Source organism: Phyllobates terribilis, unplaced genomic scaffold (genome assembly GCF_046119375.1).
Source record: "Phyllobates terribilis strain yellow unplaced genomic scaffold, ASM4611937v1 Scaffold_14__1_contigs__length_39327217, whole genome shotgun sequence".
In the NCBI taxonomy this organism is placed as follows: domain Eukaryota; kingdom Metazoa; phylum Chordata; class Amphibia; order Anura; family Dendrobatidae; genus Phyllobates; species Phyllobates terribilis.
The window spans coordinates 27,948,249-28,020,337 of record NW_027362774.1 but is presented as its reverse complement, the minus strand read 5'-3'; the positions used below and the strand labels follow the sequence as shown (position 1 = coordinate 28,020,337).

The 72,089-nt window shown below is 48.2% G+C and overlaps 1 protein-coding gene across 1 annotated transcript; it reads left to right on the top strand.

Moving 5' to 3' along the window:
* Positions 1-11,559: 11,559 nt before the first annotated feature.
* Positions 11,560-68,836, top strand: LOC141175955 (carbohydrate sulfotransferase 4-like). The gene is made up of 2 exons (XM_073659944.1): positions 11,560-11,670; positions 67,254-68,836. The coding sequence occupies exon 2, from the start codon at positions 67,268-67,270 to the stop codon at positions 68,453-68,455; it is 1,188 nt and encodes a 395-aa protein (XP_073516045.1). The 5' UTR covers positions 11,560-11,670; positions 67,254-67,267; the 3' UTR covers positions 68,456-68,836.
* The last annotated feature ends 3,253 nt before the right edge of the window (positions 68,837-72,089 follow it).

Sequence of the window (72,089 nt, the reverse complement as noted above, 5' to 3'; positions counted from 1 at the left end):
GCTTATATGACATATATCTATATCTCTGGAAGTAACAATATATGGAAGTTCTCTTGGTTATTATATACCACAGGCAGTCAAACTGTGCCGCTGATCTTTAGCATCAGGATCTCCCGGACCAGCGACGCCAACACAAAATAGCACTTTCGTGGGTGGATTGGAACTCTCAGCCTCAGCAGCCCGCTCACACTGCCGCCGCTTCTCAACTAAGTGATCAGCGGCAACAGCATTCAGAGGAGCCGAGGCTACTGGAGCTGCCCCCGACACGGGGCTGCTCCCCCCTCCCACTGAGGAGCCCACCATAGCATCGTGGCCTGACCGAACGCCCGCCGCCGGGCCGCCCTCACTGTCCAGCCTCTCGGCTGATGCACCTCCTGCTGCGTCCCCGCTGCTACAAGCAGAGACGGAGCTCTGCGCCTCACTACCACGCTGTGCAATCTCCCCCCGCCTTTGCACCGGATCCCCAGCAGAACCTGGGCTGGGCAACGGGGCTTATACAGCGAGCTGAGCCTGCCACCGACTCAGGGGGTACAGGGAGGGGGGCAAATACGTATCTTACCGCTTCCTGCAGCTTTGGTTTGGTCTTCTTAGCCTTTTTGTGGCCCCCAGGTGCCTCTTCTGGCAAATCGTCACCAAGATGGAAGTTTTGGAGGCACACTGGGGACTCCAGGAGCCTTATTTCCGCCATTAGCGCCCCTCCCTGGCTGCTGCTGTCACTGTCCTCCCCAGAGCCGGCAGAACTGCGACCAGATGTCACTGTCGCCTGTCCTGCAGGGAGCTCGCTGCACGTGGCCTGCGGGTGACTTTGCAGGCTGCCAGGTGGGGCTTCCTGCTGGTCATCATCACTCTCATCATCCACCTGGCTCTCAGGCTGCAGCCCCATCTGCCTTTGCTCTCTGGTATCAGCCATTTCTCTGAAGCGGTCTTCATTAATTAGTTTTTCCTTAAAAGGACCCCTCTCCTCTCTGATGACAGCTTTCCTAAGTTCCAGAACATTAATTTCAGATGTTAGCCTCTTTACCTCCTCCTGGAGTTTAGCCTTCCTCTGTTTGGAGGCCCCCGCAGCTTTTGCGCTTGTGCAGCGCAGCTCCTCCCGAAGTCTCCTGACGAGCTTACTTGCATCTTCATACTCACGGAGGTGGATCATGACCCGGGAGGCATAGGTGGACACAGACTCCTGGGGTCCCTGCAGCCCCCAACCCCCCTCAGTGAGGTCGGCCTCACCTCCATGAGCACTCAGCCTTACATCCATGCTGGAAGCCTTGCGGCTTCTGGGAGTCTCCACAGTCCCGGGGGGAGTAGGAGTCACATTGCTGCGACTCCTGGTGGAGCGTCTCACCCCCGAGTCCTCCGATGTGCAGGCCGATTGCTGGTTTCTTCTGCCCCCCGCCGACCTGGTTCGGGAAGCAGAAGCCTGGGACTTGGCTCCATCACTCATCCCAGGAAACCCACTCCCTCCCTGGGTAGGAGAGAGAGCAGATCCCCAGGTGGAGAGGTGTTGGTTCTCAGGAGAGCTGGAGCACACAGCAGGATCTGCAGCCACCACACCCGCAATCACCACAGTGAGCAACAGCTGATCAGAGCTGCGCTCACTATTCTGCTGGTGCAGTCACTGTATACATACATTACATTACTGATCCTGTACTGATCCTGAGTTACATCCTGTATCATACTCCAGAGCTGCGCTCACTATTCTGCTGGTGCAGTCTCTGTGTACATAATTACATTACTGATCCTGTACTGATCCTGAGTTACATCCTGTATTATACTCCAGAGCTGCACTCACTATTCTGCTGGTGCAGTCACTGTGTACATGCATTACTTATCTTGTACATTATGGCGCTTGTGTAGAAAAGAGGCAATTATGAGAGAAATACACTCCTGTCATCAAGGGTAATCATGGATTAAGTCTCATCAATAAATTAGCCAACATGTGACTAAGTGAACAGAGGGGAGGAAGTTACATGATGTGGGAGATCCCCATTTCTGCAGCAGGGATATAACCAACCCCTTATAGTAACCAATGAGAATATGAACAAAGAGATTTTACTTTTATTTCTTTTCACTCATCATCGCCAATAAGACGGCAGCAGATGTAGAGCGCGCTGCTTCTGCTGGAGGCAGTGACCATGAAGAAATGGATGAGGCATGAAATAAACGCCGGCTTGTGGGAAATGCGGAGTGGAAATTTTCTAGAACGGTAGACATGATATATACGAGTATACTGTCATGGCCAAAAGTATTGAGAATGAGACAAATATTAATTTTTCCAAAGTTTACTGCTTCATTTTTTGTAATGGCAATTTGCATATACTACTGAATGTCAAAGAGTGATCAGCTTAACAGCAATTACTGTACTTGCAAAGTCAATATTTGCCCAGAAAATGAACTTTAACCCCCAAAACACATTTCAACATCATTGCAGTCCTGCCTTAAAAGGAGCAGCTAACATCGTTTTAGTGATTGATCCATTAACACAGGTGTGGGTGTTGATGAGGACAGGGCTGGTGATCAATCAGTCATGATTAAGTAAGAATGACATCACTGGACACTTTAAAAGGAGGCTGGTTCTTGGTATCATTGTTTCTCTTCAGTTAACCATGGTTATCTCTAAAGAAACATGTGCAGCCATCATTGCACTGCACAAAAATGGCCTAACAGGGAAGAGTATCACAGCTACAAAGATTGCACCTCAGTCAACAATCTATCGCATCATCAAGAACTTCAAGGAGAGAGCTTCCATTGTTGTCAAAAAGGCTCCAGGGCGCCCAAGAAAGACCAGCAAGCGCCAGGACCGTATCTTAAAACTGTTTCAGCTGCGGGATCGGACTACCAGTAGTGCTGAGCTTGCTCAGGAATGGCAGCAGGCTGGTGTGAGTGCTTCTGCACGCACTGTGAGGCGGAGACTCTTTGAGCAAGGGCTGGTTTCAAGGAGGGCAGCAAAGAAGCCACTTCTCTCCAGAAAAAACATCAGGGACCGACTGATATTCTGCAAAAGGTACAGGGAGTGGACTGCTGAGGACTGGGGCAAAGTCATTTTCTCTGATGAATCCCCTTTTCGATTGTTTGGGACATCTGGAAAACAGCTTATTCGGAGAAGAAGAGGTGAGCGCTACCACCAGTCTTGTCTCATGCCAACTGTAAAGCATCCTGAAACCATTCATGTGTGGGGTTGCTTCTCAGCCAAGGGAATCGGCTCACTCACAGTCTTGCCTAAAAACACAGCCATGAATAAAGAATGGTACCAGAATGTCCTCCAAGAGCAACTTCTCCCACCGTCCAAGAGCAGTTTGGCGCTCAACAATGCCTTTTCCAGCATGATGGAGCACCTTGCCTTAAAGCAAAGGTGATAACTAAATGGCTCATGGAACAAAACATAGAGATTTTGGGTCTATGGCCTGGAAACTCCCCAGATCTTAATCCCATTGAGAACTTGTGGTCAATCCTCAAGAGACGGGTGGACAAACAAAAACCAACAAATTCTGGCAAAATGCAAGCATTGATTATGCAAGAATGGACTGCTATCAGTCAGGATTTGGTACAAAAGTTGATTGAGAGCATGCCAGGGAGAATTACAGAGGTCTTGAAGAAGAAGGGGCAACACTGCAAATATTGACTTGCTGCATTAACTCATTCTAACTGTCAATATAACCTATTGGTACTCATAATATGATTGCAATTATATTTCTGTATGTGATATAAACATCAGACAAACACTAATAAAAACCAGAGGCCAGCAGATCAGGTGAAAATATAATTTTGGTGTCATTCTCAAAACTTTTGGCCATGACTGTACAATCATCAGGGTGTATCAAATAATAAAAGCCCATTGACATCATCACATTGTATCAGCTCCTGAAACCTGATATTATCCAGGGGTAGAATTACAGCAGCTACAATGTGACATTGACTTTATGGATTAGCTATAAGGTTGAAAACATTACACAACCGTGTGTTACGAAAATGTCTCTGTTACCAAGTCAATAATCAGACATTCCTCCTTTTCTTAAAGGGGTTGTCTCAGGTCCATTTCTGCAGGAAAGCACCGCTTCAGGGCGGTGGCATGGCTGAGCCATTGGTCCTTGATGGAGCACTCTCCCATGCTTTGCCTCTGCAGTTTGAGAGAAGCTCAGGGGTAGCAAGGTTGACCGGATCCATAGGATGGGGGATAACTTACTGATCGCTGGGGATCCAACTGCTGGAACCCCCCAAAAATCAGGGCTTTGGAACCCCTAAGAACTGCAGCTCTGAACTTAACAAAGCAAAAGTGCACATGTGCAGCCTTCACTCCATTCATTGTCTATGGGACTGCCAGAGAGCGGCTGTACATGTGAACCTCCGCTCCACCCAGGACCACCGGTCAGATCCACTGCAAGTTATACCCTATATTATAGATGGTGGATAACATGATTTTTATAAACAATAACCCTTTAATAAGATGAGATAGTCCCTCTAAATTCATAGTATACCATCTCCCCCCAAAAGTTTAAGGCTAAGTGCCCAAGATACAGAAATGCTGCGGAGCGTTTCTGCATCCCCCTGGCAGAAAAAACGCATGCGGATTTTACATGCGTTTTTTCTGCCAGGTAGAAGCATAAGTGAAGCGTTTTGCACATGCGATGTCACATGCAGGTTGTCGAGCCCTTTTCCAAGCGATTTCAGCATCAATTGGAAAGTGCTTGACAACTTGGTCACACTATATAAATCCATGCAACCGGCATGTATAGTGTGACCAAGTTACGATGCTGCAAATGTAGCATCAATAGCAAAAAAAAGAATAAAAACGGTGAAAAATAAAAAAAAAACATTATACTCACCTTCTGATGGCCCCCGGTCTCCTTCTCGGTGTCTTCGATGGCTCGCGGTGGTGTAAAAGGACCCTCCATGACGTCATTTAGTCATGTGACAGGTCACGCGACCGCCGACGTCAGCGGTCGCGTGACCTGTCACATGACTAAATGACATCATGGAAGGTCCTTTTACCACCGCGAGCAGCCGAAGAGCCAGTAGCACCGCCGGGAGCAGACAGGGGGCCATCAGAAGGTGAGTAGATGTTTATTTTTTATTTTAATTCTTTTTTAACTACAGGTCTCCTCTTCTCCAGACCTGGGTACCATCCACGCATTGAAAAGCATAATATCCGCAAGTGCACGTGTAGTCATGCGGATGTTATGCGGTCCAATACTAAAACGCCGCGATTCCGCAAAATTAATGGTAGTGCTGCGGATTTTTCCGCAATGATAATCCGCAGCGGAAACTTCCGCAGCATGTGCACAGCACACGTGGATTATCATTGGGGAACATGGCAGACCTTCTACCAAGCGTTTTTTAAGCGTTTCCACGGCGGAATTGCCGCTGTGGAAACGCTTAAAACACGCATCGTGGGCACACAGCCTAACAGTTCTAGGGCTAATGTCTGAATTATACTCAAGAGCAGCTTTCACAATTCTCCTATCTGTGATCAGAAATGGTCAACAAGCTTGACATTCATTAGAGTCAATAGACAGCGATGTGTCCATAGACTAATATCGTCTTCAGGAGCAGATGGAATACTACCTCCCCCTAGAGGTCAGGGAGCGTTAGAGGAGTCTTTAAGGGGTTGTCCAGCTACAAAAATATATTCATTGCTTATGGAGCGTTTAAAAAAAAATGACCAAGACAGTTTCTTAGATCAGGTTGGGCCGGGCTATTTATGACCTCCAATCCTGGTTTCGATACTTCTGCTTCCACATTGGTTCAGATACATACAGGGTGGTCCAAAAGTAGGTGGACAGAAAATAATAACATTTATTTTGATTTATATATAAAATTATATTTACTAACACAAGCATAACATCGACAATTACATTTTATTCTGAACAATAATACAAAAGCCCTTAAATTTTATCAACGCAGGGGCTCAAACTGTTTTCCATTACAATTTGCACAGCTTTGAAGTCGCCTCTTTCGCTTCGACAAAGTTTTTTGCACAAGTCTCTTTGGGTATTAATTTCTTGAAATGCATCTCTTATGGAATTTTTCAGATCACTGACACTTTTTGGTTTTTCGACTATAAACTTTGTCTTTGAGTACTCCCCAAAAGAAAAAATCCATTGGGGTCAAGTCTGGTGAACGTGTCGGCCAATCAAGTGGGCCTCTTTGGCCAATCCATTTATTAGGAAATGTTTCATCAAGATACTCGCGGACCACTCTTGAATAAGGTGGAGGGGCCCCAACTTGTTGGAAATAAAGGTCATTTGAATTAGGCTGTTGCTGTAACTGGGGAACAACTTGATTCATTAGACTTTCGAGATACTTATCTCCTGTGACTGTTCCATCAAAAATTATTGGTCCTAAAACACCTAAACTTGAAATACCCCCCCAAACATTGACACCAGGCTCATTTAGTTGTTGCTCTAATGTTAAATGCATGTTCTCATTATACCAGTAAATACAATTATGTCTGTTAATATGGCCGGATAATTTGAAAGAAGCTTCATCGCTCCACATAATGTTATCTAAAATTACTGGATTTTCTTCAATTTCGTTAAGCACAATCTCACTAAATTGCAGCCGCCTGTCTGGATCATCCTCCAATAAACCATGAATTAGACGTGGACGATAAGCTTTCCACCCAATAGATTTCAGGATTCGCATGATAGAAGCTCGTGAAATTCCCAATTCCATAGAGGCTCTTCTGGTGGACTTTTTTTGGTCTCTGAACAAATGTTTCAGCAACAAGTTGTTTATTATCTTCAGTACAGACGGTTTTGGGTCGACCAGTTTTTGGAGCATTAAGGATTGAGCCAGTGGCATTGAATTTGTCACGAATGCGGTAAATGGTTTGTCTCTTTGGGGCTTGAGTACCAAATGTTTCAACCCAATTTGCTCTAAAGGTTTCAGCATTTTGAGATTTCCAATACACTGTTAAAATCCATTTTCTTTGATCTGTATTTGTTACGCTCACGCCCGGACTAACTGGCGTGAGGATGGTTAGTGATCCCACTGGACCATGAACCGAGGAGTGCCTGGAGGGGCGTGACTAAGTATCAACTCGGTCCGACCAAGGTCGCACGGCGGCTCAGTCGACTCCGTGAACCAGGGAGGAACCGAGCAGAGGGACCAGGTGCTACTCCAGGTCAGACCCCGGTCACAGCTGTTGACCCACACCGGGGAATGCAGGAACGGGCAGGCACAGCTGGTATGCAGACAGGTGGGTACATGGCAGGCACGGCTGGTATGCAGACAGGCAAGTGCTGGCAGGCACGGCTGGTATACAGACAGGCGGGTACTGGCAGGCACGGCTGGTATGCAGACAGGCGGGTGCTGGCAGGCACGGCTGGTATGCAGACTGGCAGATACTGGCAGGTATGAACGCAGGCTGGATATGGACCAGTACAGACTGGGATACAGGAACAGACCCGCGGGTGCGGTGGACTAGCAGAGCAGAACCGCAGGTGTGGAGGACAAGCGGAGCAGAGCAGAGCGAAACCACAGATGCAGTGAACAAGCAGAGCAGAGCGAAACCGCAGATGCGGTGAACAAGCAGAGCAGAGAAAAACCGCAGGTGCGGTGAACAAGCAGAGCAGAGCGAAACCGCAGGTGCGGTGAACAAGCAGAGCAGAGCGAAACAGCAGATGCGGTGGACAAGCAGAGCAGAGCAAAACAGCAGATGCGGTGGACAAGCAGAGCAGAGCAAAACCGTAGATGCGGTGGACAAGCAGAGCAGAGCGAAACCGCAGATGCGGTGGACAAGCAGAGCAGAACAGAGCAGAAGGTGCAGGCAGACAGGACAGGACTCTGTTCACATGGAACAGACTGGAAAATACAGGAAGATAGTTAGAACACAGGAGGTAGATACGGAGGCAGGGAAACGGGACAAGCAGAACCAGATACACACTAGGTACTTACAATGAAGTAGCGAGTGGACACAAAACTCACAAACAGAAGTACAGAGACAACGAGTTGGAGTTAGGTGCAGGTTCAGACACTGCAGGAAAAGGGAAGGTACGGACATAGAGACAAACAGGTAACGGGCTAGGGCACAGTTCAAACAGGAACTGAACCCGGAACAAGATACAGGAACGAACCTGGGAAGTCAGCCCCCAGGGTGGCAGAAACAGACTAGAAGTCACAGATACAGATAACAGGACTGGGTATACAGCCCCCAGGGTGGCGGAAACAGACTAGAAGTCACAGATACAGGTAACAGGCCTGGGAACAGCCCCCAGGGTGGTGGAAAAAGACAAGATACAGGACAGGACCTGGCAACTCAGCTGCACAGAACACACTGAAAGAAAGTGTTGCTCAGGCACCTCCTACTGGGTGGAGGGGGTTTAAGTATCCAGTGACTCGCAGCAATAGGCTGGGGAGGCATTAGGAGTCCGCACACAGTAACTATAAGAATCATGCAGTAACCGCGCCGACGCCCTAAGCAATCAGACAAGAGACACAGCAGGTACTGGAGCAAAGTGTGCAGCCTGGGCTGATAGGTAAGATGGCAGTCTTGCATGGTGGGAGGTGGTAAGCCATGCCAGCACGCGGCCAGGGATGTTACAGTATTTAAATTATTTGCCATTATGTGTTATCTGGATTATCTGAAAAGAAAACAGATTTGGGGGAGATCTATCTGTGAAAACTAGATCTGTGAAACTGGCTAATTTGCCCTTAGCAACCAATCAGATTCCACCTTTCATTTTCCAAAGAGTCTGTGAGGAATGAAAAGTGGAATCTGATTGGTTGCTAAGGGCAACTGAGCCAGTTTCACTTTACACCATGTTTGATAAATCTCCCCCTTCATAACCTTATTACACTTTCTGTCCACCTACTTTTGGACAACCCTGTATATATAATTTGCTTTATCCAGACGTGTCCTTATTGAGTAACCACCTTCTGTACTCTTGTCCACTAGATGGCCATGGTATACTAGTGCATATAATTCTGTGATCCAATTAGTACCTATATTTATTCTGTATACTATACTCTTTATACTTGGGCGGTCCTTTATGGCTGATTTTACTACAACTGGTTTAGGTGTCACTATGTTCTGCATTTCTTTCCCCATATATTTTATTTTTAATGGTATATTATTATTTTTTTAAAGGATTTATTATAAAAATTGTCTTTTCTTACCTCACTGGGTCTACATACTTCCTGTCTCTTTGGATAATTGGTTCAGATACATGTAGCATCAGTGACATGATGGAGAGAACTGGCCGTCGGCCTCAGCTGGTAGATAAGCCAGTTCCCTTCTTTGTCTTTAAATCAACCGTGAAGAAGAATGCTGGCTTAGTGAAGGCACACAGCCAGAGCCAGCTCCCTTCATTGTGTTGTCATTGGCATAGGAGTGAAAGGCCCCCAGGAGAGGGCGTCAAAAATAGCACAAGACAATTTGATAAAGAATAATCGTAAGTTCAGTTTTTTTTACAAGTATTTTTTGCTCCCAAAGAACCCCTTTAAGAGTATTGTGATTTTATCTGCAAGCTATCATTAAATGGTCCATGTTGTTGTAAGGAGATGGACATACTGCCCACGTTCCCCCTTGGTCAGTTGCGGTTCCAGGGTCGTCACCAAGGAGGACCGAGTCAGTGTTGTTGGAGAAGAGGATTCTGTGGAGTTGGACTTTATATGTGTGTCAAAACACATTGGTGTTTTCTAGGTTCCGGATGGTCGAGGACGGCCATCATTAAAGAAAGAAGAAATGTAAGGAGATGGACATACTGCCCCCATTTCCCCTTGAAGAACAAGTATATTGTTATGTTGTGTAATGTGAATTGTGCAATGCGTTAATGTGTAGTTTGACAGTAGATAAAGCAAAAGTTAATGGTTGGGACTAGTCCATAGTGGGAAGGACTAAAGCGAAGGGAAAGGGACAGTTTCCTGTTAGAACGTCAGAAAGGGCCCAGTGTGCATAAAGAAAAGACCTAAGGTCTAGTGTGAGAAGTGCGGCATGACATGGGTGTGCCTATCGAGAGAAGACACAGTGGCAGAGGATAGAGAGATCTTGAGCAGAGAAGTAATAGATAAGTGACTGAAGAAACAGAGTGATCGATCGGAGACGGGTCCTGGGCCAGGACACCTAGCAGTACGGCCTAGAGTTTATAACAAGGATAGGTAACGAGCCTAAACGGGACAGAGTACGTAAGACGAACAGAGTGCCCCCGGCTGGAGTTCCAAAGCGTCAGAAACAGAAGAGATAAGTAACGGCCATAGAGGCAAAGTAGCTCCCCTAAGAGGAAAAGGACATGGAAATGAGGATTGAGCATAGGACTCTTACAAACTGGACTGTAGTACTGAGCTGGACTGTGGTGAAGTAAAGAGGAAAGGCAAAGATAGAGGACAAGAGAGAAAAGAGGAAGGAATATGTGTGGGAAAAATGCTCCATATTGTGAAAGAAACGTTCATCAAGTAATGTGCTCCCTATCTCCTGTATATAACCCCTTCCCAGTTATCGTTGAGTAAAAAGTTTATTTTTTAATGGTGTTCTCCCTCCTTGGACTATGAAACATCTGGTCCTGGCAAACCAGCATAATCGGTTATATGCAGCCTGCACGGGCATAGTGCCCTCACAGCACGAGTCCACACACTCAGCCAGGACCCCACCCTCATGTAACGTGTCGGGGCGCAAGAGACAAGTACCTCCCCCACAGTTAAGGTCCAGAGCCACATTACATTGTTTCAACATCCTTTGCATAAATCAATAGCACAAGGGATCTCGTTGGATAAATATGCTCCTTTCTCCACCTATGAGGCATTTCCCCCGCCTCCTGAACTCAACATTCACTCTGAAAAACTTAAAAAATCTATCTTGGTCAAAGCAAGATGGACTGTCAGCTCATGAGGGATCAGATTACAGCTCCATATAGACAGTAACTGAACTAGCAAAGAGAGACACAGACAGATTATGTTGCTGCTTTTCTAGAAAGTGTTTTCTCTTCCCAGTGCTGGAGTCACAGCTACACTGCACAGTACTGATGTATAATGTTCTCCATGTTGCTACTGATCCTTCTTAACATTTGCTAGAAAGAAACATGTGAGCCGGAATCTCTGACATCTCTGTGAATGGGAGACATCGTGGAAGGTAGTCTCCACTCTTGAGCTCAGAGTCAACTGACTATTAGAGCCTGCAAAAGGGAAAATTGGTGAAAAATGCAGGGTACATGTCATATAATGGCCAGAAATAGTGATATCCCTCATGTAAACGAACAACAAGTTATTAAAAGAGACCTCAAGCGACAGGTATGCTTTAAATCTCCACTCTCGATTGATAAAGCATTGAATGATAATGAGATGACTCTACTGACTCTGCCCCAGTCTACACAGCAAATCCAACAAGTGAGCTGCAGCTTAATTATTATACATTTTATGTCATATTTTCACAATTGTCACTTTATTAACTTTATAGAAGTCAATCTACTTTCTGGACCTCCTACCCAGACCTTCTAATACATATGGGTGGACTTCTTTGTTGTGCGGGTTCTTAATTTGCAGCAGGGGGTTAAATAAAGGAATTTCATAACAAAACTCATAGCTATAAAATTGCAGAGGTGGAACAAGCGAGACACATCCCGGTGCCAACCTGTCAGAAAACAGAGTTATAGATGAAGGAACAGTGAAGAGGAGGTGACAGGAGGAGCTGGGGTCAGATTCTCGGCTGCACCTTATCAGATCCAGGTCTCACTCTACCTACGGGTAAGACTGCATTCAATATTATTTTACTTATGTATCCGTAACCCCCCAGCGATATTAACACCATACAGAGCATCCCCCATTCTGTAACAATACTTTCACACACATTATAACACAGGCATGCCATTTATTTCCAATGGTTTTTATTGAATTTTTAATAATATAGCAAATAACAATAGTCATTTAAATATTAGGGACCTTAGTGCAAAATTTGGACCAGCTGATCCCCAATTGTGGTCATAACACTATGCTCCTATTGGATGGAAGGGGGACTTTGTTCACCCTTGGGCACCTAGTAAAACTTCCATGTCTGCACAGTGTATATAGCCACAAATATATACTAATAGCTAAGTCGTTCGTAGGAAGGCAAGAAACCCTTCTGGATTAAGCTGCGTGATGATGTATGTAAGGTTAATGTGGATACTGCCAACCTGGTCACGGTTACACTGAGGACCATAGAGATAGATACTGTAGACAGATAATGAGAGAGATAGATAGATAATATACATATAAGATATAGATATGAGATAGAGAGATAATAGATACAGTGGGTACGGAAAGTATTCAGACCCCTTTAAATTTTTCAGTCTTTGTTTCATTGCAGCCATTTGGTAAATTCTAAAAAGTTCATTTTTTTTCTCATTAAAGTACACTCTGCACCCCATCTAAGCTGAAAAAAACAGAAATGTAGAAATTTTTGAAAATTTATTAAAAAAGAAAAACTGAAATATCACATGGTCATAAGTATTCAGACCCTTTGCTCAGTATTGAGTAGAAGCCCCCTTTTGAGCTAGTACAGCCATGAGTCTTCTTGGGAATGATGCAACAAGTTTTTCACACCTGGATTTGGGGGTCCTCTGCCATTCTTCCTTGCAGATCCTCTCCAGTTCCGTCAGGTTGGATGGTGAACGTTGATGGACAGCCATTTTCAGGTCTCTCCAGAGATGCTCAATTGGGTTTAGGTCAGGGCTCTGGCTGGGCCAGTCAAGAATGGTCACAGAGTTGTTCTGAAGCTACTCCTTTGTTATTTTAGCTGTGTGCTTAGGGTCATTGTCTTGTTGGAAGGTGAACCTTCGGCCAAGTCTGAGGTCCAGAGCATTCTGGAAGAGGTTTTCATCCAGGATATCTCTGTACTTGGCCGCATTCATGTTTGCTTCAATTGAAACCAGTCGCCCTGTCCCTGCAGCTGAAAAACATCCCCATAGCATGATGCTGCCACCACCATGTTTCACTGTTGGGATTGTATTGGGCAGGTGATGAGCAGTGCCTGGTTTTCTCCACACATACTACTTAGAATTATCACCAAAAAGTTCTATCTTCGTCTCATCAGACCAGAGAATCTTATTTCTCATAGTCTGGGAGTCCTTCATGTGTTTTTGAGCAAACTCTATGCGGGCTTTCATATGTCTTGCACTGAGGAGAGGCTTCCGTCGGGCCACTCTGCCATAAAGGCCTGACTTGTGGAGGGTTGCAGTGATAGTTGACTTTGTGGAACTTTCTCCCATCTCCCTACTGCATCTCTGGAGCTCAGACACAGTGATCTTGGGGTTCTTCTTTACCTCTCTCACCAAGGCTCTTCTCGCACGATTGCTCAGTTTAGCTGGACAGCCAGGTCTAGGAAGACTTCTGGTAGTCCCAAACTACTTACATTTAAGGATTATGGAGGCCACTGTGCTCTTAGGAACCTTGAGTACTGCAGAAATTCTTTTGTAACCTTGGCCAGATCTGTGCCATGCCACAATTCTGTCTCTGAGCTCCTTGGGCAGTTCCTTTGAGCTCATGATTCTCATTTGGTCTGACATGCACTGTGAGCTGTGAGGTCTTATATAGACAGGTGTGTGCCTTTCCAAATCAAGTCCTATCAGTTTAATTAAACACAGCTGGACTCCAATGAAGGAGTAGAACCATCTCAAGGAGGATCACAAGGAAATGGACAGCATGTGACTTAAATATGAGTGTCTGAGCAAAGGGTGTGAATACTTATGACCATGTGATATTTCAGTTTTTATTTTTTAATAAATTTGCAAAAATTTCTACATTTCTGTTTTTTTTCAGTCAGGATGGGGTGCAGAGTGTACTTTAATGAGAAGAAAATGAACTTTTTAAAATTTACCAAATGGCTGCAATGAAACAAAGAGTGAAAAATTTAAAGGGGTCTGAATACTTTCTGTACCCACTGCAACTAGATATGAGATAGATAATTAATAGATAGGTAGGTTGATAGATATATAGATACTAGATATGGTAGATAATTCAACCTATAGGTAGATGATAGAAAGTAATTAAAGATAGACGATAGAGAATTACTTAGATGGATAGATAGATAGATATGAGACAGATAGAAAGATATCAGATAGCTAGAGGGATAGATAGATAGATAGATAGATAGATAGATAGATAGATAGATAGATAGATATAGATAGGTGGATAGATAGATAGATGGATAGATAGATAGATAGATAGATAGATAGATAGATAGATAGATATAGATAGGTGGATAGATAGATAGAGGGATAGATAGATAGATAGATAGATAGATAGATAGATGATAGATGGATAGATAATAGATAGATGATGGATTGATAATAGATAGATGATAGATAATAGATAGATGATAGATAGATAGATAGATAGATAGATATAGATAGATAGATAGATAGATAGATAGATAGATAGATAGACAGATGATAGATGGATAGATAATAGATAGATGATGGATTGATAATAGATAGATGATAGATATGAGACAGAAACAAACTGTAAAAAAGAATAAAGCAAACCAGAGGCGCACAGATGACTGGTATAGCAGGTGGGTACAGTCCTCGGGGTCACAGCCGTGAATTCTCCAGACATAAACATCCCAAAAAGTTTAATGGCGAATGAAAGGATGTTATTTTAGCAAGATGATCCGACTGACAGATTACTAGAGAGATGATAGATGACGGACAGGCAGGCTGGTGTATAGATAGATATTACGGCAGATAATAAATGGCGTGTACTGCACACCTATAAAACAAGGTGTGCCTGGTAAACAGGAGTCTCCCTCTGAAAAAAAGTCCAGATAGAAAGCACCAGATATCCAGCACAGATGGCGCCTGTAATATCGAATATTTGTACAGGAAAAAATAACTAAAAACTTAAATAATTCCTTGCCGTCTAGATGATCGTTGTCTATTAAAAAATATCACTCTCTATGCAGCTGCATCCCCTCCATTATTTGTCTTTCTCCTTGTTATTCTTCACTGCATTTCAATAATGAACCAGGAGGCTCAGGATTAGCAGTTCTCATCCAGATAGGGAAGTGTTGCAATTACGAGAACAGTTTTTAGCCCGCACTTCAATGTACATTACAGAACGGATTCTCCTCGCTGTATGAGTTAGCCTAGGTGGTCAGGGGGAATAGTGCAGAAATTCACATTTGCATTGAGGGCAGAGATACATAGTTATCCTGAGCCTCCTTGTTCATGTGCTATATGTAAATGCTGGAATGGCAGTGCCGACTGATCTCCTGCAGGGTGGATGGCTGCTGGAATAGGAAGGGAATGTGTCATCAGAAAATGACTCCTTGTTCAAATAAGTTTTCTGTTATATATACACTACCGTTCAAAAGTTTGGGGTCACCCAGACAATTTTGTGTTTTCCATGAAAACTCGTACTTTTATTTATCAAATGAGTTGCAAAATGATTAGAAAATATCGTCCAGACATTGACAAGGTTAGAAATAATGATTTTTATTAGAAAGAATAATTTTCTCCTTCACACTTTGCTCCTTTGCAGCAATTCCAGCATTGCAGACCTTTGGCTTCTAGCTGTTAATTTGCTGAGATAATCTTGAGACATTTCCCCCCATGCTTCCTGAAGCCCCTCGCACAAGTTGGATTGGCTTGATGGGCACTTTTTGGGTACCATACGGTCAAGCTGCTCCCACAACAGTTCAATGGGGTTGAGATCTGGTGACTGCGCTGGCCACTCCATTACAGATAGAATACCAGCTGCCTGTGATCCGCCCCCGGGGCCTTACTGTCTGGGGTAGTATATCACGGTGGCTGGCCCAGGGCGGTCAGTGCACAAAGGGGTAGCAGTTAGTAATAAAAGTTCGGAGAATTCGTGACGCCACCTGTGGTGTCTGGTGAAGGTCACCAGCGCTGCAACAGTCCTCTGAGGCAGGTGACAAGGCAGCTAGAGATGGTACAGCACCCCACAGGTGGAGCGGGCCTCAGGGCAGTGTAGATAGATGGATGGATGGTGGGTGCGCTGGGCGTTGTGGTGCAGTGAGGAATAATGGCGCCGGTGAAGAAACAGACAGAGGCAATTCATGCAGTCGTCCAAGGTTTTACTTACAGTCCTTAGGCAATTCACAAGTGCACTTTACAGGTGAAGGCCTCCCTGGTCGCGCTGCGTTCACCGGGCAGGGGTTCAATCCTTTCTCAAGCAATTTAGGAATGCCTGGCGGAACTCCACTTTCATATGTACCTATTTTGACCGTCTTCACACTTGGTCCTTCTCACCGCTGCCCTACGCTGCCCACTCTCTTTCCCGTTCGGGTATGCTGCAGTTCTTCCTGTACGTCGGATCCGGGACCAACCTGACCCCCTGGGGATTTGAGTGCAGCCACCGATCCTTCCTGACACCTGGCAGGAGCGGGGCGTACGGGTGCCATCCTGCACGCGCCATACCCCCTGGGATCCTTCTGTAGAATGGAGCCTGCTCCCTGCTGCCCTCCGGGGCCTCTATCCTGGGCCCTAACTTGTGGAGCAGAGCTCTGACTGAGCCTCTGCTCCCGGACTGTTCTTCTGAACAGCCCTCACTTAAAAAATTCCCCTAGACCCAATATGACTTCCTATTATATACCTACTGTATATGTACTCCGTGTATCAACTTCCTCCACCCACACCCACTATTGGTTCCCCCTACCTTTGGGTTCCCCCTTACTTCAGCCAGGGCCAGGGCTCAGCAGAAAACTACATTGTGTCTTGCCCCTCCTGCTGGCCGGGAGCAGTGTTGTGTTGGATGTAGGTGGTTGGAGTTCCATGCAGCACTCCCAGCTTACATGAGAGAAGGGAGACACCACACCTCGGGGTGAGGTGCAGTATCTCTGTGGCGACTGAACCCTCAGGGGCGCCACACCTGCTTCTTCCCTAAATAGTTCATGCATAATTTGGAGGGGTGCTTTGGGTCATTGTCCTATTGTAGGATGAAATTGTCTCCAATCAAGCGCTGTCCACAGGGTATGGCATGGCGTTGCAAAATGGAGTGATAGCCTTCCTTATTCAAAATCCCATTTACCTTGTACAAATCTCCCACTTTACCAGCACCAAAGCAACCCCAGACCATCACATTATCTCCACCATGCTTGACAGATGGCATCAGGCACTCTTCCAGCATCTTTTCAGTTGTTCTGCGTCTCACAAATGTTCTTCTGTATGGTCCAAACACCTCAAACTTTGATTCGTCTGTCCATAAAACTTTTTTCTAATCTTCCTCTGTCCAATGTCTGTGTTCTTTTGCCCATATTAATCTTTTCCTTTTATTAGCCAGTCTCAGATATGGCTTTTTCTTTGCCACTTTGCCCTGAAGGCCAGCATCCCGGAGTCGCCTCTTCACTGTAGACGTTGACACTGGCGGTTTGCGTGTACTATTTAATGAAGCTGCCAGTTGAGAAGCTGTGAGGCGTCGATTTCTCAGACTAGAGACTCTAATGTACTTGTCTTGTTGCTCAGTTGTGCAGCGGGGGCTCCCACTTCTCTTTCTTCTCTGGTTAGAGCCTGTTTGTGCTCTCCTCTGAAGGGACTAGTACACACCGTTGTAGGAAATCTTCAGTTTCTTGGCAATCTCTCGCATGGAATAGCCTTCATTTCTAAAAACAAGAATAGACTGTTGAGTTTCACATGAAAGTTCTCTTTTTATGGCCATTTTGAGAGTTTCATAGAACAAACAAATGTAATGCTCCAGATTCTCAACTAGCTCAAAGGAAGGTCAATGTTATAGCTTCTCAAATCAGCCAAACCGTTTTCAGCTGGGCTAACATACTTGTGCAAGGGTTTTCTAGGGTTTTCTAAACATCCATTAGCCTTCTTACACAGTTAGCAAACACATGTACGCATGTACCATTAAAACACTGGAGTGGTGGTTGTAGGAAATGGGCCTCTATACACCTATGTAGATATTGCAATAAAAACAAGACGTTTGCAGCTAGAATAGTCATTTACCACATTAACAATGTATAGAGTGTATGTCTGATTCATTTAATGTTAGCTTCATTGAAAAAAAATGTGATTTTCTTCCAAAAATAATGACATTTCTAAATGACCCTAAACTTTTGAACGGTAGTGTATATTTCCGGCGCCTCTGCAAACACAGGGCTGCTGAAGAGGTGCAGGAGGTCTCCGGTGACATAAGTGCCCGGGTCCAGTGTGGTGGGGGATATAATGGCCCGCAGCAAAAAGATGGGGATAGAAGATGGAGGGACACAGGCAGGAGACTGAGATGGCACCCGCCCATCCTGCGAGAGGAGACCAAAGGATGTTAATGGGGACATTTCTGATAAATTACAGCAATATGCTCACAGACCACATAGTGGTGAATTTACAGGGGTCCCAGAATACGCCCCCTACAGGGTATCGCTATTTGGTCCTCAGGAGGAAGATGTAGCTCCTGAAATGTACTCTGACCTAAAAGAGCCCCCTAGAGAAAGGAGTGCGCCCCTAGAGAAATACCATTGGGGGAATCTCCATCTTCACTTGATGTCATTACAGGGGTTTGCCCACAAACAAAGTTATTTTTAAAGTTGACTTTAAGCAATACATCTTGGAATAATAGTAAGTTTCACAATTGGATGTTGTGACAAATCCGCAACTCACCTCTGGGCTGACCCCAGGTACCCCCAATGTGCCCCTGACAGACAATAATTCCAAAACTTCAGATGGATCATAACTCCTTAATGGACGCTCCTAGGGAGGCGGTTCTGGTGCTACGCGTGGAGACTAACACAGCTGTACTATCTGTTTCACACTAGCTATTATATGTATCTCCTCACCCTGTGAGGCCATAACGGATCAAGACACTGGACGATGTGTAGTTTGGTCTGGGGATCTCGGAAATATACACGATGTATGGCTAGGACATATAGTATCTCCATAATTCCCTTATGGAATTATGTTTCTGAAATGTTCTGCAGCTACACCAGGACTCTGTATTGCAAGCAAGGCTTTGTCCTGCTTTGAGCTCTGCAAGGTGTGAGATCGGTCACTCACAGCCTTTGAGGCTGGGCCCCCCTTCTGAGCTTGGTTTCTTGTTACTGTTGGTGAGAGGGAGAAGGGTTTTTTTATATCCCAAATAATGGACATGGAATTATATCTCCAATATTCTTCACATATCCACCTTTCAGAGGGCGCTAGGCGGCAGCACTTTCACCTGCATGCCCGTCTGCAACCTCCCCTCGTCGGGATAAACCGTTGGCATTACCGTGGTCACGGCCCTTCTTGTGGCGAAGGACGAAGTGGTACTGCTGGAGCGCAAGGCTACATTGTAGCAGCCTCCCATTCGTTCCGGATACAATGTGTAACCAGCTGAGAGGGTTGTGGTCTGTTTTCACTGTGAACTGGCATCTGTACAAATATGGTTGCAGATGCTGCAGGACCCACACAATTGCCAGACATTCCTTCTCCATCGTGGAGTAGGCCACCTCCCTCGGCAGGAGCTTCTGGCTCAGGTACAAAATGGGTTGTTCTTGGTCAGTAGTGTCGACCTGGCTGAGCACGGCACCGAGGCCAAAGTCACTGGCATTGGTCTTTACTACAAACGGCCATGTAAAGTTGGCTGCCTGTAATACCGGGAAGCTAGAAAGGGCAGTCTTCAACACCCGGAAGGCCGTCTCACAGTCGTTTGTCCAATTGACTGCAGAGGGCAGCTTCTTCTTGATAAGGTCTGTCAGGGGTTTTGCCAGGCTACTATAGTTAGGGACAAACCTCCTATAGTATCCGGCGGTGCCCAGGAAGGACATCACCTGTTTCTTGGTCCTGGGGGTGGGCCAGGATGCGATGGCATCCACCTTCCCGGGCTCTGGCTTCAAAGCCCCCCCCGCCTACGCGTTGTCCCAAGTAGTGGACCTTACTCATTACCAGCTGGCACTTTTCCGGCTTACTGGTCAAGCCTGACCAGCAGATCAAGCACCTGCGCCAGAGGCTCCAGGTGATCTTCCCAGGTGGGATTGAAGATGGCAATGTCATCCAAGTACGCGGCTGCGTATCCTTCAAGTCTTTTGAGCAGAGTGTTCACCATCCACTGAAAAGTGGCAGGGGCATTCTTCATGCCGAATGGCATCACTGTGGACTCGTACAGTCCGAATGGGGTGATAAAGGCAGAGTGTTCCCGTGCCTCGCTGGTCAGGGGAATCTGCTAATATCCCCACTCAGATCGAGGGTCAGGTACTTAGCGCCGGCCAGCTGATCGAGCAGGTCATAGATGAACGGCATTGGGTACACATCGGTGACCGTGACAGTGTTGAGCCCCCTGTACCACGCAGAACCTGGTTGTTCGGTCCTTCTTTGGGATAAGGACTACAGGCAAGGCCCAAGCGCTGCTGAATGGTTGGATGACCCCTAGCTTCAACATCTCATCAATCTCCTGGCTGATGTACCTCCATGGAGGCCCTATATGCTGAACGCCGGATTGGAGGGTGATCCTCAGTGTCCACGTGATGGACGGCCGACTCTGTGCACCCGGGATTGTTGGTGAAAAAATCCTGGAAGGGGTGTACGCTTGCCCACAGCTAGGACCGTTGGTCTGACCACATCTGGTTGCAAACCTCCATATCCTCGATGGTCCCACCCGCCCTAGCCTGGGCAAGCATATCCAGGAGTGTTTCCGCCTCTCACTCCTCTGGCAGGTTGCATATGGGGAGGGCACAGGCCTCCCGCTCATGATGTGCCTTCATCATGTTCATGTGGAAGGCCTTCCGCCTTCCCCAGGCGTTGTCCAGGGTGACCAGGTACGTTACGGCGTTGAGCTGCTGGTGCATGAGGTACGGGCCTTCCCAGACCGCCTGAAGTTTGTCCTGGGGTACGGGAATCAGTACCCACACCTTTTGACCCACCTGGTAGGTCCTCTAACAAGCATTCTGGTCGTAGCATCACTTCTGGTCGGCCTGTTTTTTTTTTTATATTATCGTGTACCAGCTGCACCAATACCTGCATCTTGTCACGGAAGCGCATGACATAGTCAACGACCGACACTCCAGGGGTGGCTAAGTCCCCTTCCCAGACCTCTTTCACCAGAGCCAGGGCCCCTGTGCACGTCGGCCTTACAGGAGTTCAAAAGGGGCGAACCCCGTTGAGGCCTGTGGAATCTCCCGGTAGGCAAATAGCAAGTGTGGGAGGTACTGCTACCAGTTGCACCCGTAGGAGTCGACCAACATCTCAAGCATTTGCTCCAGGGTGCCATTGAACCGTTCACACAGGCCGTTGGTCTGGAGGTGGTACGGGCTGGTACCCAGATGTTGCACTTGTATTTACTTACAGAGGGACTCCCATCAGCTGCGACATGAACTTGGTCGGTGAACATTTCCTAGGGAAAACCCACACGGGAGAAAATCTCCATTAAGGCAGTGGCCACCTTGTCGGCCTGAATGGATGACAAGGCTACCGCTTCCGGGTACAGGGTGGCATAGTCTACTATCGTCAGTGCAAAGCTTTTTCCTCCGGAGCTACAGGAAGTGGCCATCGGGTCAACCAAATCCACAGCCACCCTCCTGAAAGACTCTTCAATGATGGGCAGAGTTATCAGTGGGGCTTTGGGACACTGCCTCACCTTCCCAACCCTCTGATAGGTGTCGCTCGAACGTCAGTAGGCAGTCACATCGGCCCCCCCATCCTTGGCTAGTAGAAATGCTGGGCTAGCCTGGCCTTGGTCTTAGCGATTCCTAGATGTCTGGCCATTGGAATCTTGTGTGCAATCTGCAACAACTCCGTCCTGAACGGATAGGGTACCACTAACTGTCGGTCCCTGGGCCACACCTCCGGTGAACCTCGCTGGTCCGTTGCCTGGTACAGCTGTCTTTGGTTCCAGACCACCCACTCAAGGTCTGAGTCCGAGGGAGGCTGTGCCGTCTGCTCCTTAAGAGCTTTAAGGCTGTCGTCCATTTCCAACGCCGCCTGAAATCCTTGACTAGACGTGGCCAAAATAGATGAGACAGCCACATCTTCTGTCAGTTCTCCGGGGCCTGTCTCCTGGCCTTCGTCTGACTCGGCATCCACTTGGTCGGAAGGGGAAGCCGTCGGACCCCCGATGCGGCCACTGGGCGTGACAGCGGACATGGCATGGGTAGAGCCTGCTTCTCCTCTGCTTCCAACCAAGTCGCAGGTCCAGACTGACTAACCCGGCCTTCTGACATCCCGATTGTAGAGGAACCCTGCAATGAGGCCTTACCTGGGAGCCCTACCACTCCTGGGACCGCCCTGCCCTCAACTGCATGCTCCCCCTCCACAGCTGTCTGCCCCCCTGTCTGTTTCCTCTGCGACAATCTCACAGGACAAACTGTTCCAGCATGCTTGCAGGCCACACTCTAAGGCCTTATCACAGCTGGCTTGATTGATCTCCTTCCCGCTGAGGGGAGAGGGACACAGTACATCACCCACCCCCACATCCCCATCAGTAGGCATGTTAATCACATTGACATCAACAGGGGTGGACAATACGTTGTCTGGAGGATCAGGTCTTGGGTGTTCAGTGGCCACATACTGGGACACTAGCCACCTCAAATCTGTCCCAAGAAAAACATTTGCGGGAATATTCGATGTTACCCCCACCTCCCACACTTCCCTCCTGGAACCCCAGTCCAAATACACATTGGCGACGGGCAGCGCTGGTTTGACGCCTCCAATCCCACTGACGGCGAGGGTTTTCCTGGGTACTAATTCCTGTGGGGATACCAGCTCAGGCCGCACAAGAGTCATCTCAGTGCCGGTGTCTTCCAGTCCCATGGCCATGGCCTGGCCTATGGTGACAGTCTGAAGATTGTCAAGGGACCTCCCACCACTCCCACAAAAAACAGTGGATGGTTTCTGGAACTGGGATGGGCCCTTCTGAGGCTGGGGACACATGGCTTTGAAGTGTCGTGGCTGTCTGCAGAGATTACACAGTCAGGGTTGCCCTACTGATGTGGAGAGGGAAGCATGAGCAGGTGCCCCCTTGGGCTTGGGGGCAGGGACAGCAGGCACAGTGTTCGTCTTACTGCAGCCCCATAGGCAGTCTATACAGTATAATGCACCCCATAGGCCGAGTATATAGTATAATGCACCCCCATAGGCAGTCTATATAGTATAATGCAGCCCCATATACAGAGTCTATAGTATAATGCAGCCCCATAGGCAGTCTATATAGTATAATGCAGCTCCATATGCAGAGTCTATAGTATAATGCACCCCCATAGGCATTCTATATAGTTGTGGCGCCCCTGAGGGTTCGACCACCACAGGGGTACTGCATCTCTTTGATGAGGTGTGGTATCTCCCCTTCGAGGTAAGGATGGTGCGCCTGAGAGGACCCCACCTCTGCATCCAACACTACACCTCTCCCACCTGAAGGGGGCTTATATGCACCAGGGTGCTGCCCCAGTCAGCATAAGTGGAGATGGGGGAACCAAAGTTAGGAGGAACCATGTAGTGGGTGAGGGTGGAGGACGCACATTTAGGTTACACTTAATAATTCATATTTAATAAACAGCCATCTTGGGCTTATGGTCTTTTGATTGTGATCTTCATCACTGAACGTGGCTTTCTGTGTGAACCTGCAGTAGATGGGGACACGGTCCTCGTACTCTGGCCTTGAGTCGAGGAGCGGGCAAGAGTTAACGGCTGTCTCTACCCGGTCAAGGTCCCTACCCAAGAAGGCCTGGAGGGGAGTTTAGGAGTAGAGCTCCGCACGCAAAAGGATCCCAGGGGGATGCAGATGGAGCGGCATACGCCACCTGTCCTCACTATTCTGGCCTAGCCAGAGGGACTCCTGCTGCAAAAGGGGTACCGGCCCCCGATATCTGACTTTGTTACTCTATGTCTCAGTCGGAGAAGCCCGGAGGCTCAGTGGATCCCACCGGGTAACGGACGGAGCGGAGTCGCCCCCCGTACCCTTGTTCTGTGCATAGTCCAGAGGGAGATCCGGCCTTAGTACACATACCACATATGGACAGGACAGGACCTAGTGGGAAAAGTCTAGGAACATTCTGGTGCGGGGTCCTGATCAAAGCATGTGAATTACTCGGAGGTGGTCGATCCCCGGTCCTGGTGGCCGCAGCGTGCCCTGAGGAGCAGGGAGAAGCCTTACAGCTGTGCATACTACCATGAGTAAAGCTTGGAAGACTACCCCTATGGCCTCCGGTTTCTTATTGCAGCGCGGCACCGCACCACATCGCACCACATCTCCCACTACAGTTCCCATCCTCCTGTTCTCTCTGCCCTGAGGCCCTGCTCCGCCTGTGGGGAGTAGTATCATCTCCGGCTGCCACTACATCCCGCCTCAGAGGACTGAACGCAGCGCTGGTGGGGAATCACCAGACACCACAGGTGGCGTAGTCAACACAACCACTCGATTAACACCAACTCTGAAAGCCCATTACACCCTTTTGAATGTGACGGCCCTGGGCACGGAACGGGTCCAGGCCACGGCTACAACCCACCAAACATCTGACCCGGCTCCGAGTACCCCCATCTCTCAGGGCAGGGCTGCGAGCGTCACACATAGTATGATGCACCCCATAAAAATAAATAAATAAGTACAATACTCACCTCTCCTCCTCGTTCCCAGCTCCGAGCTCCCGCACAGATACGGTGGAGAAATATACAGTACAGACCAAAAGTTTGGACACACCTTCTCATTTAAAGATTTTTACGTATTTTCATGACTATGAAAATTGTACATTCACACTGAAGGCATCAAAACTATGAATTAACACATGTGGAATTATATACTTAACAAAAAAAGTGTGAAACAACTGAAAATATGTCTTATACTCTAGGTTCTTCAAAGTAGCCACCTTTTGCTTTGATGACTGCTTTGCACACTCTTGGCATTCTCTTGATGAGCTTCAAGAGGTAGTCACCGGAAATGGTTTTCACTTCACAGGTGTGCCCTGTCAGGTGTAGCGTCGGCGTCCCTGCCTCCTGCTAGGCAGGGACGCTGTTCCCCTCACCTCTCCACTCCGTGCCCGGCGTCCTCCTCCCGCTCTGCTGGCAGCGCGCGCTGCTTCCCGGCCACTGTGCTTAGGGCGCGCGCGCTCCCCCTCTCTTAAAGGGACCGCGCGCGCCGTCCTAAGGAGTCCCCGGCCAATGGCCGGAGGACCTCACCATATATAAGGCACCTCCTCCAAAATGGAGGTGCCCGAGCAATGTTGTTGCAAAGCCTTCACTCTGCTTCAGCCCTCAGGTCCCGTTACCAGTTACCTGCCAGTCACCTGCCAGATTCCTGCCAGTTACCTGCCAGTCACCTGCCAGATTCCTGCTTGATACCTGCCTGATATCCGTTTACCTGCTTGCAAGCCTGCGGTCCGACGGTCTGCCTTCCGACACCTGTCAGTCTGTTTATGGACCAGCCTGCCCGCTCACCTGGGAGCGCTCACCTGCTACCTGTCTGCTAGCCTACCTGGAGGCTCCGCCATCACTTGCCGTGACCACCTGCCTGTCCAGAGACTCTTGCCTGCTCACCTGGGAGCGCTCACCTGCTACCTGTCTGCTAGCCTACCTGGAGGCTCCGCCGTCACTTGCCGTGACCATCTGCCTGTCCAGAGACTCTTGCCTGCTCACCTGGGAGCGCTCACCTGCTACCTGTCTGCTAGCCTACCTGGAGGCTCTGCCGTCACTTGCCGTGACCACCTGCCTGTCCAGAGACTCTTGCCTGCTCACCTGGGAGCGCTCACCTGCTACCTGTCTGCTAGCCTACCTGGAGGCTCTGCCGTCCCTTACCGTGACCACCTGCCCGTCCAGAGACTCTTGCCCGCTCACCTGGGAGCGCTCACCTGCTACCTGCCTGCTAGCCTACCTGGAGGCTCTGCCGTCACTTGCCATGACCACCTGCCTGTCCAAAGACTCTCGCCCGCTCACCTGGGAGCGCTCACCAGCCACCTGCCTGCTGTCCTTCTACCCAGAGACTGTCCCTGTCACTTGCCGTGAGTACCCGTCCTTCTACTCAGAGACTGTCCCTGTCCCTTGCCGTGACTACCTGCCCTTCTACCCAGAGACTGTCCCTGTCACTTGCCGTGACTACTTGCCCTTCTACCCAGAGACTGTCCCTGTCACTTGCCGTGACTACCTGCCCGTCTTCCCTGGGAGCCACCCGCTTCCTTACAAGGACCGCCCCCTTGTATAGTTGCTCAGAGGTTCCGCCTCCCAGACCCGTTACATCAGGTTTAATAAGTGGGATTTCTTGCCTTATAAATGGGGTTGGGACCATCAGTTGTGTTGTGCAGAAGTCTGGTGGATACACAGCTGATAGGCCTACTGAATAGACTGTTAGAATTTGTATTATGGCAAGAAAAAAGCAGCTAAGTAAAGAAAAACGAGTGACCATCATTTCGGAAGGTCAGTCAGTCCGAAAAATTGGGAAAACTTTGAAAGTGTCCCCAAGTGCAGTTGCAAAAGCCATCAAGCGCTACAAAGAAACTGGCTCACATGAGGACCGCCCCAGGAAAGGAAGACCAAGAGTCACCTCTGCTTCTGAGGATAAGTTTATCCAAGTCACCAGCCTCAGAAATCACAGATTAACAGCAGCTCAGATTAGAGACCAGGTCAAATACCACACAGAGTTCTAGCAGCAGACACATCTCTACAACAACTGTTAAGAGGAGACTTTGTGCAGCAGGCCTTTATGGTAAAATAGCTGCTAGGAAACCACTGCTAAGGACAGGCAACGAGCAGAAGAGACTCGTTTGGGCTGAAGAACACAAGGAATGGACATTAGACCAGTGGAAATCTGTGCTTTGGTCTGATGAGTCCAAATTTGAGATCTTTGGTTCCAACCACCGTGTCTTTGTGCGACGCAGAAAAGGTGAACAGATGGACTCTACATGCCTGGTTCCCACCGTGAAGCATGGAGGAGGAGGTGTGATGGTGTGGGGGGTGCTTTGCTGGTGACACTGTTGGGGATTTATTCAAAATTGAAGGCATACTGAACCAGCATGGCTACCACAGCATCTTGCAGCGGCATGCTATTCCATCCGATTTGCGTTTAGTTGGACCATCATTTATTTTTCAACAGGACAATGACCCCAAACACACCTCCAGGCTGTGCAAGGGCTATTTGACCAAGAAGGAGAGTGATGGGGTGCTACGCCAGATGACATGGCCTCCACAGTCACCAGGCCTGAACCCAATCGAGATGGTTTGGGGTGAGCTGGACCGAAGAGTGAAGGCAAAAGGGCCAACAAGTGCTAAGCATCTCTGGGAACTCCTTCAAGATTGTTGGAAGACCATTTCCGGTGACTACCTCTTGAAGTTCATCAAGAGAATGCCATGAGTGTGCAAAGCAGTCATCAAAGCAAAAGGTGGCTACTTTGAAGAACCTAGAATATAAGACATATTTTCAGTTGTTTCACACTTTTTTGTTAAGTATATAATTCCACATGTGTTAATTCATAGTTTTGATGCCTTCAGTGTGAATGTACAATTTTCATAGTCATGAAAATACAGAAAAATCTTTAAATGAGAAGGTGTGTCCAAACTTTTGGTCTGTACTGTAGATATACAACACAGGGCCCAGCCTGCGCCCTCATCCTTCACATATGCAGACATGTACACACACACAGTACGCAGACATGCACGCGCACACAGTACGCAGACACGCACACAGTACGTAGATACGCACGCATACACAGTACACAGACACGCACACACAGTACACAGACATGCACACAGTACGTACATACGCACGCATATACAGTATGCATACACACACGCAGGGTACGCAGACACGCAAGCACACACGGTACGCAGACACGCACACACGGTACGCAGACACGCACACACAGTACGCAGACATGCACACACAGTACGCAGACACGCACGCACACACGGTACACAGACACGCAGGCACACACGGTACACAGACACGCACACACGGTACACAGACATGCACACATGGTACACAGACACGCACACACGGTACACAGACACGCACACACAGTACGCAGACATGCACACACAGTACGCAGACATGCACACACGGTACGCAGACACGCACGCACACACGGTACACAGACACGCACACACGGTACACAGACACGCACACACAGTACGCAGACACGCACGCACACACGGTACACAGACACGCACACACGGTACACAGACACGCACACACGGTACACAGACATGCATGGTACACAGACACGCACAGTACGCAGACACGCACGGTACACAGACACGCACAGTACGCAGACACGCACGGTACGCAGACACGCACGCACACATGGTACGCAGACACGCACACACAGTACACAGAAACGCACACAGTACGTAGATACGCACGCATATACAGTATTTAGACACGCACAGGGTACGCAGACACGCAAGCACACACGGTACGCAGACACGCACACACAGTACGCAGACACGCACGCACACACGGTACACAGACACGCACACACGGTACACAGACACGCACACACGGTACACAGACATGCACAGTACGCAGACACGCACGGTACACAGACACGCACAGTACGCAGACACGCACGGTACGCAGACACGCACGCACACATGGTACGCAGACACGCACACACAGTACACAGAAACGCACACAGTACGTAGATACGCACGCATATACAGTATTTAGACACGCACAGGGTACGCAGACACGCAAGCACACACGGTACGCAGACACGCACACACAGTACACAGAAACGCACACAGTACGTAGATACGCACGCATATACAGTATTTAGACACACACAGGGTACGCAGACACGCAAGCACACACGGTACGCAGACACGCACACACAGTACGCAGACACGCACGCACACACGGTACACAGACACGCACACACGGTACACAGACACGCACACACGGTACACAGAAACGCACACAGTACGTAGATACGCACGCATATACAGTATTTAGACACGCACAGGGTACGCAGACACGCAAGCACACACGGTATGCAGACACGCACACACAGTACACAGAAACGCACACAGTACGTAGATACGCACGCATATACAGTATTTAGACACACACAGGGTACGCAGACACGCAAGCACACACGGTACGCAGACACGCACACACAGTACGCAGACATGCGCACACGGTACGCAGACACGCACGCACACATGGTACACAGACACGCACACACGGTACACAGACACACATGGTACGCAGACACGCACGCACACAGGGTATGCAGACACTAGTTTTGGTCTTTAATGTACCAGCTCTTATTTAGTTAGCGTTGAGTCGTTTTGTGCGCAGCAAAAAGGGAGGGGGAGGGTGTTCAGTGGGGAAGTGGGTTTAGAGGTGGGAGATTGAGGTTTCAGAGAGATTCAGCTGCTCCCTGTCATTAGTTTCTCTACCTGTTGACAGGGCGGGACTACTGGTGTCATGTTGATTGACAGCAGTCTCTCTGCTGCCTAATTGGGGGAAGCCAGCTGTCAATCAGCTTCCCCCAATCAACTGATGTTCTGATGACAGGGAGTAGCTGACTCTCTGGCTGGAGCGGTCAATGACCGGCACCGGATACAATAGGCAGATAGTTGTCTCTTTACCAGCTACATGCCTTTTTTTTTTAAGGTCCCGGATATCCCCTTTAAATTTGTATGAGATCAGTGGATTTTTTGTGTGCAATTCATTTGTATGTCCTGCATAACAACCTGCTATTACCAACTGTTATGCTGTTAAATTTTGACAATTGTTTGAATAAAAGCTAGTTGATAATATATATATATATTTTTTTTTTTCAAAATGTTTTAATTTTCTTAAATGGTCATACGGACAGGGATCTGAATGGAGCACGTTGGCAGAGGTTGAACTTGTCTTAAAACCCCTTTAAAAGTGATGGATACATCGGTAAGCCATAAAATTACAACCACCTACCTTATTTTGTGTCGGTCCCCTTCTAAAGTTGAGAGACAGACTTCACAAGATCTCTGATCATGCCCTGAAGTATCTGGCAGCAAATCCAATAAAGTCTTTTAAGTTGCTCGGTCCTACCTCAGTGGATCGGACTTGTTTTTCCAACACATTATCATTAAAATTGAGATTTGAAGAATTTGGAGACATGCCTTTGACGCGCCCCTGGGCCTGTGTCGCGCTGCGGTGCGCACGCGGGAGCTTACCCGGAGCCGGATCCGTGGAGGGTTGTAATCTCGTGGCGGTGACCCGGTCCGTGCCCAGGGAGTCAAACTAGACGGCAGTCTATTAGTAGTAAATAGTTGATGACTACGCCACCCGTTGAGTGCAGCCAGGAAGCTGCTGCTGCAGGGCAGACCGCTGAGGCCGGTGGTAGGATTGTGCAGCGTGATAATATAACCCCCAAAAGGAGGGGTATGGCCTCAGGGCAGCCGACGTGGATGATGGGGGTAGCAGGAACCACTCAGAGACGGTACGGTGTAGTTCAGGGTCTTTACTGGTAACAACGACAGACCCTCCCGGAGTACTTGCTAGCAAACGGGGCCTGGTCAGTCTTTGAGCAGATGGGATCTCCCCTGGCCAGGCGTAGTTGTAGGCCTCCCAAACTGACTGTACTCTTCTGGCTACCTTGCTAGAAGCTGATGTAAGTAGCCCACGTCCCTGAGTGTACCGTGTGGTGCTCACCCGTATGGCCGGTGACTCGGGGCCTTCTAATGGCTTCCGCTCCACGATGGCGGTGCTGGTCCCACGCGTGTGACCGTGCCTTCAGGCTTCTGGGCCAGAGGACCTGAAATCCCCTGCCCGACGGATTCTGCTGCTGGGTAGGATTTAGTCCCCACAGCCTCGGACTCCGGGTCCGGTAAAGAATCTTCTTAGTCAGGGCGAGCTCTGTAGCTGCCAGCCCCTGACTCCTTGTAACTCTGCTGTTTCCTATGCTGCTTCTCTTCTCCACTCTCCTTGTCTGACTCACCCTGCCTCAGCCCCGGGTTTATACAGGGGAAGTTCTTCCCCTCCCAAGACTGGGCAGGAGGTGTGGCATGCACAGGATCCCTGACCAAAGGACCTCCCACCTGCTCTCAGACATAATATCTCTATCACTGTGGCAACCAGACCCCTGGGGTGTCACACTCCCCCCTAGTGAAATTTAGTACTCCGGGACTAAACACATTTAGAAAAACATAACAAAGTATAACAATAACAATACTATAAGAAAAACACATAAGATGGTTACGGCGTGTCCGCAACCGGATGCAGTCTTTGAAGAAAAGCAAAGGTGTCCATTTCACCAACACAGGGAGACGTAACCAGGTAGGGGTCTGTCCTACCCCGAGTCCTTAACAGTCTCTAGTCCATCCTGGGTTACGCTCCAACTATATACAAGGATTCCCGGTAAATCCACCAAGGTTTCCTAAAAATAACTAGAAACACAAAATTATACACAAGCAACAAGACACAGAAAAACATAAATAAAACAATTTATACACTTTAAATTCTCCAGCGTGCGGGTAACTGGCCTCTAGTGGCCCGAGTGGACCTACGGAGCTGACCGTCTGGCCCTGAACTACAGGGTGTAGGAGCTGTCAAGGGTAAACTGGGCAGCTGTCTACCGGCTCTTTGTCTCACTAGGGGTACGGCAGGCTCACTATAAGCAGAGGGTTGATTCTCCTGTTCTGCTTGTGTGGAGTCTTCTGCCTCCTGGACCGGCTGTTCTTCCAGCTCTACCCGTTGCTCCGTAGGTTCTTGGGATGATGGTTGGAGGAAGGTGAGTACGGGTACCACAACTGCACCATTGACTTGAGTCCAAGACTGAGGAAAGTCCCCGAGCACGGTACTAACCATATCTTCCCTTTCTTCCACGGGTCGATGGTCTTCTTGTTCCTCTTCAGGGTTCCTCAGTTGTTCGGGACACTTCTTCAGGTGGTCCCGGGATACAATGGCTGTGGTTTCCCCTCCGTCTTTACTGATGGTACAGACCTTCGGGTTCTCGTGGCTTGAGGGCAGTACGGTGTACGGGTCCTTCTCCCACTGGTCGTCCAACTTGTGGAGCCGTCTCTTCCTCTTCAAGACCTGCTCTCCGGGTACCAGGGGAACAGCGGGAGCATACTGGTTGTAAATTTTCTCTTGTCTTTCCCTAGCCTGACAGAGACTTCGCTCCACGCTCTCCTGTACTCTCCGGTACTGCTGCTGCCTCTCTGTGTCCCAGTCTGTTTCTGGTGAAGTGTCCTCGGGGGTCAGGACTCCCATTTCCAGGTCAACAGGTAACTTACCAGGTCTTGCCCTCATTAGGTAAGCCGGGGTACAGTTGGTGGAACCTACCGGGATGTGGTTGTATAGGTCCACCAAATCGGGCAACTTTTCAGGCCACAGACTGCGTTCTTCCAGGGGCAACGTTTTTAGAAGATCCATTACCACCTGGTTCATTTTTTCACAAAGTCCATTAGTCTGCGGATGGTAGGGTGTCGTCCTTATCTTCCGGCAGCCATACAGATTGCAGAATTCCTGAAAGACCTCCGCTTCAAAGGCAGGTCCCTGGTCCGTCAGCACTTGGTCCGGGTACCCGTGTGGACGGCAGAAGTGCTGCTGGAAGGCTCTAGCTGCTGTTTGAGCCGTTAAGTCCTTGACGGGGACGACAACCAAGAACCGGGAGTAATGATCCACGATGGTTAACGCGTAGACGTAGCCACTTCTGCTTGGGGTCAGTTTTACATGATCCAAGGCTACCAGTTCCAACGGTTGCCGGGTGACGATGGACTGCAGGGGAGTCTTCTGGCTGGCTCGGTCCTTCCTTCTCAGGTTGCACGGGCCACAATCTCTGCACCACTTCTCGATGGTTCCCCTCATGCCTACCCAGTGGAACCGCTCGCGCAGCAGGAACTCCAGCTTTTTCCACCCAAAGTGTCCAGCTCCGTCGTGGTATGCCTCCATCACCATGGCTGCGTCTCTTCGTGGCACCACTACTTGCCAGAGTAATTCATGCGTCCGGGAGTTAACCATTCTGCGGCACAACTTCCCTTTGTAAAGGAACAGTCGACTCTTCTCTGCCCATAGTTGTTTGGCTTCCTCCGGAGCGTCTGGTTCAAGGCGAGCCTCCGGCCGAGTCAGCATCTCCTTCACCAGTCGGACGGCAGGGTCGCTGTCTTGCGTTTCCGCCCAGTTGTAGTGGGGTAAGGGGTTCAACGTAGCAGCCTGCTTACTCCTTACCCGGTGGGAATACTGAATAGTCCCATGACGGTGGAACGCAGGGAGTTCAACTTCTTCCAGTCCCTCCGGATCTTCTCCTCCGTCCGGCAGGTTGGGCATCCTGGACAGGGCGTCCGCGTTGGTATTGGAGCGTCCTGCCCGGTATTTAATTGTGAACTCGTAGTTGGACAGACGGGCCATCCACCTCTGCTCCAGGGCACCGAGTCTTGCCGTGTCCAGGTGTGTCAGCGGGTTGTTATCCGTGTACACGGTGAACCGGGAAGAAGCGAGGTAATGCTTAAAGCGCTCAGTGATTGCCCATACTACGGCCAGGAACTCTAACTTAAATGAGCTGTAATTCTCGGGGTTCCTTTCGGTGGGTCGCAGTTTTCGGCTGGCGTAGGCGATTACTCGTTCCTTCCCCTGCTGGATCTGGGACAGTACGGCTCCTAGCCCGATGTTACTGGCGTCGGTGTAGAGGATAAAGGGCTGGCTATAATCCGGGTACGCCAGGATTTCGTCCCCCGTGAGGGCCATCTTCAGCTGGCGGAAGGACTCTTCTTCCAGCTCTTCCCATTTGAAGGGCGGCTTCTGGTTCTTGGCCTTCCGGGACTGGCCTATCAGGAGGTCCTGCATAGGTGCTGCCTTTTTGGTGAAACCGGGAATAAACCTTCGGTAGTAGCCTACCAACCCGAGGAACTGCCGCACTTCTTTTACGCTGGAGGGGCTTGGCCATCCCTTAATTGCGGTGATCTTATCGGGGTCGGGAGCCACTCCGTCAGCGCTCACCACGTGTCCCAGGTACTGCACCTTTGGTTTCAGGAGGTGACACTTGGAGGGTTTCACCTTTAGGCCGTAACTCGCCAGAGCCTCGAACACTTCCGCCAGGTGTTTCAGGTGGTCCTCATACGTCTTGGAATATACGATGACGTCGTCCAGGTACAACAGGACCGTCTCGAAGTTTCTGTGGCCCAGACAACACTCCATTAGGCGTTGGAAGGTTCCTGGTGCGTTGCAGAGTCCGAACGGCATGCAGGTGAACTCGCTAAGTCCCATCGGGGTGGTGAATGCGGTCTTCTCCCGGTCCGCCTCTGCTACAGGAACCTGCCAGTACCCGCTAGTGAGATCCAAGGTAGAGAAGAAGTTAGCAGATCTTAAAGCAGCCAATGACTCCTCTATCCTTGGTAAGGGGTACGCATCCTTGTGTGTGATACGGTTGATTTTCCGGTAATCTACACACATCCTCATGGTGTTGTCTTTCTTTTTGACTAAAACTAATGGGGCTGCCCAGGGGCTACAACTATCCCGGATTACCCCAGCCTCCTTCATGTCTCTAAGCATCCCCTTGGCGTGTTGGTAATGTGCAGGGGGTACGGGTCGATACCTCTCTTTTATGGGAGGATGATCTCCCGTGGGGATGCGATGTTCTACCCCCTTGACTCGCCCGAAGTCTAACGGGTGTTTACTAAACACTCTCTCATACTCTTGAACCACCCGATAGACTCCTTGTTTCTGATGTGAGGGAGTGGAGTCAGTACCAAGATGTAGTTGCTGACACCAGTCCTCCATGTCTTTCTTAGAGCCGTTACCTTCCTCCGGGTGAGATGGAGGCAAGGGTTCCACAGATTGTATAGAATTTTGATTAGTGATATATAATTTGGCTAGCGTGGCATACTGGGGCAGGTACACTTCCCTCTCCCCGATATTTATTATGCGAACGGGCACCCTCCCATGGCGTACATTGACGACCCCCCGTGCTGTCAAAATGGTGGGCCTACTGTCTGAGTAAACTGGTTCTACCATTGCCTGGTAATCTCTACCTCTCAGACCAATAGCTGCCCGGCACCAAATCATCATTTCACTTTTTGGGGGCATGGCAATAGGAAAAGGGTCACACATTCTTACGCTACCAATCTCACCGCCGGAGAGTTCCACTTGTTGCCGTTGCATCAGTGCCCGGATCTCTTTCTGGAGCACCCGCTGCTCGCCGGAGCTGGCATTCTTGGCAACCTGCTGTAAAAGGAAAATCACCTCTGCAAGACAATTTTCAATTACATTAGTTCCTAGAGTTATTTTTGGGTGACTCTCATGTTTATCAATATCTACAATGATCAGTCCCTGTGCGGCCAGTTCGACTCTACCAATTTTGATGGTCACCTCTTTAAATCCGATCTGTGGCACGGGCTGACCATTGCTGGCGATGATACTCAAGTCGTCGTCGGGGTAGCGGGTAATATCCGAGTCATTCCAGTACTGCTTGAAGAGCACGTACGGGATGGTGGTGACCTGTGACCCGGTGTCCAGTAGGGCACTCATGGGAATGCCATCCAGTACCACAGGCAAGACTGGACGTCCTCCCACATATCTGTCGCGCCAGTTCGATGGGCCTGGTGATCTTTTTCCTGGGGGTTGGCCCCCTACCCCAGGTTGTGCCCGTTTAAAGAACAGTACCTTGCCATATGTCCGGGTTGATTGCAGCGGCGGCAGATGGGTCGTCCGTCCTCACTGTATCGGTCACTGGGTCTTCCTCTGGCCGGTGGGGTCCTCCTTGGTCGACGCCACGGGATGTCCTCCGGTCCGGATGCCAGCTGGATCTTCCCTGGGGTGGAAACCTGTAAAGACTGCACAGTTCGGGTTAGCGCAGCAACGCTCTTAGCTAGCTCTTGGACCTGATGGTGTAGGTCTGGAGCCGGGTCATTGTCCAAAGCCTGCGCATCAGCTCCCACAGGCCCTGCTGACAAGGGCGCCGCCTCCTGGTAGTAAGTGGTAGTGGGGCGTCTGTGGGTCACAACGCCACCTGGTGCCGGTTCTCGGAGCACCCGGATGGCTCTGTCCTTGAACTGTGCAAAGTCCAGATGGGGATCCTGTAAGGCCATTGCCCGCAACTGGGTTCGGTGGGCATTGCAATATAAACCCTCTATAAATTGTTCAGTCAACAGCCTGTCCTCGTTTCCCACCCCATCAGGGTCGGTCTGCTTTATGGCCCTCAGGGCCTCTTGTAGGTTTAGTGCATAGTCCCTTATACTCTCATGCGCTCGCTGCTTGCACCCGTAGAATCTAAGCTTAATCTCGGCTGAGGTGCGGGTATCAAAGGTGTCCTTCAGCCGGGTTAGTATCCCTGCGACAGTCTTCCTCCCAGGTGGCCAGGATTTTACTTCCCTTTTGGCTGCCCCTGTTAGTTGGGCCACCAGGATGCTCACTTTTTGCTCTTCTGTGAGGGGGTACACCTGGAAGAGGCTATCCAGCTTTTCTCTAAAGTCATGCAGGGTATGTGACTCCCCTGAGTACTGGGGTAGCCAAGCTGCTCCCGGGATATAGGGCATGGTGAAGGGCATAACTGCAGCAGCGGTAGCGCTGGCGGGGGTTGAGGCAGTGAAGCTCTCCTCCGTATCCGACATCTTCCTCCCCCCTAGTGGACCGTGGCCTACCTTGCGATGATCCTCTTCCGTAGGCCGCGGCTCCGCAGTGGATCGTCAGGGTTGAGGACCTTCCGTCGCGCTCCTGTGACGTCGGCGTCTGCTGGGCTCCTTCCAGGACCTTACGCAACGTCCGGACGTGAGGCGGGGCTTCAGTTCTCGCGCGCTTTCGGAGTCCACGCCCCTCTTCTTCCCGCGCGACGTCCTCAAGATGGCGTCCAATGGCGGGAAAACTCCACGGATGGCGGGAAGAAGGTCGAAGATGGCGCCGGATGGCGGGAAAACTTCGCGGATGGCGGGAAGAAGGTAGAAGATGGCGCCGGATGGCGGGAAACCTCCACGGATAGCGGGAATCTTCACCACTGGTAAGTTTGAACAGTCTTTGCTTTTCAGGCACGCAGTACCCGGTGGTTGCGGGCACGAAATCCTGCCGACTACGCCAAAGTTGACGCGCCCCTGGGCCTGTGTCGCGCTGCGGTGCGCACGCGGGAGCTTACCCGGAGCCGGATCCGTGGAGGGTTGTAATCTCGTGGCGGTGACCCGGTCCGTGCCCAGGGAGTCAAACTAGACGGCAGTCTATTAGTAGTAAATAGTTGATGACTACGCCACCCGTTGAGTGCAGCCAGGAAGCTGCTGCTGCAGGGCAGACCGCTGAGGCCGGTGGTAGGATTGTGCAGCGTGATAATATAACCCCCAAAAGGAGGGGTATGGCCTCAGGGCAGCCGACGTGGATGATGGGGGTAGCAGGAACCACTCAGAGACGGTACGGTGTAGTTCAGGGTCTTTACTGGTAACAACGACAGACCCTCCCGGAGTACTTGCTAGCAAACGGGGCCTGGTCAGTCTTTGAGCAGATGGGATCTCCCCTGGCCAGGCGTAGTTGTAGGCCTCCCAAACTGACTGTACTCTTCTGGCTACCTTGCTAGAAGCTGATGTAAGTAGCCCACGTCCCTGAGTGTACCGTGTGGTGCTCACCCGTATGGCCGGTGACTCGGGGCCTTCTAATGGCTTCCGCTCCACGATGGCGGTGCTGGTCCCACGCGTGTGACCGTGCCTTCAGGCTTCTGGGCCAGAGGACCTGAAATCCCCTGCCCGACGGATTCTGCTGCTGGGTAGGATTTAGTCCCCACAGCCTCGGACTCCGGGTCCGGTAAAGAATCTTCTTAGTCAGGGCGAGCTCTGTAGCTGCCAGCCCCTGACTCCTTGTAACTCTGCTGTTTCCTATGCTGCTTCTCTTCTCCACTCTCCTTGTCTGACTCACCCTGCCTCAGCCCCGGGTTTATACAGGGGAAGTTCTTCCCCTCCCAAGACTGGGCAGGAGGTGTGGCATGCACAGGATCCCTGACCAAAGGACCTCCCACCTGCTCTCAGACATAATATCTCTATCACTGTGGCAACCAGACCCCTGGGGTGTCACACCTTCACCTTGATCTTTTTGTTATGTTCCTCCAACCATTCCTGAATAGTTTTTGCAGTGTGGCAGGAACATCGTTCTGCTGAAAGGGGGCACTGTCATTAGGGAAATCCCACTGCCATGAATGGGGTACTTGATCTGTACGATGTTAGGTAGGTGGCACGTGTAACATCCACATGATGCCAGGACACAAGGTTTCCAGCAGAACATTGCCCTCATCAATCTGCCCTCTTCGGCTTGTCTTCTTCCCACAGTGTGTCCAGGAGTCTGGTGAGTGACTCCGCCTGGACGTCCACCCAATGTAAGAAAATATATATAATTCACCAGATCAAACGAGCTTCTTCCATTGCTTCCAGGTCCAGTTCTGGTGCTCATTTCTATAGATACAATTGATGGGGTCAACATGGTGGTCAATGGCTACACAGTCTCATGCACAACGAGCTGTGTGATCTGACACCTTTCTATCAATAGCCAGCATTACATTTTCCAGAAATTTTTGCAACAGTGGCTCTTCTTCTGTGGGATCGGAGCAGCTCGGTTGGCCTTTGCTCCCAACTTAAGTCAAGGAGCTTTCGCCCCTGTTACCGGTTCTCCTTCCTTGGATTTATTTTCCTGAAATTTACACAAAACAATTGTACAAATGCAATAGGTTGTACCATCAAATAAATACATAGAGTTGCTCAATGTTGTATCTTTTAAATTATAAAAGGCTGCGCGGACTAGAAGCGGATTGATATGTGCCTCCTATTAACAAAAGGGAAGAGGGATCAATAACTTATAAGTTAGAGATCAGTTGTGAATCACTTTTGGTAGGTACTAATCAGTGAATACTAGGAACACGCCTCAAGACCTGGCAGTCACAAAACCATCACAATATAGCCCTTGCCAAGATCCTCAGGGTACATTTCCAATGCAGGATAATCAGGAATGAGTATTTCTAGATGTGCAAGTATCCTGATAATCAGTATGTCTATACAGGCTGACGATCACCCAACTAATGAGCGAAATACTCGTTCACTGGGTAAAATTATCTTTTGGCTTGCTTAAAAAAATCATCATTCTCGGCAGCACATCGTACGTGTAACCACGACCTGCCGAAAACAATATACGCACTGAATGATCTATTACTGCCGAGCACTTTTGTGCTCCCTATGAGAGAGCTAATATCAAACTTCTCTAGTGGCGTCTTATCTCCCAGAAAATAACAGGAGCGGTAGTCCAAAATCGGACATGAAGAATCATTTCTTTCCCCTGACATAATCTGTCGAGGGAGAGTTAGAAAGTGCCACATACATTAATTCCCGTCTCGAAATTGGCAGGTTCAGCCACCTTTTACAATCATTTTGCAGTAGAATATTTGTAGAATTTGTTCTTCTGGCGGAAACTTCTCTCCTATTGTTCTCTGCCCTTATCTAATATCACGGGTCACTAAACCCCATTGTGTTGTGTGGTCCGGAGGTGGTTTATAGGGGCAATGAATACATAAATTTGTCATAATAACAATTAAGGAGGCTATACGTTACATAACTGTGCAAAAATTGTCAATGAGATGAAAAAGGTTTTCATTTGGAAACAAAAGTTGAAATCCAACACTCTTCTTTATCCTCAACATCTGCTATTGCTTTGCAACACATTAGATGGTTGACTGGTTCGGAGTGAAATTTGGAGGTTTGGCTAGATTTTACCTCTTTGGCTCTAGTGATTGGGGAGGTCTTGATTTTAAAGGATATGGGACACCTTCTGGACTATTTTATTTTTACTTAAATGCATGTTTCTTTAGCAAAATAATTTTTGCAAATGAGTCTCATTAAAAATGTAGCACCGTTTGGCATTTACAAACTCTTTGTTACCCTGCACGTTGTTAGCTGCAGAAAGAGAATAACTGAGTTTGTTCTGACGGGAAGTTTGAAACTCTTTTATCTGTCTTTTTCTGAGCTCCTCTCACTGGATTTATCACCGTAAAAAAAATTCAGCTCAACTCTGATTTGGCCTTTGGTCACAAATACATAAGTACATGAGAGTTCAGAAAGGGACAGATGGGGACTAAGGGAAAAAGTTTCTACTTGTGGAGAGGCCAAAGTGGATTGAGGAGGTTTATAAGCAATTCTCCCCTGAAAAACTAAATATGCAAATAGTTTCTTCACAATGGAAAAGAGCAGGGTCTCTAGTGTGCACTATTAGAAGTCGTAATCCTATAAGTTAATATCATTTAAGGAGCCTTGTTACATGATTTACGATATAAAGCCAAAGCAGAATCTCCATTTGCCGACAGCTGTTTCAGGGTTTTTGCCCCTCATCAGTGCAGAGTAGGAGACTTGTTGATTTGTTAAGAGTAGGAGGACTGGTTGGTTAAGAGGTCTTTAACAGATGGTCGAATGGGTAAAGTTTCTCTGTGCAGAGAGTGCAAAGTTTTCTACATCATTATGATTGCCTCTTGGTTGGCAGATTATTCTGTGCCAGTAAACAAGAATATGTGGCAGCAGTAAATCAGGAAATGATGTGATTAGCCTGTTAGTTTTCTTTTTAAGCTTTTTAGTTGCTTGGTTCTAGTTGTCTTACTTTCCCATGCCCGATGATTTTTGGTCGCAAGCCACTTTGTTATACAGGCTTCAGTGTATATGACTGCGACTCGTATGCGACCTCTCTGTGATTTGATTGTTCTATTTAGAGCCAAATTGAGGATCTTTAAATCTTGTGAGACAAGTCACACAATTTTTTGGGGTCTTGGGACGTGACTGAGACTTTCTGCTGTGTGCCACAACTCGGCGGGTGGTCTTTATCTTATATTAAAAGAAAATAAGGGTGGAAGGGGAGGGGGTCGATCATAAAAAAATATTTTGTTAGATATGTAGATGATTTAGAAATAGAAGGAAACCACTATGGCTAAATAGAGCAGTTAGGGGCACAATAAATGAAATTAAAAAAAGCGTTTAGAGAATTAAACGGGCAGCACGGTGGCTCAGTGAGTAAAATAAATAAATAAAAATAAATTAAAGCAAGAGGGTAGTGACGAGGAATTATATAATTGCAGGGGAAAAAATTGTGTAAAAAGCAAATCAAGGCAGTCAAGATTGACATAAAGAGACTCTTTGCCAAGGAAAAAATATTCTTCAACTACATAAACAGTAAGAAATTGAAAAATGATAGTGTTGGCCCCTCAAAAATAGTGTGGGTGGGGGAAAGGCCAATCTGCTAAACACATTTTTCTCTTCAGTATATATCCAGGAAAATCCCATAGCAGACGACATGATGAAAGATACTACAAATTCTCCATTAAATGTCACCTGCTTAGCCCAGCAGGAAGTACGACGCCATCTCAAAATCACTAAAGTAGAGAAATCACCCGGATGGCAGACACCCCCGAGTATTGCAGAAATTAAGTACAATGATAGACCGTAATATTCCCAGATTCTATAATAACAGGACATAGTAATTGTGGTTCCAATATTCAAAATGGGACAAAATCTGAGCCTGGAAATTATAGGACGGTAAGCTTAACCTCTACTGTGGGTAAAATCCTGGAGGGTTTCCTAAGAGATGCTATACTAGAGTATCTGAATAAGAATAACCTCATGACCCAGCATCCACATGGCTGCATGAGGGATCAGTTGTGTCAAACTAATCTGATCAGCTTCTATGAGGAGGTTTCAAACTGGACCAGGGAAATGCAGCAGATGTTGTCTATATAGAATTTTCAAAGGTGTTTAATATGGTGCTACACAAATGGTTGGTGTAGAAATTGAGAATAATGGGACTAGGGGAAATATGTGTAACTGGGATAACAATAAGCTCAGTGATAGGAAATAAAGGGTGGTTATTAATGGAACAGTAAAAAGTGGGGTACCGCAGGTGTCAGTATTGGGCCATCTTCATTTTAACATATTTATTAATGACCTTGTAGGTCAGTAAATGAGCACTGAGCATAAAGGTGATTGGCACTCGTTAACGGATGGATAAACATGGGGTAAATAAAAAGAAAGACATAGATTTAAAACATAGATATTCAGAAAACAGATATTTCCGTTTTTAAATGGATCGATCTCAGCTGGATTGTAGTCAGAGGACGTGTTATGACACTTCTGTTCCCATTGAAACAAATGGAGCTTTAGCTTGATTGACAGCTCTCCTCGGCCGAGAGCGAGCGCTGCCTGAATTGAATCCCCAGCTGTGCACGTCTGCACTGACACTACAGGAGCCCAGTGAGCGCGCACACAGTGTTAGTGCGGCCCTGCTCTCATTCCTCTCCTGTCTGCAGCAACCGCAGACAGGAGAGAAGGATGGGAGCGTTCCCACACTGACACTGCGTGTGCGCACATTTGCTGGGCTCCTGTAGCGTCAATGCGGACGTGCAGGTTCAGACATGGGTAAATTAATTATGGTTTTAGTTGCATGTCTGAAATTAATGCATCCGAACCGTATGCAAAATTCTCATTGTTTACACTGATCACATCAAAAGGAAATGGAGCATCACAGGTAAATCTGTAACAGATGCTAAGTAGGACAGGGAACAATAATTATCTACCATGCAAATACAATGTGCTACGATGGGGTGCCATAAAATGCAGAAAACAGTTTGATAAAGGACGTAGAACCGTCATTCTCCTCCTGCGTAGAAGCTCATTTGATGATACTGTGGCACCCCAGGGGTCTGGTTTCCACAGTAACAAGCAATGTTATGTCTGAGAGCAGGTGGGAGGTCTCTTGGCCAGGGATCCTGTGCATGCCACACCTCCTGCCCAGTCTTGGGAGGGGAAGACCTTCCCCTATATAAACCCGGGGCTGAAGCAGGGTTAGTTAGTCAAGGAGAGTAGAGACAAGAAACAGTCACAGGAAGAAACAGCAGAAGCTCAGTGGGAGCAATACTACTACAAGTCAGGGGCTGGCAGCTGCAGAGCTCGCCCTGACTGAGAAGCTTTCTTACCGGACCCGGCGTCCGAGGCTGTGGGGACTAACTCTTACCCAGCAGCAGAAGCCAACCGGCAGGGGATTTCAGGTCCTCAGGCCCAGAAACCCGAAGGCACGGTCACACGCGTGGGACCAGCGCCGCCATCGTGGAGCGGAAGCCATTAGAAGGCCCCGAGTCACCGGCCATACGGGTGAGCACCACACGGTACACTCAGGGACGTGGGCTACTTATATCCGCTTCTAGCAAGGTAGCCAGAAGAGTACAGTCAGTTTGGGAGGCCTACAACTCCGCCTGGCCAGGGGAGATCCCATCTGCTCAAGGACTGACCAGGCCCCGTTCGCTAGCAAGTACTCCGGGAGGGTCTATCGTTGTTACCAGTAAAGACCCTGAATTACACCGCACCGTCTCTGAGTGGTTCCTGCTACCCTCATCTTCCACGTCGGCTGCCCTGAGGCCATACCCCTCCCGTTGGGGGTTATACTATCACGCTGCACAATTCTACACCGGCCTCAGCGGTCTGCCCTGCAGCGGCAGCTCCATAGCTGCAAATCAACGGGTGGCGTAGTCGACACTCAAATAACATCTATCAAGACTGCCACACACTGAGTTGACTCCCTGGGCACAGACCGGCTCCCCGCCACTCGGAGACTACAACCCTCATCTGATCCGGTTCCGGGTAAGCCCCCGTGCGCGAGACGCTGCGCGACACAGCAGGCCCAGGGGCGCGTCAACTTTGGCGTAGTCGGCAGGATTTCGTGCCCGCAACCACCGGGTACTGCGTGCCTGAAAAAGAGACTTTTCAAACTTACCTGTGGTGAAGATTCCCGCCATCCGGCGCCATCTTCAGCCTTCTTCCCGCCATCGGTGAAGTTTCCCGCCATCCGGCGCCATCTTCTGCCTTCTTCCCGCCATCCGTGGAGTTTTCCCGCCATTGGACGCCATCTTGAGGACGCCGCGCGGGAAGAAGAGGGGCGTGGACTCCGAAAGCGCGCGAGAACTGAAGCCCCGCCTCACGTCCGGACGTTGCGTAAGGTCCTGGAAGGAGCCCAGCAGACGCCGACGTCACAGGAGCGCGACGGAAGGTCCTCAACCATCCACTGCGGAGCCGCGGCCTACGGAAGAGGATCATCGCAAGGTAGGCCACGGTCCACTAGGGGGGAGGAAGATGTCGGATACGGAGGAGAGCTTCACTGCCTCAACCCCCGCCAGCGCTACCGCTGCTGCAGTTATGCCCTTCACCATGCCCTATATCCCGGGAGCAGCTTGGCTACCCCAGTACTCAGGGGAGTCACATACCCTGCATGACTTTAGAGAAAAGCTGGATAGCCTCTTCCAGGTGTACCCCCTCACAGAAGAGCAAAAAGTGAGCATCCTGGTGGCCCAACTAATCGGGGCAGCCAAAAGGGAAGTAAAATCCTGGCCACCTGGGAGGAAGACTGTCGCAGGGATACTAACCCGGCTGAAGGACACCTTTGATACCCGCACCTCAGCCGAGATTAAGCTTAGATTCTACGGGTGCAAGCAGCGAGCGCATGAGAGTATAAGGGACTATGCACTAAACCTACAAGAGGCCCTGAGGGCCATTAAGCAGACCGACCCTGATGGAGTGGGAAACGAGGACAGGCTGTTGACCGAACAGTTTATAGAGGGACTATATTGTAATACCCACCGAACCCAGTTGCGGGCAATGGCCTTACAGGATCCCCATCTGGGCTTTGCACAGTTCAAGGACAGAGCCATCCGGGTGCTCCGAGAACCGGCACCGGGTGGCGTTGTGACCCACAGGCGCCCTGCTATCACTTACCACCAGGAGGCGGCGCCTTTGTCGGCAGGGCCTGTGGGAGCTGATGCGCAGGCTTTGGACAATGACCCGGCTCCAGATCTACACCATCAGGTCCAAGAGCTAGCTAAGAGCGTTGCTGCGCTAACCCGAACTGTGCAGTCTTTACAGGCTTCCACCCCAGGGAAGATCCAGCTGGCATCCGGACCGGAGGACATCCCGTGGCGTCGACCAAGGAGGACCCCACCGGCCAGAGGAAGACCCAGTGACCGATACAGCGAGGACGGACGACCCATCTGCCGCCGCTGCAATCAACCCGGACATATGGCAAGGTACTGTTCTTTAAACGGGCACAACCTGGGGTAGAGGGCCAACCCCCAGGAAAAAGATCACCAGGCCCATCGAACTGGCGCGACAGATATGTGGGAGGACGTCCAGTCTTGCCTGTGGTACTGGATGGCATTCCCATGAGTGCCCTACTGGACACCGGGTCACAGGTCACCACCATCCCGTACGTGCTCTTTAAGCAGTACTGGAATGACTCGGATATTACCCGCTACCCTGACGACGACTTGAGTATCATCGCCAGCAATGGCCAGCCCGTGCCACAGATCGGATTTAAAGAGGTGACCATCAAAATCGGTAGAGTCGAACTGGCAGCACAGGGACTGATCATTGTAGATATTGACAAACATGAGAGTCACCCAAAAATAACTCTAGGAACTAATGTAATTGAAAATTGTCTTGCAGAGGTGATTTTCCTTTTACAGCAGGTTGCCAAGAACGCCAGCTCCGGCGAGCAGCGGGTGCTCCAGAAAGAGATCCGGGCACTGATGCGACGGCAACAGGTGGAACTCTCCGGCGGTGAGATTGGTAGCGTAAGAATGTGTGACCCTTTTCCTATTGCCATGCCCCCAAAAAGTGAAATGATGATTTGGTGCCGGGCAGCTATTGGTCTGAGAGGTAGGGATTACCAGGCAATGGTAGAACCAGTTTACTCGGACAGTAGGCCCACCATTTTGACAGCACGGGGGGTGGTTGATGTACGCCATGGGAGGGTGCCCGTTCGCATAATAAATATCGGGGAGAGGGAAGTGTACCTGCCCCGGTATGCCACGCTAGCCAAATTATATACCATTAACCAAAATTCTATACAATCTGTGGAACCCTTGCCTCCATCTCACCCGGAGGAAGGTAACGGCTCTAAGAAAAACATGGAGGACTGGTGTCAGCAACTACATCTGGGTACTGACTCCACTCCCGCACACCAGAAACAAGGAGTCTATCGGGTGGTTCAAGAGTACGAGAGAGTGTTCAGTAAACACCCGTTAGACTTCGGGCGAGTTAAGGGGGTAGAACACCACATCCCCACGGGAGACCATCCTCCTATAAAAGAGAGGTATCGACCCGTACCCCCTGCCCACTACCAACACGCCAAGGGGATGCTTAGAGACATGAAGGAGGCTGGGGTGATTAGGGATAGCTGTAGCCCCTGGGCAGCTCCACTAGTCTTAGTCAGAAAAAAAGACAACACCATGAGGATGTGTGTAGATTACCGGAAAATCAACCGTATCACACACAAGGATGCGTACCCCTTACCAAGGATAGAGGAGTCATTGGCTGCTTTAAGATCTGCTAACTTCTTCTCTACCTTGGATCTCACTAGCGGGTACTGGCAGGTTCCTGTAGCAGAGGCGGACCGGGAGAAGACCGCATTCACCACCCCGATGGGACTTAGCGAGTTCACCTGCATGCCGTTCGGACTCTGCAACGCACCAGGAACCTTCCAACGACTAATGGAGTGTTGTCTGGGCCACAGAAACTTCGAGACGGTCCTGTTGTACCTGGACGATGTCATCGTATATTCCAAGACGTATGAGGACCACCTGAAACACCTGGCGGAAGTGTTCGAAGCTCTGGCGAGTTACGGCCTAAAGGTAAAACCCTCCAAGTGTCACCTCCTGAAACCAAAGGTGCAGTACCTGGGACACGTGGTGAGCGCTGACGGAGTGGCTCCCGACCCTGATAAGATCACCGCAATTAAGGAATGGCCAAGCCCCTCCAGCGTAAAAGAAGTGCGGCAGTTCCTCGGGTTGGTAGGCTACTACCGAAGGTTTATTCCCGGTTTCACCAAAAAGGCAGCACCTATGCAGGACCTCCTGATAGGCCAGTCCCGGAAGGCCAAGAACCAGAAGCCGCCCTTCAAATGGGAGGAGCTGGAAGAAGAGTCCTTCCGCCAGCTGAAGATGGCCCTCACGGGGGACGAAATCCTGGCGTACCCGGATTATAGCCAGCCCTTTATCCTCTACACCGACGCCAGTAACATCGGGCTAGGAGCCGTACTGTCCCAGATCCAGCAGGGGAAGGAACGAGTAATCGCCTACGCCAGCCGAAAACTGCGACCCACCGAAAGGAACCCCGAGAATTACAGCTCATTTAAGCTGGAGTTCCTGGCCGTAGTATGGGCAGTCACCGAGCGCTTTAAGCATTACCTCGCTTCTTCCCGGTTCACCGTGTACACGGATAACAACCCGTTGACACACCTGGACACGGCAAGACTCGGTGCCCTGGAGCAGAGGTGGATGGCCCGTCTGTCCAACTACGAGTTCACAATCAAATACCGGGCAGGACGCTCCAATACCAACGCGGACGCCCTGTCCAGGATGCCCAACCTGCCGGACGGAGGAGAAGATCCGCAGGGACTGGAAGAAGTTGAACTCCCTGCGTTCCACCGTCATGGGACTATCCAGTATTCCCACCGGGTAAGGAGTAAGCAGGCTGCTACGTTGAACCCCTTACCCCACTACAACTGGGCGGAAACGCAAGACAGCGACCCTGCCGTCCGACTGGTGAAGGAGATGCTGACTCGGCCAGAGGCTCGCCTTGAACCAGACGCTCCGGAGGAAGCCAAACAACTATGGGCAGAGAAGAGTCGACTGTTCCTTTACAAAGGGAAGTTGTGCCGCCGAATGGTTAACTCCCGGACGCATGAATTACTCTGGCAAGTAGTGGTGCCACGAAGAGACGCAGCCATGGTGATGGAGGCATACCACGACGGAGCTGGACACTTTGGGTGGAAGAAGTGCAGTCCATCGTCACCCGGCAACCGTTGGAACTGGTAGCCTTGGATCATGTAAAACTGACCCCAAGCAGAAGTGGCTACGTCTACGCGTTAACCATCGTGGATCATTACTCCCGGTTCTTGGTTGTCGTCCCCGTCAAGGACTTAACGGCTCAAACAGCAGCTAGAGCCTTCCAGCAGCACTTCTGCCGTCCACACGGGTACCCGGACCAAGTGCTGACGGACCAGGGACCTGCCTTTGAAGCGGAGGTCTTCCAGGAATTCTGCAATCTGTATGGCTGCCGGAAGATAAGGACGACACCCTACCATCCGCAAACTAATGGACTTTGTGAGAAAATGAACCAGGTGGTAATGGATCTTCTAAAAACGTTGCCCCTGGAAGAACGCAGTCTGTGGCCTGAGAAGTTGCCCGATCTGGTGGACCTATACAACCACATCCCGGTAGGTTCCACCAACTGTACCCCGGCTTACCTAATGAGGGCAAGACCTGGTAAGTTACCTGTTGACCTGGAAATGGGAGTCCTGACACCCGAGGACACTTCACCAGAAACAGACTGGGACACAGAGAGGCAGCAGCAGTACCGGAGAGTACAGGAGAGCGTGGAGCGAAGTCTCTGTCAGGCTAGGGAAAGACAAGAGAAAACTTACAACCAGTATGCTCCCGCTGTTCCCCTGGTACCCGGAGAGCAGGTCTTGAAGAGGAAGAGACGGCTCCACAAGTTGGACGACCAGTGGGAGAAGGACCCGTACACCGTACTGCCCTCAAGCCACGAAAACCCGAAGGTTTGTACCATCAGTAAAGATGGAGGGGAAACCACAGCCATTGTATCCCGGGACCACCTGAAGAAGTAACCCGTAGAGGAAAGGGAAGATATGGTTAGTACTGTGCTCGGGGACTTCCCTCGGTCTTGGACTCAAGTCAATGGTGCAGTTGTGGTACCCGTACTCACCTTCCTCCAACCAGCATCCCAAGCACCTACGGAGCAACAGGTAGAGCTGGAAGAACAGCCGGTCCAGGAGGCAGAAGACCATACACCCGCAACCCAGGAGGATCAACCCTCTGCTTGCAGTGAGCCTGCCATATCCCTAGTGAGCCAAAGAGCCGGTAGACAGCTGCCCAGTTTGCCCTTGACAGCTCCTACACCCTGTAGTTCAGGGCTAGGCAGTCAGCTCCGTAGGTCCACTAGGGCCACTAGAGGCCAGTTACCCGCACGTTGGAGGATTTAAAGTATATAAATTGTTTTATTTATGTTTACCTGTGTATTGTTGCTTGTGTATAATTTTGTGTTTCTAGTTATTTTTAGGAATCCTTGGTGGATCTACCGGGAATCCTTGTACAATTAGTTGGAGCGTAACCCAGGATGGACTAGAGACTGTTAAGGACTCGGGGTAGGACAGACCCCTACCTGGTTACGTCTCCCTGTTTTGGTGAAATGGACACCTTTGTTTCTTCAAAGACTGCACCCGGTTACGGACATGCCGTGACCACCTTTATGTGTTTCTTTATTGTATTGTTATTGTTATATCTTGTTATGTTTTTCTAAAATATGTTTAGTCCCGGAGTACTAAATTTCACTAGGGGGGAATGTGGCACCCCAGGGGTCTGGTTTCCACAGTAACAAGCAATGTTATGTCTGAGAGCAGGTGGGAGGTCTCTTGGCCAGGGATCCTGTGCATGCCACACCTCCTGCCCAGTCTTGGGAGGGGAAGACCTTCCCCTATATAAACCCGGGGCTGAAGCAGGGTTAGTTAGTCAAGGAGAGTAGAGACAAGAAACAGTCACAGGAAGAAACAGCAGAAGCTCAGTGGGAGCAATACTACTACAAGTCAGGGGCTGGCAGCTGCAGAGCTCGCCCTGACTGAGAAGCTTTCTTACCGGACCCGGCGTCCGAGGCTGTGGGGACTAACTCTTACCCAGCAGCAGAAGCCGACCGGCAGGGGATTTCAGGTCCTCAGGCCCAGAAACCCGAAGGCACGGTCACACGCGTGGGACCAGCGCCGCCATCGTGGAGCGGAAGCCATTAGAAGGCCCCGAGTCACCGGCCATACGGGTGAGCACCACACGGTACACTCAGGGACGTGGGCTACTTATATCCGCTTCTAGCAAGGTAGCCAGAAGAGTACAGTCAGTTTGGGAGGCCTACAACTCCGCCTGGCCAGGGGAGATCCCATCTGCTCAAGGACTGACCAGGCCCCGTTCGCTAGCAAGTACTCTGGGAGGGTCTATCATTGTTACCAGTAAAGACCCTGAATTACACCGCACCGTCTCTGAGTGGTTCCTGCTACCCTCATCTTCCACGTCGGCTGCCCTGAGGCCATACCCCTCCCGTTGGGGGTTATACTATCACGCTGCACAATTCTACACCGGCCTCAGCGGTCTGCCCTGCAGCGGCAGCTCCATAGCTGCAAATCAACGGGTGGCGTAGTCGACACTCAAATAACATCTATCAAGACTGCCACACACTGAGTTGACTCCCTGGGCACGGACCGGGTCCCCGCCACTCGGAGACTACAACCCTCATCTGATCCGGTTCCGGGTAAGCCCCCGTGCGCGAGACACTGCGCGACACAGCAGGCCCAGGGGCGCGTCAATACAAGAAGGTAAGACTCCAAACCGGGGTGCAGAAAGCTGTAGGGACCAAAAGGGGTATAAGACCCAAGCATGGCTCATAAGGGGGAAACTTAATATAAGGGCTCATTCAGACTTCAGTCTTCTTCACGTATGAGAAAACCAGACCGATTATTCTGATCACAGTGTGGTCGGAGTATCTTCAGTTTTTCTCGGACCTGGAGAGAAAAAAAAAAAGAGTCTCCACCTTCTCCTTTCTGTTAGTCTGTGAAAACTGGACCAGACTCGGATGTCATTTGAGTGAATTTCCGACTTTTTCATGGACCCGTAGACTTGCATTGCCGACCTTGATCTGATCCTCGGATTAAAATCAGACCTGTCTCCGATATATTCTCCAAAAATGTACGAGTACTATCCATGAAAATCACTGATAGCGCTCGTACACAAAAATCGGACGTCTGAATGAGCCCTAAGGAGGAGACACTGGAGATGGAGACCTGAGTATGCGGAGGGTCCATGTACGCTCAGACCATGTACATATTTAGCTCAAGAATTATCCTATACCACCAATGATTTTGGTATAATTGTTTTTAACATTAACCCCTTCATGACCAGATGCTTTTCCGTTTTTGCGCTTCCATTTTTTTCTTCCTCTTCTTCTGGGAGCCATGACGGTTTGTATTTTTTTCGGTCAACATAGTCATCTAAGGACGGCTTTATAAGATTTTTTGGGGGAGGATGGGGGACAGGCTGTAGTTTTGAATGGCACCATTCAATTTACCATATAATTTATTGGAAGGCAGGAAATAAAATTACAAGTGCAGTGAAATTGTTTAGAGGGGGATGGAGGGCGATCAGCTATTATAGCCGAGGGAAGCTCCAGCTGCTCATATTTATTTATTTTACTCACTTATATAGCGCCATTAATTCCACAGCGCTTTACAGACATTATCGACACTGTCCCCATTGGGGCTCACAATCTACATTCCCTATCAGGATGTCTTTGGAGTGTGGGAGGAAACCGGAGAACCCGGAGGAAACCCACAGGGAGAACATACAAACTCATTGCAGATGTTGTCCTTGGTGGGATTTGAATCCAGGACCCCAGCACTGCAAGGCTGCAGTGCTAACCACTGAGCCACCGTGCAGCCCTATATATAGTACAGTGCTAACCACTGAGCCACTGTGCTGCCCTATGTATAGTACAGTGTTAACCACTGAGCCACTGTGCTGCCCTATGTATAGTACAGTGCTAACCACTGAGCCACCGTTCTGCCCTGGGAGCCTGTCCCTGTTTCTAAAAGTAACTACAGCAACTCCGACATTTTGCTTAAACCGCGTGCAGAATTATTAGGCAAATGAGTATTTTGATCACATGATACTTTTTATACAGGTTGTCCTACTCCAAGCTGCATAGGCTTCAGAGCCGACTCCCAATTAAGTAAATCTGGTGATGTGCATCTCTGTAATGAGGAGGGGTGTTGACTAATGACATCAACACCCTATATAAGGTGTGCTTAATTATTAGGCAACTTCCTTTCCTTTGGCTAAATGGGTCAGAAGAGAGATTTGACGGCTCTGAAAAGTCCAAAATTGTGAGATGTCTTGCAGAGGGAGGCAGCAGTCTTGAAATTTCCAAACTTTTGAAGCGTGATCACCGAACAATCAAGCGTTTCATGGCAAATAGCCAACAGGGTCGCAAGAAGCGTGTTGGCCAAAAAAGGCGCAAAATAACTGCCCATGAATTGAGGAAAATCAAGCGTGAAGCTGCCAAGATGCCATTCGCCACCAGTTTTGCCATATTTCAGAGCTGCAACGTTACTGGAGTATCAAAAAGCACAAGGTATGCGATACTCAGGGACATGGCCAAGGTAAGGAAGGCTGAAAAACCACCACCTATGAACAAGAAACATAAGATAAAACGTCAAGAATGGGCCAAGAAATATCTTAAGACTGATTTTTCAAAGGTTTTATGGACTGATGAAATGAGAGTGACTCTTGATGGTCCAGATGGATGGGCCAGAGGCTGGATCAGTAAAGGGCAGAGAGCTCCACTCCGACTCAGACGCCAGCAAGGTGGAGGTGGGGTACTGGTATGGGCTGGTATCATCAAAGATGAACTTATGGGACCATTTCGGGTTGAGGATGGAGTGAAACTCAACTCCCAGACCTACTGCCAGTTTCTGGAAGACAACTTCTTCAAGCAGTGGTACAGGAAAAAGTCGGTATAGTTCAAGAAAAACATGATTTTCATGCAGGACAATGCTCCATCACATGCATCTGTAGCACCCTGAGGATTCGGCTGCTACAGGGGTATTGCACCTCAACCCAGAGGTGTGATATTCCACTCCCGGGTAAGGATGGAGTGTGGAACTGAGCTCGGTAGGCTGCATGCACTACATACATCCCATTTCCGAGGAACAGGCCGACGGTACTCCCACTTAGAAATGTGCAGGTACGACCGAGTCTGTTCCTGGCTGGAGTGGGAGGGGGGTGGTACATCCCAAGTAGTGTAGGGGCAGATAGGGGGAGCAGCCTGGGTAAAGATAGGAGCTCATTGGGTGCTGGTCACCTGAGCTCACACATAGAGGGAGTATATAAGGTGGGCACCATCAAAGATCAGGGTCAGTCTTTGCAGAGGAGTCAGTCTGTCAGCCTTTTGTCAGAGCAGAGCAGAGGAAGAGGAGCAGAGCAGCCTGCAGAGAGAGAGTGGAGCAGAGAAGGAAAGACCCAGAGGGGACAAAGAGAGGACTCTGAGAACCCAAATTCAATCCCCGGGTGAAGAGTCGGCAATAGGGTACCGGATCCCAAACTGGTGGGGGCAAAAGCACACCCTAGCCAGAGACCGGAGGCCGTGGGCAGCGTCTGCCACGGCCACCCACCATATCCACCCCGAAGGCAAACCACGTGGAGGGTCAGGGAACCCAAGGCCAAGGGTGTCCCAACAGAAGGCCCGAGGGAGCTGGACCTAGGTGGATCACTAGTGGGGACGGCCAGAGGAAAGGACAGAAGGAGAGCTCAGGGTCACGCTCCGGACTTGTTTGGGGGTTTGCTGAATCCAGGACCTGGTGGACGCAGCACGGCTCGGGTGGTCACTTGAAGCTAGAGTGACCGGAACATCAGCAGTGAGTAAATACCCTAAACTGCACAACCCGACTCTGTCTTCATTTAACATCCATGCTGCACCACCACAACCCCCATCCTCTGCACCTGACCCCCTGAGGCTATACCCCACCCGTTGGGGGTTACACTATCAAAAGCTGCACCAACACCATCAGCCTCAGCGGACCCTGCTGCAGCGGCGGCCGTAGTGACCGCAATACAACGGGTGGCGTAGTCGACATAAAGAACTTTATAACATCTGTAGGACTGCCACATACTCTGAGCTTGACACCCTGGGCACGGACCGGGTCACAGCCACTCGGAAGACTACAACTCCCATCTGATCCGGCTCCGGATATTCCCCTAAAGAATATGGCCCAGGGGGCGCGTCACATCCAACTACTCCACAGCGTGGCTGGCCAGTAAAGGTCTAAAAGAAGAAATAATAATGACATGGCGCCCTTGTTCACCTGATCTGAACCCCATAGAGAACATGTGGTCCATCATAAAATGTGAGATCTACAGGGAGGGAAAACAGTACACCTCTGGGAACAGTGTCTGGGAGGCTGTGGTGGCTGCTGCACGCAATGTTGATCGAAAACAGATCAAGCAACTGACAGAATCTATGGATGGAAGGCTGTTGAGTGTCATCATAAAGAAAGGTGGCTATATTGATCACTAATTTTTTTGGCTTTTGTATTGCATGTCAGAAATGTTTATTTCTAAATTTTGTGCACTGATATTGGTTTACCTGGTGAAAATAAACAAGTGAGATGGGATTATATTTGTTTTTTATTAAGTTGCCTAATAATTCTGCACAGTAATAGTTACCTGCACAAACAGATATCCTCCTAAGATAGCCAAATCTAAAAAAAAAACCACTCCAACTTCCAAAAATATTAAGTTTAGATATTTATGAGTCTTTTCGGTTGATTGAGAACATAGTTGTTGATCAATAATAAAAATAATCCTCTAAAATACAACTTGCCTAATAATTCTGCACACAGTGTACTTATGCTTGACACAATCACTAATACCCCAACTACTCCCCTCCCCCCTTATCACAACATAACCTATTGCTGAAATCAGTTTTTATGTTAAATGCATTTTTTTTACATTTTTAACGTTTTTTTTTTCTTATTACGAAAAGCATTAAAAATAAAAATCAGAAATTTTATAATGTTTACACTGGCTACTGGGCTTTTTTAGACTAATTTCCTGATGTTTCAGGAAACAACACATGTACATGAGGGAACTAAAAGTGAGGGTTAGGGGACATGTGAGAGACATTGGTACAGTGAAGACTGCGGTTGACACATTATTAAAGATGGTGCCGCGTCATTTTAAAAAATACTATATTAATCCCAAAACTTTCATGGTTTGTGGCATAGATACGATTCATGGCTCTATACATGGTGGCAATATCAGAAAGCTTCTTGCTCAGAGAGAGACAAAGTTGATTGTGGAACTGGGAACCATAGTCCCTAATGGTCGAACTGAAGCTTTGAGTTTCACCTCTTTTCTTTAATGTGTAGCCTTTGTGGTATTTTTAATTATTTGTTTTCGGTTGTTTTTTAACCTTTTCTAATCCATTATTTATTTTTTTGTCATAAAGGTCATTCCTTTCACAGTCTGTATGTTGAAGCATTCCTGTCTATGGTATACACTGTTTTCATGTGACCAATGATACCGAACAGATGGGAACACATGGACATCGATATATCTGACCAATCAGCCAAGTGTTGTGCAACAATATTCTGCAATTTTTATGCCAGTCTGCTTTTAGTGTGATTATGCCATTGCTCTGTGGTTCTATACACTGTATATATTGTCATAATGGGTGTTTGTTAAACTTTCTTGCATGAGCACTTTAAATATACTTACAATTTTTGTTATCTTCTGATATCACAGTCCCTTGTGTGTCATCCTGCTCCATGCCCCCTGCATCAGTATAGAGTCTGTACATGCCAGGTAACCTTAACACCATGACCTGGTTCCCCAACCATGCGCAGTCCACCTGGAATGGTCGGCGAGCATGGCTCGGTGCGCATGTGCCAACAAACCCGGTTGTTATTGATTGATCTCGATTATGTGATTGTTGGTCCTGGTTGATAAAAGGAATGTGAATGGTCCTTTTTCAGTATCCCCTGAGGAAGCTGTAAACACTAGACGCGAAACGCGCGTTGGGGTTCTGTTCATTTGTCCTGGTGACTGCTACATGGTCCACAATAGGTAAGGGTGCAATATTAATGATATGGTGGTTTAATTAGACATCGTGTGAAATTGCTGTGTGGTTCTTACGTCCATAGGTTTTATGATCTTGCACCTTGCTATGTCTTGTTATCCCTAGATTATGTTAATTTGTGCCCTCCCTTGTTATGACCCATACGTGATATATTTATACAACACTCTATTGTCTTGTCACCCAGGATTTCATTTTCTGGCTGTCATCCTTTTGCATTTTTTTTATGTATGTTTGTATTCACTGTTTTTTGCCATAAAACCCCTTTGGCTTAATTGCTTTATACATGTACATTAGAAGCAATGACTTGTATCTTTTTCACTGAAGCATCTAAGGAGCATGTGCAAAGCAGGGGTAGATGTGACATGGCCTATTGTGATTGGTGGATACTTTGTTATCAGCAGTGTATAGAGACATTACCTGTCATTGTAATCCTGCCTCTGATGATAAGTAAACTGCTGTAAACTCTTCCTAAAAGGACAAAGTATGAGCATAAAAAAGCCCCAAGTGGCCAGTGTGAAAACTGCAAGATTACTGAACTTTGTTTTCTAATACAGATTGTGATATGAAAGAAAGAAAAAAGAAATTGTCAAAAAATACATGTAACAAAAAAACACTCGATGTTAACAATAGGTAATTTTCTGATGATATATAGTCTTTAAAAAAAATTTGCAAAAAAAACTGCAAAATATATCAATTCTGGAAACAGCCCGAGCGCTGGTTCACTGCCAGGAAGTGTTCTCTGCCCTCATTTGGTATTATGGGTCGCTGAACCTCATTCTCTTTGCAGCTACGAATGTTGACCCTTAAAGGGACAATGAAAGAAAAGAAAAAGAAAGTATCAACCACTTCATTAAAGATGAGGCTTCCTAGGGATCACTGCAGGGCAGACCCGAAGTGATCAGAAAGTTATTCCCTATTCTATGGATAGGGGATAACTTGTGATTTGGGGAGTAATCCTTTAATTTCCTGCTGATCACTTTCAGGCAGAAGTCCATCCCTTTTCCAAATGGGCTTACCTACCATTTGTTTAGCTACGTATCAAGCAGAGGGGGAGAGGCTCCTACTGCAGCCAATCGTCTTATAGACATGCCCAGGAAAAGAACATGGCTGATACACAGCAACAATTCTATATTTCTCATTGTTTTATCTTTTAGCTTAAAAATGGCAACTCAGCTACCAAAATAATAATGTATTTTCTCAATCAATAATTTACATACAGTACAGACCAAAAGTTTGGACACACCTTCTCATTTAAAGATTTTTCTGTATTTTCATGACTATGAAAATTGTACATTCACACTGAAGGCATCAAAACTGTGAATTAACACATGTGGAATTATATACTTAGCAAAAAAGTATGAAACAACTGAAAATATGTCTTATATTCTAGGTTCTTCAAAGTAGCCACCTTTTGCTTTGATGACTGCTTTGCACACTCTTGGCATTCTCTTGATGAACTTCAAGAGGTAGTCACCGGAAATGGTCTTCCAACAATCTTGAAGGAGTTCCCAGAGATGCTTAGCACTTGTTGGCCCCTTTGCCTTCACTCTGCAGTCCAGCTCACCCCAAACCATCTCGATTGGGTTCAGGTCTGGTGACTGTGGATTGGCTGGCCGCACAGCGTCACCTCGAGTATTTAAAACCGGGCGCTGCCAACTTGGACACAGTCGCTCCGGATCAGACAGTGTAGGGAGAGTGCTACTGAGTTAGGGAGAGATATATAGTGCGAAATAGGTAGTGTAGGGTCTGTAAAGCCTGCAAAATCAAACAAACAGTCCTTCTCAGGACTAATATCCATCCCAGATATCAGGCAGGCAGGCTGTATAGGAGACGCAGTGGTTATACCAGCAAACGCAGCATTACAATCCTGTGTGCTTCTGTTGGTCAAATTGTTAGACTTATCCCCCGGTCTCAGGGGCCAGGAAAATTTTTTTGTTTTCATCTAAATCCTGTATTTTTTTTTTTCCTCAGTCATACTGTCCCCCCCCCAAAAAAAAATTGAGTGTGTCTGTGACTGTTCAGACACCAATATATCTGTTTAAAAGAGTCTGGTGTAGGCCAGAAAAATATAACTATGGTTTTGCAGTTCCACGGGTCAAATCTCTGTATTATCCTGTTTTTGGCATTTTTTGCCGTAAAAAAAACTGTAATAGTGTCTCCCTGACTGTTCAGACACCAATATATCTGTTTAAAAGAGTCTGGTGTAGGCCAGAAAAATATAACTGTGGTTTTGCAGTTCCACGGGTCAAATCTCTGTATTATCCTGTTTTTGGCATTTTTTGCCATAAAAAAAACTGTAATAGTGTCTCCCTGACTGGTCAGACACCAATATATCTGTTTAAAAGAGTCTGGTGTAGGCCAGAAAAATATAACTGTGGTTTTGCAGTTCCACGGGTCAAATCTCTGTATTATCCTGTTTTTGGCATTTTTTGCCGTAAAAAAAAAACCTGTAATAGTGTCTCCCTGACTGGTCAGACACCAATATATCTGTTTAAAAGAGTCTGGTGTAGGCCAGAAAAATATAACTGTGGTTTTGCAGTTCCATGGGTCAAATCTCTGTATTATCCTGTTTTTGGCATTTTGTGCCGTAAAAAAAAAACTGTAATAGTGTCTCCCTGACGGGTCAGACACCAATATATCTGTTTAAATGAGTCTGGTGTAGGCCAGAAAAATATAACTGTGGTTTTGCAGTTCCACGGGTCAAATCTCTGTATTATCCTGTTTTTGCCATTTTTTGCCATAAAAAAAACTGTAATAGTGTCTCCCTGACGGGTCAGACACCAATATATCTGTTTAAAAAAGTCTGGTGTAGGCCAGAAAAATATAACTATGGTTTTGCAGTTCAACGGGTCAAATCTCTGTATTATCCTGCTTTTGGTATTTTTTCCGTAAAGAAAAACAGTAATAGTGTCTCCCTGACTGTTCAGTCACAAATATATCTGTTTAAAAGATTCTGGTGTAGGCCAGAGAAATAGAACTGTGGTTTTCCTCTTCCACGGTTCTAATCTCCTTTTTGTTACCCTTTTTCCATTGATAGTGCGAGTGTAAGCTATTTTACTTAATTTACAATGGGCAAGGCGCATGGCAAGGGACATGGAACTGGACGTTCTGGTGATGGTGCGTGTAGAGGACGGGGCCGTGGCAAAGGTAAAAATATGCCACAACCAACAGCCACATCTTCTCGCTCCCACTTCTTGACTGAATTACTAGGGAAGCACACTACAACACCAGTATTGCGAACTGATCAGTGTGAACAGGTTATTAATTGGATAGCAGATAATACTTCCAGTTACCTGGGCACCACCACCTCCGGTCTGTCTTCCACACGGTCAAGTTTTAGTAGCCGTGAGTCTCGACCGCATACTCCTCCTCACCCTGATGCTCCTTCCTCCCACCATGCCGAGTGTCGTCAGACAGCAACTGATCCCACACTTGGACACTCTGAAGAGCTGTTCACTGGTCCATTTCCAGATTTGTGCCCCTCGCCTGCTCCGCTTGAAGTGGTGGAAGAGGAGATCCCATGTAGCGATGCCCAAATATTTGAACAGCCACGGCCACAGGAAGTCGACGCTGGCAATTTGTCACAAGAGGTGGACGATGACGAGACACAATTGCCAGGAAGTGAGGAGGAGGATCGTGGTGCGCAAGTGGAAGAGGAGGAGGTGGTGGATGATCTAGTAACTGACCCAACGTGGCAGGAGGACACGCAGAGCGAGGCCAGCAGCACACAGGGGGAGGGAAGCAGAGTACCCCAACAGGCAGGAAGAAGCAGTGTGGTGGCCGCACACAGAAGGCGGGCAACAGTTCCCCGTAACACCAACACGAGGGACGTTGCCAGTACAACCGGCAGGTCTTCCAGAGTCTGGAATTTTTTTAAAGACTCTGCTGATAACTCCAAAAAGGCCATTTGTACCACCTGCCATGCCTGCATCAGCAGGGGTGACAAAACTACCAGCCTGACCACCACCAGCATGATCAGGCACATGGCAGCAAAGCACCCGACTTTGTGGGGCGAACCCCAGGGTCCACGTCAGCGGGTGTCACCACTGCTTCTTCCACTGTTGTGCATGCAATAGAACCCCCTGTTGTGTGTGCAAGGCAATCCCCTGTCCATGCTGCATGCAAAGATGCCCCCTCCTCTCAGTCTTCACTTGTTATGGCAGATTCTCAAGAAACAGCATCCACGTCCCACCGCAGCGTTCAATTGTCCATATCCCAGAGCTTTGAATGAAAGCGCAAATTCGCAGCCAACGCCCCACAGGCCACAGGCCTAAATTCACACATTTCACGACTGCTTGCGTTGGAAATGCTGCTTTTTAGGCTGGTGGAGACGGAATCCTTCCGCAACCTTATGGCGGTGGCCGTCCCTCGGTACTCGGTCCCCAGCCGACACTATTTTGCCCGGTGTGCCATCCCCGCACTACACAAGCACGTGTCCCAAAACATCTGCCGTGCCCTCAACAACGCAGTTACTGGGAGAGTCCACCTGACAACGGACATGTGGACAAGTGCTTGTGGCCAGGGACGGTACATCTCCCTGAAGGCACACTGGGTAAACATAGTGGAAGCTGGGACCCAGTCGGACCTTGGGACGGAACACATCCTCCCCACACTGAGGATTGCGAGCCCTATGTCAGTCAGAGTTGCCCCCACAGTGTACAGCTCCCGCGCATCATCCTCCTCCTCCTCATGTTCAGCCTCCATCTCATATATCACCACATCAGTTACAAGCTGGAAGCACTGCAGTACTGCCTCCGCCAAGCGGCAACAGGCTGTGCTGAAACTCATAAGCTTAGGTGATAAACCTCACACTGCTTGTGAGTTGTGGACAGCTGTGAAAGAGCAGGCAGATCTGTGGCTGAGACTGCTGAACCTACATCCAGGCATGGTCGTGTGTGACAATGGCCGTAACCTGGTGGCGGCTCTGAGGCGAGGCGAGGTCACACACGTACCATGCCTGGCTCATGTGCTTAACCTCGTGGTTCAGCGGTTTGTTAAATCGTACCCCGAGTTGACAGATCTGCTCGTCAAAGTACGCCTTTTCGCAAGTCGGCTACAGCTTCCGCCGCCCTTGCTGTGTTGCAGCAGCGTTTGCAGCTTCCGGCACACCAACTGGTGTGTGATGTCCCCACACTTTGGAACTCTACCCTCCACATGTTGCAAAGGATTTGTGAGCAGAAGAGAGCAGTTGTGGAGTACCAGCTGCAACAAGGCCATCGATATTCAGGTCAGACTCCACACATAAGACCTCAGGAGTGGACCTGGATGTCTGACATATGTACCATCCTGACAAACTTTGAGGAGTCCACCAAGATGGTGAGTGGCGATGATGCCATCATTAGCGTCAGCATCCCACTTGTTTGTCTTTTGCAACGCTCTCTGCAGAGAATTAAAGAGGAGGCATTGCAGCCAGAGTATGATGAGATGGATCAAGAAGCCGTAGCGGGCGATTACACACAGCCCAGCCTCATCTCATCCCAACGTGCATTGGGGGACAATGTGGGAGAGGAGGATGAGGAGGAGGAAGAACAGGAGCTGGTATCATGCGCTGTAGACGGTAGTACCTGTACAACTGTCATACCGTCGGTTCAGCGTGGGTGGCCTGAGGACAGGGGGGAGGAGGAGGAGGAGAGCATGGTCAGTCGTTATCTTGGTGAGGACACGGAAGTCTTGCCCGTTACCAGTCTGGCACGCATGGCTGACTTTATGTTACGCTGCCTTAACCGTGACCCTCGCGTTGTCAAAATGTTGGGTGACAGTCATTACTGGTTGGTGACACTTTTAGACCCCCGCTACAAGGAGAACATTCACTCTCTTATTCCTGAGGTGCAGAGGTCTACAAAAATGGGGCAGTACCAAAAGCCCCTTGCTGCAGAACTGTTAAAAAAATTCCCATCTGAACACGCTAGCGGCAGAGGTCACAGGAATGAACTCGCTCTGTACGCCTTGGAGGTCCTGGCCTGCCCTGCAGCTAGCGTGTTATCGGAGCGAGTTTTTAGTGCCGCTGGGGGAATTATAACTGATAAGCGCACTCGCCTGTCAACTGACAATGCTGACAAGCTGACCCTTATCAAAATGAACAAGGGCTGGATTGGGCCAGACTTCTCATCACCACCAAATGACAGCAGAGTAACATATAGTGAAATTCACTGTGTTATTTCGGGAGGTGTATTCCCATGCACCGCTTCACACCCACACATGGGTATACGCTTCCTCAATTTGGCTTTTTTTTGCTCTTCTCCTTATCCTCAGCCTCCACCACCACTATACCACCAGGGTGACCGTGGTCTGTGTTGCCAGCATTGCAAGTTCCTCCATCCTAATTTTTGGCAGCTTTTGCTTGGAAGGCAGAGGCAAAGACTATGGGAGACCCACTCTCCAATAATGGGAATAATGTTTTTAATATGCTGTACTGCATGGCTCTTGTAAGAGGCATTAAAACCGTTTTGTTAAGCTACTGCGACCTCCACGTCTCTTCCAAGGGGCATTAAAACCGTCTTGTTAAGCTAGTGCGACTTCCACCACTTTTCCAAGGGGCATTAAAACAGTCTTGTTAAGCTTCTGCAACCTCCACGTCTCTTCCAAGGGGCATTAAAACCGTCTTGTTAAGCTACTGCGACCTCCACGTCTCTTTCAAGGGGCATTTAAACCGTCTTGTTAAGCTAATGCGACCTCCACCACTTTTCCAAGGGGCATTAAAACCGTCTTATTAAGCTACTGCAACCTCCACGTCTCTTCCAAGGGGCATTAAAACCGTCTTTTTAAGCTACTGCGACCTCCACCACTTTTCCCAGGGGCATTGATATTGTCTTTTTATTCCACTGCGACTTCCACGTCTCTTCCAAGGGGCATTAAAACCATCTTGTTAAGCTCAGCGACCTCCACGTCTCTTCCAAGGGGCATTTAAACCATCTTGTTAAGCTACTGCAACCTCCACGTCTCTTCCAAGGGGCATTAAAACCATCTTGTTAAGCTACTGCGACCTCCACCACTTTTTCAAGGGGCATTAAAACCATCTTGTTAAGCTAATGCGACCTCCACCACTTTTCCAAGGGGCACTAAAACCGTCTTGTTAAGCTAATGCAACCTCCACCACTTTTCCAAGGGGCATTAAAACCGTATTATTAAGCTAATGCGACCTCCCCCACTGTTCCAAGGGGCATTAAAACCGTCTTGCTAAGCTAATGCGACCTCCACCACTTTTCCAAGGTGCATTAAAACTGTCTTGTTAAGCTACTGCGACCTCCACCACTTTTCCCAGGAGCATTGATATTGTCTTTTTATTCCACTGCAACCTCCACGTCTCTTCCAAGGGGCATTCAAACTGTCTTGTTAAGCTACTGCGACCTCCACGTCTCTTCCAAGGGGCATTTAAACCGTCTTGTTAAGCGACTGCAGCCTCCACGTCTCTTCCAAGGGGCATTAAAACCATCTTGTTAAGCTACTGCGACCTCCACTACTCTTCCAAGGGGCATTAAAACCATCTTGTTAAGCTAATGCGACCTCCACCACTTTTCCAAGGGGCATTAAAACCGTCTTATTAAGCTAATGCGACCTCCACCACTTTTCCAAGGGGCATTAAAACGGTCTTGTTAAGCTACTGCGACCTTCACCGCTCTTCCAAAGGGTATTAAAACCGTCTTGTTAAGCTACTGTGACCTCCACCACTATTTCAAGGGGCATTGATATTGTCTTTTTATTCCACTGCGAACTCCACCATTCTTCCAACGGGCATTGCATTTCCTCCTAATTTTAGTCAGCTTTTGCTTTTCAATGCATAGGCAAACACTAAGGGAGACCCACTCCCCAATAATGGGTAGAAGGTTTTTAGTATGCTGTAATCCACGTCTGTTTCAAGGGGCATTGCAGTTCCTCATAATTTTTGGAAAGCCTTCCATTCACTGCTTAGGCCAACAGTGCACAGGAGACCCAGCTGCTATAAATGGAAAAAACGGTTTAGTTAAGGCCCTCTGACCTCCATGTCACTTCCAAGGGGCATTGGAGTGCCTCGAAATTTTTGGTAGGCATTGCACTCACTGCATGCCCTATAACTGTGTAGCTGAACCTCTCCTTTTGGTACAGAAACATATCATACTAGACATGTGTGGTTGACTGGCCTGATATTGATGTGAATGGTCCCTGTTCCTCCTGCTCTTTCTCCTTTGCCACCACCTCATCCATCATTCATCACCTGAAGCTTTGTTTTAACGGGAGTCATAGAACTGGGATAGTAGCAGGAAAACATCCAGCAATCCTCGGAGGAGGTAGGATATGCGCCAAAACGCTGACCACCTCAGGCCTAGCCACTACTACATACATGCGCTTGCATTCCAAGAAAACAAAGCAGATGCTAACTTCTATCATCATCATCATGCTCCTCACCTTGGCACTCTCAACTCCCCTGATGGAGAAGCCAGGACTGACCGGAGGAGGCTGGTTCTCTGGTGGGCTCGTCCAATGCTGCCCTAAAGCAGGCCAGGCTAAGAAAAGTGTGGGGGAAGTTCCCACGAGAAATAGGGGCTGCTGGGGACCGTTTATGGACACCCGGCCGCCCCCAGGCGGCTGGGGAGCGTGTGTGGACACCCGGCCGCGGGGCGGCTGGGGACCGAGTATGGATGCCAGGCCGCCGTCGTAGTCATGACATGGTGGCCGGAGTCTGCCTCCACATGCCTAAAAGGCCCAATTTCAAGTGCAAGCAAGCTAGCAGTATGGTATTGCAGCCTCGGGGTCGGTGGGTGGCAGGTTGCACACTTACGCTTGCATTCCAAGAAAACAAAGCAGATGCTAACTTCTATCATCATCATCATGCTCCTCACCTTGGCACTCTCAACTCCCTTGATGGAGAAGCCAGGGCCCACCGGAGGAGTCTGGTTCTCTGGTGAGCGCGTCCAATGCTGCCCTAAAGCAGGCCAAGCTAAGAAAAGTGTGGGGGAAGTTCCCAGGAGAAATAGGGGCGGCTGGGGACCGTTTATTGACACCCGGCTGCCCCCAGGTGGCTGGGGAAAGTGTGTGGACACCCGGCTGCGGGGCGGCTGGGTCCGAGTATGGACACCCGGCCGCCCCCTGGCGGCTGGGGACCGAGCATGGACACACGGCCGCTGGGCTGCTGGGGACTGAGTATGGATACCAGGCCACCGACGCAGCCATGAAATGGTGGCCAGCGTCTGCCTCCACATGCCTAAAAGGCCCAATTTCAAGTGCAAGCAAGCTAGCAGTATGGTATTGCAGCCTGGGGGTGGGTGGCAGGTTGCACACTTACGCTTGCATTCCAAGAAAACAAAGCAGATGCTAATTTCTATCATCATCATCATGCTCCTCACCTTGGCACTCTCAACTCCCCTGATGGAGAAGCCAGGGCCCACCGGAGGAGTCTGGTTCTCTGGTGGGCTCGTCCAATGCTGGCCTAAACCAGGCCGGGCTAAGAAAAGTGTGTGGGGGGATGTTCACAGGAGAAATAGGGGCGGCTGGGGACCGTTTATGGACACCCGGCCGCCTCCAGGCGGCTGGGGACTGTGTGTGGACACCCGGCCGCGGGGCGGCTGGGGACCGAGTATGGACACCCGGCCGCGCCCTGGCGGCTGGGGACTGAGCGTGGAGACCCGGTCGCCGGGCGGCTGGGGACGGAGTATGGATGCCTCGCTGCCGAAGCAGCCATGAGGTAGTGGCCAGCTTCAGCCTCCTCCAAACTAAAAGGCCCCATTTCAAGTGCAAGCAAGCTAGCAGTATGGTATTGCAGCCTGGGGGTGGGTGGCAGGCTGCATACTTGTGCTTGCATTGCAAGGAATGGGGGAGGTACAATTGAACACTGACCTGGGACAAGGACTGGCATGGGGATAGTTGCAAGTCTGCATCTTCTGATGCGGAAAGAATCACTTCTGATGGGCACACTTTTAGGCAGTGACCTGGGTGCCAGAGATGCTTCCAGGGGTCTTCCCCATGCTGTTCCCATGTCTTTTCAGCACTGTATACATGTGTCACACAGCACATGGCCAGATAAGATTGTAAAATGTTAAAATGACATTTCCCGGTGAATGCATTTGTCACGGTTGAAAGCAATACAAAAGTGCAAAAACGCATAAAAAATGCTACTTGTGAACATAGCCCAAGGTGTGGAGGAGTATTTTTGTTTTTGGTTATTTATTTTACCTTATACACAAGTCTTTACCCTGGAAAGGAAGTTCCTTAACATATTTCACAGGAAAACCGTTTCAGCTTAGTTTTTGAACGTTTTATTGTGAGCCCGTTAAAGTGGCTTAATACCTCTGACCACATTGTTGACAGCAGTGACCTGGGGGTCAGAAATTCTTCCTGGGGCGATGCCTATGCTGTCCCCATGTCTTTTGAGCACTGTCACTATCGTTTTGGACACTTATTAGCCTTTCTACAGACTGCCGGGGGTGCTGCCGCAAAAATGCTCAGGGCTCCCATAGACTAACATTGGGCTCATTTCTCGGGTCGAGCACCCGAGTATCACGGCGAGCTCGGCCCGAGCTTCGAGCACCCGAGCATTTTAGTGCTCGTTCAACACTCTTCAGTATGCCTTCAATTTTGAATAAATCCCCAACAGTGTCACCAGAAAAGCACCTCCACACAATCACACTTCCTCCTCCATGCTTCACAGTGGGAACCAGGCATGTAGAGTCCATCCGTTCACCTTTTCTGTGTCGCACAAAGACACGGTGGTTGGAACCAAAGATCTCAAATTTGGACTCATCAGACCAAAGCACAGATTTCCACTGGTCTAATGTCCATTCCTTGTGTTCTTTAGCCCAAACAAGTCTCTTCTGCTTGTTGCCTGTCCTTAGCAGTGGTTTCCTAGCAGCTATTTTACCATGAAGGTCTGCTGCACAAAGTCTTCTCTCAACAGTTGTTGAAGAGATGTGTCTGCTGCTAGAACTCTGTGTGGCATTGACCTGCTCTCTAATCTGAGCTGCTGTTAACCTGCGATTTCTGAGGCTGGTGACTCGGATAAAGTTATCCTCAGAAGCAGAGGTGACTCTTGGTCTTCCTTTCCTGGGGCGGTCCTCATGTGAGCCAGTTTCTTTGTAGCGCTTGATGGTTTTTGCAACTGCACTTGGGGACACTTTCAAAGTTTTCCCAATTTTTTGGACTGACTGACCATCATTTTTTAAAGTAATGATGGCCACTCGTTTTTCTTTACTTAGCTGTTTTTTTCTTGCCAGAATACAAATTCTAACAGTCTATTCAGTAGGACTATCAGCTGTGTATCCACCAGACGTCTGCACAACACAACTGATGGTCCCAACCCCATTTATAAGGCAAGAAATCCCACTTATTAAACCTGACAGGGCACACCTGTGAAGTGAAAACCATTTCCGGTGACTACCTCTTGAAGCTCATCAAGAGAATGCCAAGAGTATGCAAAGCAGTCATCAAAGCAAAAGGTGGCTACTTTGAAGAACCTAGAATATAAGACATATTTTTAGTTGTTTCACCTTTTTTTGTTAAGTATATAATTCCACATGTGTTAATTCATAGTTTTGATGCCTTCAGTGTGAATGTACAATTTTCAAAGTCATGAAAATACAGAAAAAGCTTTAAATGTGAAGGTGTGTCCAAACTTTTGGTCTGTACTGTAGGTGTTCACTTACCCACTTCGCCACTCACCTCAACACAAAGACCAAAACACAAATACATGAATCCAAGCATATGTCGGTAGTATTTCATTTTTTTTCATTGGTAGCTGTATTGCTCTTGTAAAATATGCTGTAGTTATTATTATGTTGCTTTTTTAATGCTTTTCTCTCTTTTCCCCCCTTTGCCCAGGGCTCATGTAGATTATGTTGAAGGTCCGCAGTTGTAAATTTTCTCTGTTATTCCTAATATGTACTCAGACAGTGGGATTCATATTCGTGATGATGGGGCTACAATCCAACAAGCCATCTCCAATGGTGAAGAAACCAGAGCGAATGCACATCCTCATCCTTTCTACATGGAGATCGGGATCTTCCTTTACTGGTCAAATCTTCAGTCAACACCCCGATGTCTTCTACCTGATGGAACCTGCATGGCACGTGTGGACTAGCTTGCCAGGTCAAAAAGTTAAAGTCTTAAAAATGGCCGTACGGGACTTGGTTCGTTCTTCCTTCTTGTGTGACATGTCCGTGTTTGATGCCTACATGCCGGGGAAAAGGTATAAGTCAACTTTGTTTCAATGGGAGACTAGTCGAGCTTTATGTTCTCCGCCTGCCTGCAAACTTTTTCAACGTACCGACATTATATCTCAGGTGAACTGCCGGACGCTTTGTAAAAACTACCCGTTTGACGCCATTGAAAATTCGTGTAAAACCTACAACCATATAGTAGTGAAAGAAGTGAGGTTTTTTGATCTGCAGAGTCTTTATCCGTTACTCGAAGATCCGTCTCTGAATCTCAAAATCCTGCACTTGGTGCGGGATCCGCGCGCCGTCTTTCAGTCCCGGGATAAAGCAAGTTCTGATCTTTCTCCGGATAATAATATCATTTTCCGGGGGATAGAAAAAAACAAATCTATGTACAAAACAGAAGACATACCCTACAAGCTGATAGAAGAGATTTACAAGAGTCAGGTAGACATTTATCTTTCAGCCATTAATGGCAGCCACAGTGCTTTGGATAGTCGCTACATGATGGTACGTTACGAAGACATAATACAGGACCCTATCGAGAAGACTAGGCAGATGTATCTATTCGGTACGCTAAATTTTACCCCAAAACTGAGAAGCTGGATACACAACATAACCCATGGGAAAGGCCGAGGGAGCAAGTTTGTCATCAACCCCAGAGATGCGGACAAAGTCTCCAATGCGTGGCGCCACATTTTGAAGTTTGAAACTGTCCAAAAGATACAAAGCGTGTGCTCCAAGGCGATGGAAACTTTTGGGTACAAACTTCTTAAAAGCAAAGAAGAACAATATAACTTAACTTATGAAACATCGCTGCCTCTGCCTGAAAGAGAAAAGACGTCTGAGAAAGCGTCTATTGCTTGAATCATGAAAAGACTCTTGGTAAAATTCCTTTAAAGCGCTTGTACATTACTGCCATCGTCTTCTTATTAGCTCTGGTCTGGTGCAGAAAATATAAAAGTGCACATTTACCTCTCGGACAGGACTGTTGCTGCTATTACTCTGCTGTCTCCAGATGGACAAGTGACCGGCCTAGAGAAGGCTGCAGCCGATCAGCAGCCATGTGACATAGCATTATCAAGTGACCACTGAGAAACACAGCGAGGAGATGGCAGTGCTGGTGTCAGTCCCAGAGTTAAAAGGGGTTTTCCCAGGAACAAAGTTAATTCTGAAGTTGATTTTAATCAACACATCTTAGAATAATAATAATTTTTACAATTGGATGTGTTTTAAAAAAATGTTCCTGTGCTGAGATAATCTTATAAATGTGCCCCTGCTGTGTACTGTGTAATGGCTGTGTCTGACCGGGGACATGGTCTGATCATACCACATCTCCTGGGCAGGGGAGGACGCAAAAGAGTAGACAGACAGGACAGCATGGGATCACAGCTGATTCTTTTTTGTGAGATAAAGCATTTCCCTGCCCTTTTTTAAAAATTGTTTTACCGCAAAGAAATTATTATTTGTGATCCCCTGACGTAATGTCTGTATACTTTTTTGCTTCCTCCCCTGCCCAGGAGATGTGGTATGATCAGACTATGCCCCTGCACAGTGAGACACGACCATTACACAGTACACAGCAGGGGCGCATTTATAAGATTATCTCAGCACAGGAACATTATTTTTAAACACATCCAATTGTGGAAATTGTTATTATTCCAAGATCTATTTTTTTTTTTAAATGAACTTTGCTCATGGGAAAATCCCTTTAAGTAAGCTTTTTTTTTGCCTAATTTTCTATAGCAGATTGGAGCTAGTGGACATCTCCTTCGATTAATAAGCTATTAAACATAAGGACTGTGTCAAACAACGTATAAATATATATATATAATTTTATTTGTTTGGTTGTGTATGTATATAATAAAAAATGTGATTAATAAGGCCGAAGATTCAGCAGTGTCCTTTTTCTGCACCCAACTCATTTAGCCTTTAGTTCAAGACCTGTATCCCAAAAAACATGGTTGTAGTCCACACGCTACCTGGCAAAAAGGTATCTATTCAACACACTACTGGCTAAACCCTGCTGACAGAAGCAGAAAAGCTGCAAGTAGGGATGAGCGGACTCATGGAAGTTCGTGTTTGTCAGGTTCGACCAAACTTTGGTCCAAAGTTCAGGTACCATAACTATACCTGAACTTGAACCTGAACCCCATAGAAATCAATGGTGTCCTGAACTTTGGAGCTGGAAAATCTATCAATGTCTCTCTCTCGACTCCTGAACTGTAAAACGGACTTCCAGGAGTAGTCTGTGTTCAGAGTTCAGCACCAGACACTAGGTGTCCTTTACAAACCCCAAACTTTACAGTTCACGTTCACTCATCTCTAGCTTCAAGTCAACAGTCATCCATATCTCAGCTTCTATTAGCAATTAGATTTTCCTAACAATATAGATATATATATATATATTACAATGGAGAGACTGGGGCTGCTTACTGATAGTTTTTGTTTAGAATAGTTTGCATCCAGAGTAGCAGGTCATTCCCTGACTCTCTAACTCTTAAGGTCCCCCATATACGGTAAAGTTTGACAAACCTGTTGGTTTACACAGGATTGACTGATTATCTGATGTGAATGGTGGCCACCAACTGTTCTCCGAGAGAAGTAATCATTTAGATAACCCACTGACCGATGTGTCTTGAGCCATCCCCCGCATACACAGTAGATAGCTGTCGGCTTAAAGATCGTTCGTCCAACAGCTATCTCGCCCGATATTCCCAAACACAGGGGGGCTCAATTTGTATGATTCACATAATATTGTTGGACAGGTTTAGGGTTTGGTCAACTTTACTCTGATGAATATGGGGGTCTTTAAAGCAGCTCACGCTACTGTCCCCATAGGGGGCACACGAACGCTTGAGCACCTTTAGTATCTCAGAAGTTTACGAGAAGCTCCTTCTTGAAGAACACATCTTCTAGTAGTGCTAAGGTGCTCACACACTTCAGAGTAAAGTCAGCCAAACCCTGAACCGGTCCGAAACGATTATGCGTCTGTGTTCCAATTATGTATCCCAATTTTCCCCCACAGATGATGTCAAGGGAAAGAAGCATGGGCATGTTGAAATTAACACCTAAACCTTTTAGCCTCCTGGGAAAAAAGGCGCCACCAGAATTGTCTTAAAACCTATTGAAAACATATGCATGCTCGGTTGAGTATTGTGGTATGGTAGGAGAGATCGCTGTAGGCTGAAAAGGCTCTGTTGATCATTAGAAGTGTGGGTCAAATTGTCAACTGGGGGTGCAGTGCTCCTAAATGTTAGGAAACATCATTTCAAGAGTCAGCAGAGGTAGAAAACTTAAAAAGAATGAATACAGGCGACATTGTGATCAGGAGAACGAACTGTACATATACAAGTCCATATGATAAGTCTAGCAAATTGCTCACCCTGAGCTTCCGGTTTCATGAACATAATATGAGGATACTTACACAGAAGGAGGGTGATAGTGTAACTGTATGCAGAGGATTTCGGCATTACGGGTACAATGTGAAAAGCCAACCACATTGTCATTAGATCCCTTTCCCTTCTCTTTGTTAGTTCACAAGTGCTTGATCAGGATCATATCAAGGCATTTAAAGTGTTGTACGGGACCGCAAGCGTCAGTGTGAAAGGTGCTGGTAAGTTCAAAGGACAGTAGTGGTGCCATAATAGGGGAACTGATGACATTTTGAAAAACAAAAAAAAATCACATAAAAATCTTTCTACACCTCTCAGCGGTGACCCCATTCCTTGAATGTTCAAGGCAGTACACAGCTCTATACAAAAATGCCCCAAAGAGAATCGATATAGTCAGTAACACCAGTAATGCTTAAAAAATATCATTTTTATTATTAACCCCTTAACCCCCGAGGGTGGTTTGCACGTTAATGACCAGGCCAATTTTTACAATTCTGACCACTGTCACTTTATAAGGTAATTACTCTGGAACGCTTCAACGGATCCTGCTGATTCTGAGACTGTTTTTTCGTGACATATTGTACTTCATGATAGTGGTAAAATTTCTTCGATATCACTTGCGTTTATTTGTGAAAAAATCGGAAATTTGGCGAAAATGTTGAAAATGTCACAATTTTCTAAATTTTAATTTTTATTCCGTTAAATCAGAGCGATATGTCACACAAAAGAGTTAATAAATAACATTTCCCACATGTCTACTTTACATCAGCACAATGTTGGAACCAAAATTTTTTATTATTAGTGCGCTAGGGTTAAAAGTTGATCAGCGATTTTTCCAACAAAATTTACAAAACACATCATATTTGAAGTGACTTTGAGGGGTCTTTATGACAGAAAATACCCCAAAGTGACACCATTCTAAAAACTGCACCCCTCAAGGTGCTCAAAACCACATTCAAGAAGTTTATTAACCCTTCATGTGCTTCACAGGAATTTTTGGAATGGGGAAGAAAAAAAAATGAACATTTAACTTTTTTTCACAAAAATGTTATTTTAGACCCCAATTTTTTTATTTTTGCAGCGGTAACAGGAAAAAATGGACCGCA

Excerpts from the sequence above, each read along its gene's own strand:
- LOC141175955 (XM_073659944.1), top strand. The coding sequence starts at position 67,268 with ATGTTGAAGGTCCGCAGTTGTAAATTTTCTCTGTTATTCCTAATATGT.